The following is a 72,089-nucleotide window of genomic DNA, read 5'->3' as shown; positions in this document are numbered from 1 at the left end:
GGGCTCTGCTTGCTAAAGTCTCCCTGCCCATTTGCCACTCCCACCTTAGTCAAAGAGGAAGCTAAGGGGCGTGTGAGAAGAATACATTCTCTTGAGAATTATCCTACTCTCTGACCATGCATTCAGCCATCCTTCCTTCCTCTGTACTGCAACCCTCTCTGCTCCCCACTCCTGCATCACCTCACGTGGTCACAAGGGTGCTCATTGAGCCTAAGTTCCATTCTGCATGGTTAATATCATGTACAGCCCCTGTCTAAAGTGCTCTCGGGAAGCCTAGCATCTTGAGAGGTGATGCAAGCTACAATACTGGGAAGGTGCAATATTATATTAATATAAAATATAAAGTGCTCCTACAGTATTGTCTCTGGTATGTGGACTTCTACAGAAATAGAAACCAGGGTATTAAAAAGTGGTCATTTACATCTAATGCTGCTTTATTGGGTGTTTATAGTCAAGCTAATTACTTTCTAGTAACCAAGTTTTAGAAGAAGTGGTAAGACTGGCTTTTGTATGGCCTGTAGACTCATCCTCATTGGTTTATGGTTGGATCCTTTGTGGGAAAATGAGATTAAAAGACCTATTTACAGCTGCAGAGTTTAGGCCCTTGCATCCTTGAATAGTAGGTAACATATCTTGAGTTTGAGGAAAGGTGGGCAGTCTTCCAAGTGCTGTTCACACTTTATCTCTTTTAATCATCACGGCAATGCAATAACTTAGATACCAGCCCACTCATGGACCTTTTACAGATAAGAAAACTAATTAAACTACAGGCCCAGTTGCCTAGCTCCTAAATGGCAGAACTGGCATTCAAACCCAGGTTTCTTGCTCCTAGGGTCCCCTCAACCACTGTCCTACAGCCTCTCCTCAACTGTACCCACTGCGGTTTCTAATAGCCAGGCTCACTGTCTACAAGAACTCTTCATCTGAGGACAGACGTCCATTGTGGACCCCAGATGAACCCATAGTGGAGGCAGGCAATTTTAAACATTCTCATACTCTCATTTAATAAGACTTAGTATTAGCTTCCACACAACATTTGAGCTCTGGGTGTCCACTGAAGAACCCCTGCGCTGCCTGACCCCTCACTGAAGCCCGAGTCTCCTCTTCCACAAGTGAGGACCACAGAGCCTTGCAGTGTCCTCAGCATCCTTGTTGATGACCATACTCTCCCTTTATTCCACAGAGGACCCCAGTCCCCATTCCCCTTCAAGGGCTCTGACATTGAATTGGGCTTTCCTCTTGACCATTAGAATATACACTCCTTAGGAGAGGAACCTGTTCGACTCAGTTACCATTGCAGCATCAGTACTGAGCACACTGCTTGGCACAGAGTAGGCATGCACCACACATTCATTTGTTGAATGAATTAATATGAAGTTTCTCCATCTTCAGTCTCACCTTAAAGGGTGTACCTCAGGCCAGGCTCCATCTCCTCCACCTTCACTATTTATTCCTTACCACCGGGAATTAACCAGCCTTTCGTGGACCTAAGTTTTAATACATGACAACTGATAGAATGTGCCAACACTTAAACCTTCCCATTTACTCAGATGACACAGAGACTAAAGGTCTACTCCCCTGATCAGATGCCTTCATGTTTTAAATATGTGATCTACCTGATTTTATGCAATGCATAAACAGACATCAGAATGACACTAAATGATGGCATTTACATAAACAGGCTATCGATATTAAACTAACACAATGGAACCTTTAAATGTAATATTGATTGGAAACCTGAACGAATTCTGTTATTAGCCATTAATACCCTGAGGGCACCATCATACTTCCTGAAATGCTGAAATGAAAGTCTGTGGTATTTTTTTGTGTGCAGAGTAATATGAAAATTTCATAACATAAGGCAATAGTTGACTTTTGAATTTATGCTTTATTTAAAGCAATCACCCATTTCACTTGGTCATTTTGAATGGCATTTTAAGGTATTATTTACCTAACATAAAATTCACTTGTTTTATGTGTACACCTCAAGGGTTTTTAGTTGTGAAATTTCATCACATTCTAATTTCAGAACACAACAAGTCATCCTTAATGTACTTCACACACAAGGTAGTTGCTTATTTTAATTTCTCAATTCATTCTCAGATGTGGCGGTATGAACCACAAAAAGGACACTGAAGATAGTAAACTATTGATGAAGAAATTGAACAAAGAACCAGCAGTAGGTATTAGCTAATACAACCAATAGATTGACTTGCTGGGAGGAACCTCCCATCTATCATCTTTTTGTTTGCAATTGGGAAGCAAGTGCCTGTTTAGTTTCATTTGCCAGGACCTTGATAGACAATGTCCAAGCAGAGGCAAAGCTGGGGAGAGGAAGGGATGGGCAAATTCTCCAAAAATGGAGCCTTTCCAGGCTTTGAGACTCACAGAGAACTTTGTCAAAGGGTAGAACCTGTCTTAGGTGCTCATTCCCTGATAGTAAAACCTACACTAGGGGAATGCAATCTTTTGCCATAGGGAGCAAAGGGTTGTGCTAGACCTTTGCGATAAGAACTGTGTTAGACAGAAGAAGCTAGATTATGCTACACAAACAAACAAGCCACAGGTCTCAGATGTTTACAGCAACGAAGCAACATGTTTCTCCTCAGATTACAAATCAAATTACCAGGAAATAACTAATGTGACTTTCCCCCTTAACCCACTGGTAATAGGCAACATGACCACATGCAATTTCAAGAGGGCAGAGAAATCCTCCCCTTTGTCCAGAAAGAGAGGACAATTGAAAATCAATGAATGGCAGGAAAGATTGTCACGTATATAGTACCATTTCATGAAATGAGGAAAAAGAAGATCAAGAGACTGAAATTGCAGCATCAAAATTCCTTTTAATGAGAGAACTCTTCTCATTTGGGAAAATATCTTGATAAACGTTTTAATGTGAGGATAGAGAACTACATAATCTGGCAACAGAAGATTATCCTCAAATTACTCTGAAGGTGATAGGTTTAAGCATTTGCTCTGATTCCAAGAGGAAGAAGAGAAAAGAACAGAAAAAGAATGAAGTGACAGAACTCAGCAAGATGGGCAGACTGAGACCAGGTGAGTGAAAGATAGGTGAAAACCTTTAAACCCATTAGTACAGGGAATGAAGTATCTTTTTGGAATGCTGACGCCTATGGTCCCATTATGTAATTTCACACGGATGCAATTTAACTTCCTCCTTCACCTCTGGCCTCCATCTTCGGTAAATCTTCTATGTTCATTAATGCACTGTATGCATAGATTTTTTTCTGTGAAAAAATGGAGGACAGTCTTTTCTGGTTTAATATGTTACTAAGTGAAGATAGTTGACATGAAAGGAGAAGCTGGAGTCAGACATTTTCCTACTCCTTCCATCCTTTATGTTCCTCAAGAAAACTGCCAAAATAAAGGGAAGACTTTGGATTTCTATAGGCCAAGTACCTCAGGGGCCAGGAGATCCCTCAGTTGGTTATATCAGCATATATGTAGGATTTTTAGCAGATAAGAAATCTGGGTGTTTAAGAAAGGTCTTTGTTACATTTATTGAGATTATTTGAATCTAGTCCTCAAAACTGGAAATGTAACTTTGTGTTATGGGTTTCAGTTCTTTTTAATTTTTCCATTCTCTCATACTTTTTGCATTGTTCCTTCTTCACTTCACCTGAAGAGACACCAGCTCAGATATGTGTGTGTCCAGTGTGGTCAGTGGAGGAACCAGGAGTTTATACCACCAATTTTCATTCCTACTTCTGGAGCCTTTGGAAACATGAATATTTAGGAATTTCTTTTCAGCTCAAGGAAAAAATTCACCAAATGTTGTTATGAATGGAGATGTGCATGAGAAACCGGTCACGTCAATGGGTAGCATTGTGGAGAGTAGGGGACCTCTCCCAGCAATGGCTCTTAAGGCTTGGGAAACCAATGTGGCTAGGATGCTCAGAAATGCAAAAAACTTGCCAGGTGGTTGTGCCCTCTTCTAATTTCAGCTGCAATTATAAGGCTGATAAAATGGAAAAATAAATATTTGTGCAATGACTGGGAAAAGCCAATTAGTTTTGCACCAATGAGAAATAATGCAGAACTCCTCATGTCCTATAATGAATTGGCTCTCTCCACATATATTTTTAAATGCATATATACTGTCCAAATGTACTTAGAAGCTTAAATAGCACTAGAATAAAGTATATTCTGAAAGTTTAGTAAGAGAAATAAGCAATAAAGCTTCTGCATTTTATGAAGATAAAATTAAAATAGCATCTAGTTGTGTGATATTTTAACTAGTAAGTGTCAGAGTTGTCTTTTTCACTTCCATAATGTGTCAGCTTGCGTGATCTCCTCTCTCTTCCTGTCTTTTTTCCCCCTTCAAGGAAGCATAGATAAAGCTAAGACATGCCAGTTAGCAATGCAATTTCAAGCTTAATGCCCCTGCCAAATCCAGATTTTTTTAAAGGGCAAAAAGTCCAGTCTATTATAGTTTTCCTTCTCCTTATAAGGTGACTTGACAACTAGATCTAAAAGTACTTTGTGATTTTTTTTCATATTTGATCAGGCAGAATTGCCTATCTGATTACAGGCTAGCTTTATATATGGAGTATTAACATGATATCCTTTATTTATTAAGCAGTTACTATTAGGTTTATATGTGAAATGAATCTTACATAAATTACTGCAGTTAATCTTTATAGCTATGAGAAAAATCTAAATACTCCTATTTTACAGGCAAGAAAACAGAAGGTTCAGAAAGGTTCAGCACAGTTATGATGACCCCCTGGCAAATAGAGTGATACCCAATTCTCCATGACTTCAAATGGTTTACCCTGAATCCCTATGCAATATTTCTCACCAGTATTTTCCATCCGTCCATCCATTCAGCCATTCATTCCTTCATTCACTGATTAAGAAAATGTGTATTCTTCTTTTTTTATTTTTTAAAGATTTTATTTATTTTTTTGACAGAGAGAGACACAGCGAGAGAGGGAACACAAGCAGGGGGATTGGGAGAGGGAGAAGCAGGCTTCCCACCAAGCAGGGAGCCCGATGGGGGCCTCGATCCCAGGACCCCCAGGATCATGACCTGAGCTGAAGGCAGACGCTTAACGACTGATCCCTCCAGGCGCCCTGAAAATGTGTATTATTCACCCATGACATACCACACACTCTACACCCAGAACTGAGGATAGAACAGCGTGAAACAGCAGAACTCATTCCCATTAAGAGCTTACATCTCATAGGAGTGGATGAGACCAGAAACAAACACATAGTGCAGGTAACACAGATAGTAATAAGGTCTCTGAAGGAAATGAAGAGTGCAAGGTGGAGGGAAACTGGATGTGGCTGAGATCACACTGCTTTTCACAGGAAGATCTGAGAAGGGCTCCCTGAGGCGGTGATATCTGAGCTGAGACCTTAAGATGAGAAGGTTACACCCGTGTGCTCAGCCAGAGTGAGAGGGAGTGTTCCAGGAAGTCGAGGCAGTACTGGGGAGGTGTCTAGGAGGGGCATTTCCAGGTGGGAGAAGTTTACTTGTTTGAGTGCCAATTTTAAAAACAAGGCAACTAGTTCAGTGGAAACTCCACAATTGCTACTCTCCACAATCGCTACTCTCCACAAACTCTCCACAAATGCTACTCTCCAGAAGAGAGGCCGCTGAACCTGTCCTCTGGTTTTTTGTTGATTACATTAACGTCACTATTACATTCTCAGGTGTTCAGTTTAGATAAATCACTCTAAAGCCTGTTTATCATCTGTACCACATTTATTTTTGAAACCTAGGAGAAAGAAGTCTCATGTGGAAGTTCTTAGGGAAAATGATGGGCAAGTCACACTTCTAATTAGTCTTTTCACATTACTTAATGTCTTAAATTATTACTTTTTTTTGGTAGCTTTCCCATTTCTTCTCATCTACTGAATAATAAGTTGCTGAGTGTTTGTAAACATTATGCTGAAGAACAAGAACTGAAACTCTCTGTAAAAGAGATATGCAGTGTAGAGCGACAAGGATAATTTTGCCCTTAGGGTGTTGGAAGAGATATTATTTTTTGGGCACTGTCATTACTTTCACAATTAGACTAAGCCAGAAAAGATTCACCTTCTTGTGACATTTCCCTGAAAGGCAGGAAAATATTTGGATTCACATGACAAAGTAAATGTTTCATTTTAAGTTGTCTAACTGCTCAGAACAATGTTAAAATCTTCAGTGTCTGTAATTTCAGGCCCTGGAGAGTGAGATTTTCTTTTTAAGGCCTCAAGAAACTATAAGATAAGGTGTGAAGTGTAATGTTGTTTTTGACTGACAGAGCCAGATCTAATAACTCGAGGGCCTAAGATCAGAGTTTCTAATTTCTAGTGTTGGCATTTGAAGGTAACTGGGCTGGTGATAGTCCCTTTTATCCTCACTCTCTGCTCAGGTTTTGTGAATGAATGTTATATACTTTAAGTATAAATATGTGGGCATTCCTGTGACATGTTTGCTAGTTTGTGATTACTGTGATATGTCACCCAGTACCAAGTGGATTGCTTTTCAAAGGCAGTCTTCCTTTAGATTACAAATTCCCAGACAGCAGGAATTATGTCTGTCTAAATAACTAGAGCTTAGCATACACTTATAGCCTAGCTATTAGAAGTGGGAATTTTATCAAGGCTTGGGAGGAAGAGGAGGATGGGTTGATGTGCCAATTGTTGCGTTGAGCAATGGAGTTGAGTTCTCTCTTAGGCCTTCTTGCTTTCTTCTTCACTTCTTTCCCAGTGAGAGCAACTTCTGTGAATTGTAGCCTGTTTAATTTGCTAGTAAACAAGTCATGAGGTAGACATGGAAGTGTAGCGCTGCTGACTCATGGGGGAGTTATGGACCAGCAGCCACAACCATCAAATCTTCTTGCTCCAGTAGGTAGAGGACAGGCTTGGGAGTCTCCCAGCAAAAGCAAAAGTTAAGAAAATAGCTTCATTATCGATGCTTACCTTAACATTCACTAAACAGCAGCCTCATAAAAACTGGACAAATTTGGTTTAAGAAACTGTGTGTGAGTGAATTTTAGGGCAGTGAAACTACTAAGCAGTACGCCATAATGGTAGATACAGGTCATTATACACTTAACCAAACCATGGAATATATAGCATCAAGAGTGAACCCTAATGCAAACCATGGACTCTGGGTGATAATGATGTGTCCACATAGGTTCATCAGTTGTAACAAATGTACCACTCTGGTGCAGGATGTTAGCAACGGAGGTTATGCATGGGTGGGGACATGGGGTATGTGAGAAATCTCTCTACCTTCCACTTAATTTTTCGGTAAACCTAAAACTGTTGTAGAAAATATGGTCTATTAATAATTAAAAATGACATGTAAGTAATTAACTGTTGACAGGCTCATAAATTACTCCTAAATATACATATCTTCAATGAAGATATTCAGGATATTCTTAAAACTGATTTATTCCCTGGATCTTAGCCTAGGATCTTAGGTGGAGGACATATTGCCCATTGTCTATCGTTTTAAATTTTCAATGTTGTTTTGCTGTGTATATATCTTACTTTTTAAACTAAAAATATGTTTAAAATTTTCTTTATGTGGTATTTACCTCATGGTACATTCTACTTATTTTATCCATAAATGACTTCTCATATTTTAATGTGAGTATTTAACAATATTAAATACTTGGAAGTAGTTTTGTTCCTTTTGAAGGATGAAGGGGATTATTTTTACTCACAAGTCTTCTGAGGTGGCTCAGTACTGTCATTCAAAATTTTCTGGTTAGGAAATTGCGGCAGAAAGAAGCAAACTTATGTATTGACTGACACACTGAAAATCAGCAAAAGGAACAGAATTAGATTCTTACAGCCCCCAAATTTACTAACTGGGTGCATTCAGCATGATAGCATAGTCAACTCAGCAGTAGTATCAGTTAAAATGGGTGGTTGGACTGATTCAGGTATCAAATATGATAGTTCTGAGGAGAAATATCCCCAGAGGAGAATTTAATATGTGGAAGTATCCCATATTGTCTAAGCCATTGGGTAGAAATTAAATAATAATTACATCTACCCGGCAAAGACTTTGAGTTAGTAGTTAATGATCACAGGGGTTAGAGTGGAATGCTCAAAGGCCCATAATCTGGTCAGTCAACAGTGGAAAGGATATATACAAACAGACAATGAATCCAATGTGTTCATATCTTAAGAATAATCAGTATACTGCTCTTCAGTTGGGGGGCTGGTCTTTATTAATAAGTTAAGGTAGAAATGGCTATGTAGTATAAAGCAGATTAAAAAGAACAATTCTTCATTTGCTGACAGCAACATCCATAATAATGATGACTCTAAGAAGTAATGAAGAATTAGTATTCATTGGGACATTACATTAATCATAGAATCGATTTCTCTTTCTGTTTCATTCAGGAGAAAATGGCCAAGGGGCATCTGACATTACTTATTTACCAGCTTTCTTGGAAACTAACTTGTGACTAGGAAATGCAAGTTATGCCAAATCCCACTCTAACCAACTTCTATCAAACATTGTTCATACTGTTTTGTCATATTGATTTTTGTTGCATAAATAACATTTAAAATATGAGGACAATGTCACTGTGCCTTGGATATTATTTTTTGTGGCAGTTTAATCTGGGCATTGGTAATGTTTAAAATGAAATTTTTATTCTGTGAATGGTGAATTATCACAATTCTGTTGAAGACTGAGAGAAAAATCTTAGTTTTAAATTCTGAAGGGTAAGGGGGAATATTACCCCAGGTATTTAAAGCTTAAAGTAATCCATTATGAAATGTAATACTTTCAATAATGCATTACATATTCGTCCATGACAATTAAATACATATTTTTGTTCTCTTTTGGAGTTAGCTGCCTTTGAAAGAAATGCAAGCTCCCATTACCTGCTCCTTGACCAATATCCGAGTGACTGAGTAGGGAATTTAGGATTGCAAAAGGTAATATGATACCTCACTCATGTGCATTGGATGCAAATTCAATGGTGGATGGTGGCGGAGAGACTTGCTACCATTGGATTGGCTGCATTTTAAAATGTAGACTCACCAGATGCAAATCTGTTAATACCCAAAGAAGAGATGAATTAGTTAGCAGTGCCTTGTGGTTGTGCTTCCAAGCAGAAAACCCACCTGCCGTCCCTTGATGCATTTTGGGTTTGATGTGAAAAACAATGGCTCAGTCTTTCAGGGGAAAGCTTCCAGGTGGCTTTTGTTTTGTCTTCTGGACTATCTCCTGAGAGGCAGTCTTGTCAGCCTTGAGTCAAATAAATCCAGACTTTGAGATTCAGGGGAGAAGATGAGCTATGTCTTTGCTTTCTTGGCATCCATCTGGGGACTTGCTGTGAAAATCCGTCTCCTAAGACAAAAGGCCCCTCAAGGCCTTTCACTAAAGGAAAGTAGACTGTACTCATAAAAATTAAATGGTAGCATTCCAGATAATAATAAGGGGCTCTCTCTCTCTCTCTTTAATTCAGGAATTCAGTGCTTTAGTTTTTAGTGAGGCTCTGTGCATATATAGACTAAGCTGGAATATTAGAAAGTATGTTTTTGTCTACCTTTTTTTTAAAGATTCAAATAGGAAAGTAATTTTCCAGAAAGACCAATACAAGTGTTTGTCAGCCACAATAAAAATGCTCAGATAATAGTATTAAACATCCAAGAAATGTCCAAAAGCAGTAACAACAGAAATAAAGTTCTGGTGATTCGACAAAACAGACCAATGGGATTGTTGTCTTGAAGCCAAAAATAGAATAAAACCTAGCTTGATTGAAATTTTCTATGTAAACTGAGAGATAGACTGACATCCTGAAGTGGTGTCAGAGACAAATACTCATTAGCCACTCTGATGGCTAATGAGCCATCTTCCGTAAGCTCCTTACTTGACAATCAGATACTGTAGTTCCAAGATCTGTGCCTTCACTTCTAACAGAGTAGAGATAGGACCAGGGAAAACAAAATGCAGATGGGTGAGAGATAATCACAAAGTCTCTGAAACACCTTTTGTAAAACTTAATCTGCTAGACATGAGAGCCTCGGGCTGGATGGGCAGGAACAACCTCTAGGTGACACTTTGTATACAGTCTGCACTAGATGCAAGAAGCAATCTAGCAAGGGAAAGAAAAACTAACTGGATGAAAAGGACCAGCCGAAATGACAGAGAAGTGACCCTTCTGGAAATGAAGGTCCCTGGCCAGCCATGCACCAGGATCCTCCTCTCAATGCAGAGTTCTTAAGGACCAGCATCCTCAAGATCCTGCAAGCTCACCACCTTGGGGCAGCCTCCCCGGGTAGCCTTGAGTGTTCTCCTTCATGTACCTTCCACTGGGATTAGAGCTGTTAGTCTTGGTCTCCCCACTGGCAGGACGGTTTATTGCAGTGAATTTTTGATCTGTAATCATTCTAGGGAATAGACTGTTGTGTTCATCAATTCTATCAGTGCTTGGCACAGAGCCTCGCTAAATGAATTCACACACACACACACACACACACACACATTTAAACTTCCTGAGACTGTGCCTTTTATCTTCTGTTCTCCAGAGCTTAGTGAGATGCCTGGCACATAGCAGTCACTTGATAACTTCTAAATAAAATCAAAGTATGAATCACGCTAAAGCTCTAATTTTATTTATTTGTTTATTTAAAATTTATTTATATCTCTTGCAAAAGGCAGTCAAATGATGTATTTTTTCCCTCTGCTAGCCCCAAAAGAACATAAAAATCTTCTGCCTCACAGAAGTTTGAAATTATAATTTTTTTCTGAAGTATTTCAATTACATTTTTTTTTCTTTCTTTTTTTTTTTTCTGGTTAACTTTTTGTCATCCAAGGATGATAACTTCAAGCTGACTGAATAAGGATAGTTACCATTTTTGCCATTAACATCCTAAATTATCTTTAATTCATCTGCAATCTAATTAGACAGCTAATTCCTTGACCTTCTTAAATGGTATCCCTAAATGGTACACGTAAGCCAAAATGATTGCTAATGTCATTGCTTTTTCTTTGCCATTTTTCAAAAGAAATTACATATTTTGTAGTTGCCAAGAAACCAGGTGATAACAATATGGAGGAATATTTAAGGGTGATTTCTTTTGAAAAATTTTTAAAAATTTATTTAAACTAAAAAATAAAAATAGTTCATCCATTTTTCCCACCTCTGGCAACCACCAATCTGTCCTCTATATCTATGAACTTAGATTTTTGTATATATATAAACTTATATATATACATATTTTAGATTCCACATATGAAATAGATCATATTGTATTTGTCTTTCTCTGTCTGACTTATTTCACTCAGCATAATGCCCTTGAGCACCATCCATGCTATTACAAATGGCAAGATTTCCTTCCTTGTAATGGCTAAGTGATATTTCATTGTATACATATATCACAATTTCTTTATCCATTCTTCCATTGATGGACAGGTATTTTCATATCTTGGCTATCGTAAGCAAGGCTACAATGAACATGGAGCTGCATATATTTTTTTGAATTAATATTCCTGCTTTCTTTAGATAAATACCCAAAAGTAGAATTGCTCAATCACAGGATAGTTCTATTTTAAATTCTTGAGGAACCTCCATACCTTTTTCCATGGTTGCTGCACCAGTTTGCATTCCCACCAACAGTGCTCAAGATTTCCCTTTACTCTACATTCTTGCCAACACTTGATATTTCTAATCTTTTTAATAACAACCATCCTAATAGGTGTGAGGTGATACATCACTGTGGCTTTGATTTGCATTTTCTTGATGATTAATGATGTAGAACATCTTTTCATGTACCTGTTGGCTATCTCTATGTCTTCTATGGAAAAATGCCGTTCAAATCTTCTGCCATTTTTTAATGATTTTTTTTTTTTGCTACTGAGTTGCATGATTTCTTTATTCCCTTATCAAATACATATTTGCAAATATCTTCTCCCATTCAGTAGGTTGCTTTTTCATTTTGTTGATGGTTTTCTTTGCTGTGCAGTAGGTTTTAAGTTTGATGTAGTCTCACTTGTTTATTTTTACTTTTATTACTTTTGTTTTGGTGTCAGATTCAAAAAATCATCACCAATACCTATGGCAAGGAGCTTAAGGGCTCTGTGTTCTTCTAGGAGTTTTGTGGCTTTAGGTCTTTTGTGCAAGTTTGTAATCTATTTTGAGTTAATTTTGTGTATTATGTCAGATAGTGGTCCAGTTTCATTCTTTTGCATGTGGCTGTCCAGTTTTCTCTGCACCATTAATTGAAGAGACTGTCTTTTCTCCACTCTGTGTTCTTGGCTCCTTTGTTGTAAATTAACTGACATATATGTGTAGGTTTAATTCTGGACTCTCTATTCTGTTCTACTCATCTATGTGTCTGTTTGTATGCCAATACCACACTGTTTTAATTACTATAGATTTATAATGCAGCTTGAAATATATATTAGAGTCTAATCTCTATTAGATGAATGTGATGCCTCCAGCTTTGTTCTTCTTTCTCAAGATGGCTTTGGCTACCTGGAGTATTTAATGGTTCCATATAAATTTTAGGATTTTTTGTTCCATTCCTGTGAAAAATGCCATTAGAATTTTGATAGGGATCGTGTTGAATAGATTGCAGTGGGTGGTATGGACATTTTAGCAATATTACCTTTCAAATCCATGAGCATGGAATATTTTTTCATTTATTTGTGTCTTCTTCAATTTCTTTCATTAATGTCTTAGAGTTTTCAATATACTGGCCTTCCACCTCTTTGGTTAAATTTACTTCTAGGTATTTTATTCTTATTGATGCAATTGTAAATAGGATTGTTTTTTAAATTTATTTTTCTGATAGTTCATTATTGGTATATAGGAATCAACAGATTTTTGTGTAGTGATTCTGTATTCTACAACTTTATTGAATTTATTAGTTCTAACAGTTTTTTAAAAAGATTATTTATTTGAGAAAGAGAGAGAGAGCGAGGACAGAGGGAGAGTGAGAGGGAGAAGCAGACTCCCAGCTGAGCAGAGAGCCTGATGCAGGGCTCGATCCCAGGACCCTGAGATCATGACCTGAGCTGAAGGCAGACTCTTTTTTTTTTTTTGAGAGAGAGAGAGAGATAGAGACAGCGAGAGAGAGCATGAGCGGGAAGGTGAGGAAGAAGTAGACCTCCACTGAGCAGGGAGCCCAATGCGGCACTTGATCCCAGGACCCTGGGATCATGACCTGAGCCAAAGGCAGATGCTTAACCGACTGAGCCACCCAGGTGCCCCTGAAGGCAGACTCTTAACCGACTTAGCCACAGAGGTGCCCCAGTTCTAACAGTTTTTTGATGGAGTCTTTAGGATTTTCTATATATAATATCATGTCCTCTAAATAGTGACAGTTTTACTTCTTCAGTAAATAGTGACAGTTTTACTTCTTCCTTTATAATGTAAATGCCTTTTATTCCTTTTTCTTGCCTGATTGCTCTGGTGAGGACTTCCAATACTATGTTGAATAAAAGTGGCAACATGAGCATACTTGTCTTGTTCCTGATTTTAAAGGAATCGCTTTCAGGTTTTCACCACTAATGGGCTTATTATATATGGTCTTTATCATGTTGAGATACAGTCTCTCTATGTCCACATTTTTTAGAAGTTTTAATCATAAATAGATGTTGTGTTTTATCAAATGCTTTGAAATAATCATGATTTTTCTTTTCTTGTTCTTTCTTATACATTTCTTATTCTAATGCTTTAAAAATCATGGCTTTGGTCCTTAGAACCCTCTCTTGCTTGTCAAAGTAAAAAAAAAGTAAAGAAGAGAGACATATATAGTTGTAAGAATGTGAAGCCAGCAGATAACTACTTTGGAGTTTGTAAGACTAAGTCAACCATATCTTTCTTGGAGAGTGCATTTAAGGGTTAATTAATTTAAGTTTGCAGAGTGCTTGTGAAAGGAATTGTGGGACATAGAGACTAATCAATAAAATATACACTTCGTAAACATTTTAACCACCTAGTCCCAATATTCCCCCCTACCAAAACAGTGCTAGTTTATTTTTGTATTATTTATTTGCATCCATCAGGCTTAATAAAGTATTTTTATTGTTTTAGTATCAATATTTTATCAAGTTTTTTTCAACAAATATAAATTGCATTTGCACTGAAACATTTCTATAGCTCAATCTTTTTTAAAAAAAATGGCAAAAGAAAGAGTTATATAGTACCAGTTTATCAAGGAGAAAATAAAACTCAGATAGCTCAGTCCATTCTCACATAAAGTATGAAATATCAGGAAATGGTTTGTGTTTTATACATGTTTACTTTAGATTAAAATGAAATTTTCACAACATGCTTTAAAATACAATCCAATTAAATTTTCAATGTCTTTGTTTTCACATTCTTGGATGGAACTTTTGAAGAACTCACACTGTAGTAATAACCACAAAACCACCTTACTAAGGAAATGCCACTGAGCTTAGAAATAATATCTTTATAGTCTGTGTGGTAGTACAGAAGTCCAGAATTTTCAGCAGGTGATTATACTGATTGAGTTCTCATTTCCTTCCTGTTTTGTCCTCTTTATGGAGGACACATTCTGAATGGCACTCGACTACTAAGCGAGTAGAATGAGGCAGGCAAAAATCCATTTGAGAAATCACAAATCACAGATTATTTGAGAACATTGGGCCTAGGGAGCTTGAGGGATTTACCTGAAGTCATATAGCTGACTGACGGTGGGTTCAAGTCCCCAGGTCTTCTTTGCAATAACTTCTACTTCCTTGATGGATTCTTCCATCATGGGTAATTCTTAGCCTTCTGCTAAGACTGGGGTCAATTTCTCTGAGATAGCCAGGACATTTTACTTAGACATGGCCAAATCCATAGCAACTCACTTCTATGTAACACTGATTATATGCCAGATGCTAGGCTAAAACTTTTATACACATTATCTCTTTTACTCTTCACAAGCACTCTGTAGAGAGGGACTCCATTAATGCACCGTTTACAGATGAGAAATTGAAAACCACAGAGGCCAGGTTAACTTGTTGAAGGTCACACATGTGAGGAAATGGTCAAACCAGAAACTGAAATTAAGTCTCTCTGATTTGAAAGTCCATGCACTAAACCACTTTACTATACTGCCTCTCCACACAAACAAGAAATAGCCAAACAGAATGAAAATCCACATTATTATTTTAAAACAAGCACACTTTCATGTCTCTTTTTAAAAGACAGTTACATGCAAACAATGGCAATATGAAGTGTTTCTGAAGTATGAGTTTAAATTTGGGGAATGCAAATCTTGAGAACTCAGTACTTTAGTGTCTAGGGATGATCATGGTGGTTTTCCAAACACACTTTCTGCAAGTAAAATATCAAATGATGTGTAAGACACCTGTGTAAATTATTTTTGCATGAGTATTAGTTAATGTTTGTAAAATCCTATTAAGAAATAGTTGCCAACAACAGCTAGCACTGGGAAGCTGAATCAGTTCTTTGGTCATGTCAGTGATGTTCTTATGGCTGACATGATATTTATTCCCAGAGGTAACTGTTAATAAATTGCATTTTGCCCCTTCAGTTTCTACAAGCTTGTGATGGTGAGTGGGAGGAGAGGACAACCTGTAATTCAGGATGGTTTAGAAGCTGGTTGCCTTGGAAACTGGAAAAAGCAGCATAATGCCCACCAAAACCAACTGTCAAAAAGAGAAAGGATTTTCTTTTTTTGATCTGTGTTGCTTTCCAAATGCATATTTTGTGAATTTTGCCAGTCTGATTAGGGCCATTGGTCCTTGGTGGGCGGTGCAAGCCAGAGTGGGCCAAAGGTTAGTCAGAGAGGATGGGAAATTCTTCATAGACATTGTACTGACAGAATAATGGGGGGAAGGGGATGGTGGTGTAGTTAAAATGAGTTTATAAGTTGACAAAGTTATCAAAAGGTGAATATTTCACACAATGTGACATGCAGGCAATTCTTAATCATAATTTATCTACATTTAAATTTATAGCAGCAAAACTTACTTTTTTAACATAAAAGTTTTATTTGCTGTAATCTACTCTTTGCTACTCTTATGCTACTTACACCAGAAGTTTTGGGTTATACTAGAGTAGTTATTTTCAAGAGTAGCACTTGGAAATTCACAAAAATCTGATGAAAGTAATTTCTTAATACTTTTAAAAAATGCATATTTTTTATTTTTAAATGATCACACATGTACACATACACATTTTATAGGTTTGTATATATGCATGCACATATATTTAAGTAAATCATAGGAAATTGCTGATTTTAGACTATATTAGGTCTATAAAAATGGCAATTTTATATATTTTAACTTATAAATAAATAGCAGAGGTCACAGAATACATGTTTTTCTTCTTCTTTGCTGGGTTCCCCATTCCCTCTTTTCTCATCTCCACCTCACCCTCTTCTGTATCAGTCCTTCCCTACACTTCCCATATATCCTCACTCTCTTCTTGCCTCACAGGCAATTCACATTAACAACCTAGTATGTATCTCTGTGCTCACAGAATCATGAACAGATGTAAATATATCTGCGCATCTATATATGTGTTAGTGACAAAACTCATGATGCAGATCTCAAACTTCCAGATTGTTTTTTTTCCCTGTTGATAGCTACAGCTATATATTCTCTTTCCTGCATTTGAATATTGCTTATCTTCTCTTCTTTGCACTTATCCTTAATGGATTTCAGCCTAATTCCCTTTTTGACATTCATTCACTTGAATTCTATTTCTCTCCTATGTACTAGAAACAATTCACAAATGATTCAAGCTGCAAAGTGTTGCAACATGTCACAAAGATGGATTAGTAATTCTTTTCTGGTTTCCTACTTTACATCCACAGAATAACCTATTATTTTGCAAAGTTAAGAGTAAGGATATATGAGAAGGAAATGCTTTGGATTATTCTAGTAACTCTAGACCCAGAATTTCTCCTGCAAGGAAAAATGTCCTCCCAGAGCCATTTCTCTGATTTCCATCAGTCACAACCAAGTTAACGATTGGTTAGGCAATGGAGTCATATGGAAAGACCTTAGAACTTATGGATGAGGCTGTTTGAAATCTTAAACATGAGGTACAGCTTCACTGCAGATGTCATAGGACACCTGATGCTCTCACTGTTAGCCAAAGGTGACTTCTCCTCTCACTGCTACTGAAATTGCCATTGAATCCCATTTTCTTCTTCAGACGCAATATCTCTCCTGTTAGGCCATTGTGGCAGACTTCGGCTCAGTACTATGGGCAGATTCCCAAGATGCTGGGCAACTGGGCTATTCCAGGACTACACTACTCTGAGTTTTCCCATTAGGAAGTGAATGTTGACAGAGGGAGAAGGAAATGAGTACTCAGTAGTTGGAGATTTATGGCTTCTTCTCCAGTCTGTACTCCCCAATTCCCCATGTGCATCTGTACAGGTCTTGGATGCTCTTTGGCCTCCCCACAAATGCCCACCATAAAGGGCTATAGTCCCTTCTCTTATTTGGAAAGGAAAATGCTTTATAATGAAATAAAATGTGAATTCCTAGGAGTTTGGGGGTTGAATGTCCCTTGGGATCAACTCAGAAGATGCCATTCCTGAATTGTGATTTGTTTTCCTGATAGGGTTTCCTTGGGTGAGTCTTTTATCCTCAGCAGAGGATACCCTACCCAGGGAGAAGACAGATCATTCCAGTTCTTTTAGGTATGACTGAGGGCTGTAATTTATTTAGAAGCTGAGTCTGCCCTTTTCCTGCCTGTCAAAAGGGCTTCAAAGCTGCCACACCAGGAACTGTTTCAGATTACAGACTTCAGCAACTAATGACCCATGTCCTCCCTTCAGTAGTGAAATCCCAAAATGGCCCTGGGAGAGGAGAAAGTAAATCCTGACAGTGCTTAGAGGTCATCTTAGAACTAAATCTCAGGAGAAATGTTTTTAGGTTGAGAGAGAGATTCCCCCCCCCCCCACCAAAAAAAAATGAAAGGAAAAGAAAGGGAAATCATGAGACTAGTGCCCAGAAGGGTGTCTGCAGCTCACCCAGGTGTGTTCTGAAGACCAAACATCTACATCAGCAATTAGCAGGAAACCTTGAGCTCCCCTACCTCTCAGGAAACAGTGGAATCAGATAGCATCGGAAGCACACACTCTCTCTCTCTCTCTCTCTCTCTCTCTCTCTCTCTCGCTTCACCTGATCCCTCCTGCAGGTCTCTGTAGGAAAGGAGTTTCTGTGGGTAAGAGAATGAGACCAGGTGATCGTCCAAGGAGGCTGTAATTTTAGCAGACCTACCAAGAACCTTGATGTAGGAGGCTTGTTATTCTAAATCACAGAAGCCTTTTTATTTTTTTCTTTGGAAAGTATGTGAATGATTATAATGCTGCTTTGCTTCCCAAACTGAGCAGTGAGGTAAACAGCAGAAGCCACAACAACCACAAACAACAGCAGAAGCTCTCATCCTGACCACCATGGAGTTTCTCGAAAGAACTTACCTTGTGAATGACAGAGCCACCAAGATGTATGCCTTCACCCTAGACAGGTAACAGACACCTGTTTCTGCTTCACGACTTTCTGTGTCTTGACTATTCAATAAATCCTTAGATCCTACTTCTTCAAAATTGGAAACTTGCTGTGCAACTCAGGGGTATTTTGTAAAATCTGATAAGCTGTTGACTGACCTGTATAATTCATATCCTGGAAAATGCAGGATTTGATTCCTTAAATATCCTAAGTGCACAAAGGATACATTTTATTAATATATTTTTCATCTGTAGTTTATCTTCCAGGAAACAGGCATATATGATCTAATCTGTTTACCTTTCTTTTCCTCAATTATTCCCATTTTTAAAGTTCTAAATATATTTTACTAAATTATATTTAGAAAAAAATTAAGGCTTTTCAACATTGTGACAGAATTGGGGTTACATTGATATTTAAACCAACTGCTGTTTTCTTAATCATAAAATACCATAGTCAAATGTACACAACTATAATGAATATAGCTGAGTTTAATGTCCTACATAGTTCTAGTCCTTTTACTATCTCCACAATACCACATGCACAGTACCGCATTCATTTATCTTCCCCTTATTGAACTACTATTGATTGAACACGCTTGGATATATAACAGGAAGAAAACATGCTTACTTTCAGATCTCTGTCCTCTTGAAACTTTGAGTCTAATGTGGAATGCACACAGAAAATAGGCAATTACAAAATAGCATAGAAGTGTCATTCTGGAGGTGTTTAATGAGACGATCTCAAAGGAACCTAGGCCTTAGCCAGACTTTAGGGGTCAGAGAAAGCATTGCAGAAGTGATAGAATAAGAAGTGAAAAATGAAAAGGAGTTAGAGTAAGGTTAGGAAAATTCCATAGAAAATACAGGTGGGGGGCGCCTGGGTGGCTCAGTTGGTTAAGCGACTGCCTTCGGCTCAGGTCATGATCCTGGAGTCCCGGGATCGAGTCCCGCATCGGGCTCCCTGCTCGGCAGGGAGCCTGCTTCTCCCTCTGACCCTCCCCCCTCTCATGTGCTCTCTCTCTCTCATTCTCTCTCTCAAATAAATAAATAAAATCTTTAAAAAAAAAAAAAGAAAATACAGGTGGGGGACATTTTCCAGACTGAGATAATTGCCTGGTAAAAACAGAGACATATAAGAATAAGAGTTTTGTATATTTGGGGAATTCAGTCTGAATGAGGAGCAAAGAGAAACATGCTTAGTACGTACAGATGAATGAATGGAAATCTGAAATGATTTCATATAGGAGCAGAACTTAAGAGAACACATACCCATTAATAGTATGTGTAATGTTTGTTTGTTTCATGGAACCAAATTCATATTCTAAAAGAGTAGCAACATTGTGTTTGATAGCATCAAATGTTTGAACAACTGTAAAGGGACACTTTTAATAGGATCTTTATAATTTTGCTTTAAAAATATATGATAGAATCTAGCACATCTATTATCTCACATTATAACAATTATTTTCTTAGAAAATAATATTAGATGTGATTTATTAAGACCATAAATAACAAAACCTCATATTAGGTCAGGCAGAAATTTTAGACAAAGAATTGTTTTTACTATAGACACTCTTAATAGAGCATCTCTACATTATTAAAATAACACTATTTGCCTTCTCATTAAAATAGACCATTAACTCTGTTACACAAATAAAGCTAACCATATAGAGTTAGAGGTCTCTTTCACTTCCTAAATGGGTATGGTTTTCAGGATATGGTGATGATAGAAACTATCAAACTCATTTTTATTTTCTTTTCATATAAAAACAGTTAAATCTTGGAGAGATGATTTATGCTGATCCCTCATTTTACCAGTTAGGAACCTGAATGCCAAAGAGAAGTGCCTTTCTTAGGGTCAGCTGTCTAATTATGGCAGAGTTGGGATCTGAACCCATGCCTCCTGTTCGTGAATTTAGTGCCTGCTTCCTCCTCTTCCACCTCTCCTGCACACACACTTTCACCTTGTGGCCTCCTGAATCCTTACTCTATTTCTCCTTGAGGTCACATGGACCTTGATTTCCTCACTTATTTGCTTCCTTTTATCATCTTCTCTGATCTCCTTTCTCATGGATTTTCTTCTGTCTCTCTTTCCCAGACAACTTTGCCCTCTGATAGTCCTTCTCTTTTCTCCTTCCTTCTCTCTTTCTACTTATAATCAACTTTCAATTTAAATTGTTACTAGCTATTCAGAAACTTACCCTGAAGGAATCTTTATTCTCTAATTCCACGAAAGGAGTATTTCATTTATCTACTGCTGGGCTACAAACTAGTCTCAGAATGTAGTAGCTTAAACAGCAATCATTTTATTATTCACAATTCTTGGGTCAGTGAGGTTTGTTCATGGGGCTGCATTCTGCTGGTGTCTGGGCTGTGCCAAAAGTTCCAAGATGGCTTTACTCACATGTCTGGGGGCTTTGTACTAGCTTTTGGTTAGTCTTCATTCTCCTTCTCATGACCTCAAATATTTTCCCCCTTAAAGGAGCCTGCTATGGACTGAATATTTGTGTCCCCCCCCGCTCCCAAATTCATATTTGGAAGCCCAAACTCTTATGTGGCTGTGCTGGAGACGGGACTTTTAAAAGAGGTGATTAAGGTTAAATGAAGTCATCAGGATGGAGCCCTGATATGGTAGAACTGGTGTCCCCATAGAAGAGGAAGAGACACCAGAGATCTCTCTCCACTGTGTGAGGATATAGAAAAGTAGCCATCTATAGACCAGGAAGAGAGCTTTTGCCAGAAACTGAATTTTCCAGCACCTTAATCATGGACATTCAGCCTCCAGAACCATGAGAAAATAAATTTCTGTTGTTTAAGTTACCCAGTCTATGATATTTTGTTATAGCAGCTTGAGCAGACTAACATAAGGTCCAGCTTTAATTGGATCAGATTGTGGAGCAATTTATGCCTTAGGGCATTGTTAAGACAGTAGAGTAATCAATAAGTGATTAAACTGGTCAATAGTTGGATGTGATACCCATTTAGGCAGAACAGCCAGAAGCTTAACAGTGAGACCATGGAAAGAGACAATCAAAGCAAACATGATTAAAATGATCAGTATCCCTGGGCTGGGGTGGAGGAGGTAAAGATGACTCTGTGTATACTAAGGCTTCACCCTCTTGGGAATAATAACAGAAGTTGCACACGTAGGGGACATAGGAGGAAAGAGATTCCACTTAATTAGACAAGCCATTCCCAAACAAATAATAGAGCAAACAAGTAAACATCAGTAACAACAGGCCCACAGGGGATCAGTATCCAGAACTGCTACCATGTATTATCTAAAACATCCAATTTTAGGCTAAATATTATAAGACTTGCAAAGGAACAGCAAAAAATAACCCATACATAGTAAAAAGAGCAGGTAATAGAAACTGCCTTTAAAAGAGCCCAGGTGTTGGACTTAGCATTCAGAGATTTCAGAGTAGTCATTATAAATATGATTAAAGACTTAAATGAAATCATGTTTAAAAAAATTAAAGAGAGGTATGATGGCAGTGTCTCATCAAATAATGTCAGTAAAGAGATAGAAATTATATAAAAAAGAGATAAATGGAAATTCTGAAGTTGAAAGTACATTAAGTAGAAGAAAAAATTTGTTAAAGGAGCTTAGCAGTAGATACGAACTGACAGAAGAATCAGTGAACTTGAAGATGGATCAACAGATATGCAACATAAAGAACACAGAGAAAAAAATGAGGAAAAAGTAACAGAACCTCAAAGAAATGTGGCACATCATTAAATGCCCTAACACACGCATAATGGGAGTACCAGAAGGAGAGGAGGAAAAGGAGGAGAGAAATATTCAAAGAAATAATGGTTAGAATTTTCAAAAATTTGGTGACAATATTAATCTACACATCTATAATGGGTCAACAGACTCTAAGAAGAATCAAGGAAAACAGATCTACTCTCTGACATATCATAGTGAAAATACTGAAAGCAAAACAGAAAAAATTTTTGAAAGCATCAAGAGAGAAAAAGATTCATCATGTTCAAGAGCATCTCAGTAAGATTACCACCTGACTTCTAGCAGAATGAAAGGACCTGGAAGGCAGTGGAATGACATATTCAAAGAGCTAAAAGAAAAAAAAAAAGAACTGTCAACCAATCATCTTATATCCAGCAAAACTATCTTCTAAAATGAAGGTGAAATGAAGACATTCCCAGGTGAGCAAAAACTGAGAAAATTTTTTGCTAGCAGACTCACTTTTCAAGCACTAGCAAAGGAAAATTTTCAGGCTGAAAATAAATGACACCAGACATTAACTTGAATCAAGACACAAAAACCAAATAGCATCAGTAAAGATAAAGGTAATTAGACAGCATATTTACTCTCCTTTCTTCTCTTAACTGATGTAAAGATAAATTGCATACATAACATACATACATATATATATATAAATATATATAATATTAGATGAAATACTAAAGTTATAGAAAGATACAAACTACCAAACTAACTCAAGAGAAAACAGAAAATCTTAGTGGATCTATAATAAGTAAAAAGATTGACTTAGTACTAAGGAAACTTCATGCAAAGAAAATCCCAAACCCAGATGTCTTCACTGGTGGTTTTTACCAAACATATAAAGTAGAATTAATACCAGTTCTTCACAAATTTTTCCAAAAAATAAAAAGGATTGAACATTTTCCAACTCATATTATATTTTAACATTCCACTGATAGCAAAACAAGAAGATATCACAAGAAAATAAAACTATAAGTCAATATGCCTTATATATACAGATTCAAAAATCCCTCCACCCAATACTAACAAACTAAACACAGCAAGATAAAAAAAAATTATGAACTACGGTGAAGTCAAATTTATCCCAGTAATGCATACTTCATTTAACATTTGAAATACAATCAAAGGAATACACCACATTAATAAAATAAAGGACAAAACCCACCACATGATTATCTCATTAGATGCAGAAAAAGCATTCAACAAAACAACAGCCTTTCATTATAGTGACATTCACCAAGCAAGAAATAGAAGGGAACTTTTTCAACCTGATAAAAAGTTTTCTACAGAAAACATGAAGGTAACATCAAACTTAGTGGTAAAGGCCTGAAAGCTTTCCCTTAATAACAGGAACAAGACAAGGATGCCCATTGTCACCATTTCTACATAGCAAAGCCCTACTGGGGCTCGATCCCAGGACCATGAGATCATGACCTGAGTAGAAACCAAGAGACCAACACCAAGAGTCCCATGCTTAACTGACTGAGCCACCCAGGTGCCCCTAGCTTTAAGTTATTTCACAGTACAACTTTATTGTTTCTGAAGAACAATGATAATCATGTAATGTGAAAATGGTAGACTAACTTAAAAATTCACACTTTTTGTGTATTTATCTTGTTCCAAACACACTCGGAAGTGTTCATATGAACTAGCTAAAATCTCAAAGCTACCCTGTGAGAGAGGTGTTATCATCATCCCCATTTTGCAGGTGAGGAAATTGAGGCACAGAGTGGTTAAGTTGTTTTCTTACAGTCATACAATTACTGAGTGGTAAAGCTGGGATTTGACTTAGCAATGGGATGTCAGAGCCCAAATTCTCAGCTTCCTCCATGTACTATCATCTACTCAGTCCATTTCAGAAACTGGCATGACCTCCACCTAGCTGTTGTAACCAGAAATCCATGAGGAATCCTCGAGTCCCACCTTCCCTCATTCCCCTCTAAATAATGCTATTGGTTAGTAAGTCCCATTGATTCTACCTCCCAAACATCCCTCAAATATGGCTACTTCTTCCCCTTTTCCTTGTCACTGCACTGGTCCAAATTGCCAGCATCTCTGCTTCAGCCACCTCCTAAATGGTCTCCATGTTTTGCCTCTTTATGCTCAAGCCTTCCAAGCATCACCTGAAGTGAGCATTTTAGAAATGTGAACCACATTATGTTACTTCCCTGCTTAAAACTTTCCAACTTCCTTCTTGAAGAAAAGGAAACCCTTTTTAATGGTTCACAGAGTTCTGCATGATCTAACTTCTGCCTACTTCTCTGATGTCATCCAATATCACTTTCTTCATCCCACAGTGGCCACCTACGTAGTTCCCTTTCTGTCAAGGCTAGCTTTTGACAGGATAGGCTCTTTCTTGCCTTTTTGCCTTTGCACCAGCAATACCCTCCACTTGTGATGTTTCTCTTTCATGTAGGTCTACTCCCATTATCCTTTAACTCACTGTAGAGATATCTCTGCAGAGGTGCCTCCCATTACCACTCTCTTTGAAGTAGTCCCACCTTTACTCCCTGATCACTGACCCATCATACTACACAGCCTCTGTGACTATCGGCTGGCTTACTGTTTGTCTCCCTCTGCTAAGATATAAGCTTCTGAGGTCAGGAACTTAGTCTTAAAGACCATGGATCAATTAGCATCTCTGAAAGTGTAGGCACATTGCAGGGATGCAGTACAAATTTGCTGAATGAATGAATACATGAGGTATTGGGATATGCATAGTGGGACCTAAGCTTTCATCTCCTCTTCTCATAGGAATAGTGATTTGAGGTTCTTGGGAGAAGTGATGTGAAAGCGCAAAATAGAAGTGATTTTATGTAGTCAACATATGAAATAAGAGGGTGAAAGTTTTACCAGCTCTACTTTAGAGACACAGAAACAAAGTGGTTTAACTTCTACCATCAAACAAAAATAAAATACAAAAGAAAAAAAAAACTTCTCCAAGATCACAAAACAAAACTCCATTCTCTAATTAGTATTTTAAGAAATAAACTGAAAGTTGTAGGCTATTGCAAGAAAAATTTTGAATATTTCCCTATTTCTCCTGTTATTCCCCCTTTTTTTCTTTGATGCTACAGTAACTTCCTCTGCTCTGGCCTATTATTCCTATTCTTCAGAACTTCAACCATCTTTGAATTCATGGGAATCTATGGAGATTTATTCATAATTCATTTTTTGATGCATCATAGTATTTGCTTTTTATAACCTTCTTAAAATTCTCAGGATTCACATTCATTTTTTAGAGTAAGAGCCTATTCTGCATCTATAGGTACCTAGACCACTTTGCTCTAATGAGGTAATGAGAAATGTACTTTAATTTTGGTTTTTAAGTTTTGGGGGAATTACAGACACTTTTAGGAGCCCAGTGAAGACTGTGGGCTCTTGCATCCCCCCATAAAACACACACAAACACATATATGAACACATTGCATCCAATTTCAATGGAGCCTCTGAAGCCCACCTTTGGATCTCCTGCTTAGTATTTCAAGGAGCAATCTCAGCTCAAAGTATATCCATATTGGTTAATCTTAGAGTCTAGGACAATAAAGCAGTATTCAAAGGTAAAAATTGGCCAGGTTTCTTGCACATTTCTTCTTGTGGCATTGCCCTGGAGGCTGTGCCCTTAGTAGGATTCCTGCCTTTGACTTCTGCACTGCTTCAGAATAAGTTCTTTCTCCTGGTCACTTACCACCTGGTTTTCTCTGGCCACAAGATTCATGAAAAATATAAAATAAAGCAAATCTTCCTATGACTTCAGCAAATCAGTGGCCAAATGAACAGTGCCAGAATGATCGGTGACTCTGTCTTGCTCATGTTGCCTTCTTAGCACAAAGGAAGAGGAAACCTCTATCATGCTTTATTTTTAGTTCTCAGGCTCCTGATTTGATGGCCATTGGTGATCCACACTGCTACATGATATATTTTTTATTATCAGGGTATGTTCAAAATCCTGAGTGTTATTAATATCATCAGTACAAACATTCCAAAGTCAATTTGGCGATATATACCAAAATCCTTAAAAATGTAGATACCTCTTGACCAGACAATTCCCCTTTTAGGGTTACATTTTAAGAAGATAATAATATATTGAGTAAAGATTAACTATAAAGATCAACAGCCCCATTTATATGAGCAAATAATTGGAAAAGAATGAATTGTTTAATAATAGGAAATCAGTTCATTATGTATGACATATTTATATTAAATACAGTGCTCTCTCTATGTTAAACATAATAGTGTAGAATATTTAATAAATTGAGAAAACGTCAACAATACATATAGCTAAGAATCAGGTTCCAAAGCTGTATCTTTGGTAGGATCCTATGGTGACATTGTCATTTCATCCATAACCCATTCCAGCCCTTCCCCACAGAGTTGCAGCCATAAGATTTGGGTAGCATCTACCCCAATCTCAGCTCCAGGTGTCAGCATGGTAGGGTTTAGCCATTCTGATTATAACAAGGTCTAAGCCAATTAGCCCATCCATATTCCTCTGGCCATATTCCTCTCATTTGGCCAAATCAGCATGCGACTCAGGACTCTTGTTTAGGAGTTGAGAATGGACACTCTCTCTGCCTGTATAAGAAAAGGCAGGTGCACAGCTGTGATTACCTAGGGCAACCATTCCACTACCATGAGGGAAACCAGCCTGCGGTTAAAGTGTACTTGAGAATGCAGAGCAATGCCTCTGGTGTCTTCCTAAATCAGGTTAAAGCCTGATACATCTAGATGCTTTCAGTTGCAGAACCAATAATTCCCATTTCATAGCATGAGCTTTGTTTTCAGTACTTGTAACCAAAAACACCCTAATTATGGACTCTGATTATGTAAAAAAAAGTGTGTTTATATGTCACAAATCTAAACAACAAAATATCAGTAACAGTTGTCTTTTGGAGGTAAGATTACCAGTGATTTTTCCCTTTTCTTTGTGCTTTTCTGTAATTCTAGACTTTTTGTAATGAATATATACTTTAGTTTATTCGGGAAAAACCCAAATATAATGATAAGTAGGGTCATAATAATTACCATCATCTAAACCAAAACCTTCAGACCCTTAATTCCAGATGGGGATAAGACAAATGAACTAGCTCTTCAAGTGGAGGTGGATTTATTTTTCTTCTTATACCCTTCAAAGTCATGAATGCTAAGTTCCTAATTCTAAGAATCTTATTAATGTCTTCTAATAAGTTTATTTAAAAAATGGAAGTCTGATGGGCTCAAGATCCGTGGATATTGATATTGGCATCAGTAGAGATTGGTTTCAGGTGTATCGAAGTTTAGGGAGGGAGGTGGGGTGGAGCCCAGTGGAAAAAATACTAGGTTTAGAATCCCAGTTCTGCCGTTTCCTGGTTATTTGGCCTCAGACAATTACTTAACCTCTCTGAACCTTGATTACTTCAGCTAAGAAACTATGGGATTGGACTGAATGGTATCTACAATCTTTTCATCTATGAAATTCTAGAGCCCTATACATGGCTCTAAATAATGCTTTATATTTGAGAGGAACTAATAGGTACTGCCTGCTTCAGGAAGTATAAGCAAGTTTGACTCCCAATACAGCTTTGATAGATTGAGACAGATTGTCTGCAAAGCTGTGTTAAGAGGGTTTCTGAGAGTCCACGTGGACTCAGCAGGAGAAAGTGCTATGATCTATTAACAGTGTTGCTGTGGAGAAGAAAGGAAGAGTTTTGGCATTTAATAGTGAGTATTTGAATCATCAAGCTGACTCCTACGCACATATCCAACATTGCCCTGCCTCCCCCCCTTTAAATTTGTAACACAGGGTCCAAAATCTTTTCAAAGTGCAGTAATTTGGAAGGAAATGCATCAAAGTGTATCTGCTTCCCTTCTCCTGTTCCTTTGACATCTCTTAATCACTGCTGGTAGAGACTGAATAAGACCTTGACTGAATAAAAGCAAAACCTTTAGTAGTTGAGAATTCAGAAGGAAATTTCTTGCTTGTTCCTTACACTTGATATTTCTTGTGGAAGGAGCTGTGAACAGCAACTTGCCAGCTAGTTAGCAGATGTCCTACTATCAGTTCTGAGAATGGGCAGGGTTGTCAGTGAGGTATTTGCAACCATGTTCACTTCTTGCTTCTGTCAAACTCAACCATAGTGTGGAACTCCAGCAGAAATCCTTGAATAAAGATCAATGTCCTGGAGAGAAGCCAGAGGAGCTGGAGTCAGGAGCCATCTATCACTGTCACAACAACTCCAAGGCCACAGAGAACAGAGCAAACGAGCAAGTCTATGCCAAGTGGAAACTCTGTGCTGCTTTGGGAATATGCTTCGTTTTCATGATTGCAGAGGTCGTGGGTGAGTATTACTTAAAGAGATTTCTCTGATTAAACAAGCAAACAAACAAAACCCCACATCACTGCAGAAGGGTTATAGAAGTTCTCCTTTGAAAGAAAGATTTCATATTTTTTGTAAGTACTGAGTAACAATATGCTCATTATAGATAAGGTGGAAAATACTAGGAAACAAAATAAAATTCATCACCATCCCACATTTGAGTAATAACCTCTAATAACATTGTGGAGTATTTTTGTACAATATATTTTTCTATTCATAACTCAATAGTTATTATTAACATAACTTTTTTTAACATAACTGAGAGCATACTGAATGCTTTTGACCATGCCATCAAATACTCTTCAAAAACATTTTTATGCCTGAATAATATTCTATAATATGCTCCACTGTGATTTATATAACCATCTCCCTATTGTTAGAAATTTAGGGAGGTGGTTTTTTTTTTTTGTTTTTTGTTTTTTCCTGCTGTGGACAATACTGCAGTGAAAACTCATGAATAAGAGTCTCGCTGCCTCTCTGGTTAATCCCTTGAAAGAGATTCCTAACAGTGGAAAAACTGACTGAAGGACATAAATACTTTTATTACTTCTTGATGCATATTGCCAAACTGCTATCCAGAAAGTTTAAAACAATTCATATGTCTGCCTGCTGTATGTAAGAATAATTCTCCAAATCTTTACCAGAACTTATTTTAATCTTTTAAAAATCTTTGTTAATGTATAGGTTAATATGCTTTATTTTATTATTCATTTTTTTGTTACTGTTAGAATATTTTTGCATGCTTATTAGTAATCTATATTTCCCTTTGTTGATGCATTTCCTGCTTGCCTCTTAATGTCTCCTGCTCATTTGTTTTTTAGATAATTTATAATGTTCTATGTTGATCTCTGGGAGCTCTTTATATAGTTAGGATATTGAACTTTTTATATTTGTTATAAGTACTTATTCAGTTTATTGTTTACTTTTTAATTTTTGGTTTGATGTAGAAAAGTTTTAAATTTTATATATGTAATTGTACCAAACATTCCATTTTGAGCTAACTTCTTTTATTGCTCTTTCACTATTTTATTTTATTTATTTTTATTTTTTATTTTTTTAAAGATTTTATTTATTTATTTGACAGAGAGAGACAGCGAGAGCAGGAACACAAGCAGGAGGAGTGGGAGAGGGAGAAGCGGGCTTCCTGCCAAGCAGGGAGCCCGATGTGGGACTCGATCCCAGGAACCTAGGATCATGACCTGAGCCAAAGGCAGACGCTTAATGACTGAGCCACCCAGGTGCCCTGCTCTTTCACTATTTTAGTGCTTTGGTCCCTATCTACTGAGAAAATAAATATCATTTTGTTGTTCAATTTTTTGCATTTAATTTTAAATCATTGTGGGATTAGATATGCTCTAAGGACTACAAATTCTTTTTCTAAGTAACAGTTTTCAGCATTATTTCTGGAATAATTAATTATTCCTTCCATTGATTTTTGATGTTTCTTTAATCATTTATCAATATTTTATAAAAGAATAATGGCTTGGTTCTAAGGTGTTTCATTGATCTGTATTGTTCTTCTCTGTTACTAGTAACATATTTAATTAACATAGATTTATATGTTATAATATTTGTTGTTCTTTCCTCATTATTCCTTGTTTAACAGAAAAAAGGAAAAATCCATTTACTTCTGTTTATTATTCTAATACATGAGAACCATTGTGTTCAGTTCTCTCCAAAATCAGATTGTGATTTTACTGGTATGTAAGTTAATCTGGAAACACAAATCTCTTTAAAATACTCAGTTTTCTCCTCTAGGAATATGGTATGTCTCTCCATTTATCCAAATACTCTACATCTCTCATTTGTTTTGTGATTTTAGTTAGTTAGCTTATTTGTTTTAATACAGGGGCAGACTATTTCTTGCCAAGGTTATTTAGATGTGTTTGGTTTATTCTTTCCAGAGGTGAGTGGGGTCTTCCTTTTTGCACGTCCTCTTTTCTAGGTGGTTACTTTTGATATTCTCGAATGTTTTCCATTTTGCATATTCATTTTATACTAATCAGTGTATTTGCAGTCTTTTTGTTCTAAATGTATCTCAACCTATTTTCTTTGTTCCTCTCTCATCCATCCTTCCCCCTCCTAGGAGATAACACTCTCATGCAAAAAACATATTTCTCTTCTTTTTCAATAATTATATCTCTTCTGTATGTTTCATATTTTTATCATGTTAAATAATACTTTATGCTAAATCAAATCTTCTGTTCAACTATTTAAGTGAAATGTTTCCTGAGAGGTAAAGTATTTTCATTCTATGAATGAAGTGGGTTTTTTCCCAAGTTCTTAAATGATTAACAAATAATTAAGGATACTTGTTGATTTTTATCAAGTATATTTTCCTTTAAACATACTCTGTTAAAATTTTTTTGACACATTGTTGATGTGTTTCATATTCAGAGATTTCCAAATATAATACAGTCTTTGCATTTCTGGCATTCTGATAATAATAACTGATATCTAATTAATGCTTATTATGTGCCAGGAACTGTGAGGAGTGCTTGTCATTATGTTACCTTACTTAATCCTGTCAAAATCCCTGAGAGGTAGGTCCTCTTATAATTAGTTGCACTATATAGATGAGGAACCTGAAATGCAAAAAGTACTTTAAGTGGGCAGGCAGTCTGAATTCAGGGGTTCATGTTCCTAAGCTGTGCCTCTCAAATTCACTGTGGTGGAACATTCTTTCAATGCACTGCTCAATCTGGGTCACTCATATTTTCACTAGGAATTTTTATCTTTATTGATAATTGAAATTGATAGTTTCTGTTTGGAGCTATTTTCCTAAGTTTTTGAATTAGAGTTATGCATATTAAAATGAAAAGTTTAGTCTTAATGATACCTCTTTTTTAATTAAAAAAATGGAAATGATTTATATAACTCTGTAATTATATCTTCCTTTTTTAAAACAGATCCCTGGCAAATTGTCTAGCTTTGGAGACATTCTTGGAAACAATTTTAAAAATATATTTATTAGCTTCTTCCTCATTTTTTGATGTACTCAAAATTTCTACTTCTCTAGTAAATTTTGGTCATTTATGTTTTTCCAAAGTCAGCCATCTCATTGAAATTTTCCAATTTATTTTCATACATTGGAACATGACAATTTCATATTAATATTCTCTTCTTTAGTCTAGCTTCTTTCTCATTTTAATATTGCTTATATATTTTCTTTTCCTTCATTTAACTTGGTAGGTGTCTAGTTTATTTACATTATTTATATGTGTGTATATATATACATATTGAATATATTATTATCTAAATTTTTCCTCTGTTTTTAATTCACAGTTTTGGCTTTAAAAATATTTGTTGTTTCCTCCATCTTTCTTCAGGGTTGTAATCTTATTGCATATTTTAATATCTTGAGTTATATCCTTCTCTGATTTTTTTTTTTTTTTTTGACAGAGAGAGACATAGCAAGAGCAGGAACACAAGCAGGGGGAGTGGGAGAGGGAGAAGCAGGCTTCCTGCCGAGCAGGGAGCCCGATGTGGGACTCGATCCCAGGACCCCGGGATCATGACCTGAGCTGAAGGCAGACGCTTAATGACTGAGCCACCCAGGCGCCCTTCTCTGATTATTTTTATCCTTTCTTTTTATTAATGAGAAAATTATGTTTAACTATGAACTTAGTCTAAAAGTTTTGATATGCAATGTATCTTATTTATTATTTCTACCCCCAAAATAAAAAAAAGAACACTAGGAACTACCTGGCATACAGTCTCATAAGCTACTATTACTCCATTACCACAATTACCTGTTACACTCTTACCAATATTTTGGCTTCATTTTTTGTTACCCAAAAGGTGGGCTAAATTAATAATAATCCAAGACTGGAGGAAGGCAGTCTGAATCCAGGGGCTCATGTTCAGGAAAACAGAACCTGCTATGTTTTTGTCTTTGTTTTGTTTTGTTTTGTTTTGGCTTGGTTTGGTTTTGCACTATCAGAGCTAACAATCGGAATTAATTGGTTTCTTAAACCTCTGGAGTCTTATAGCCTATTTATCCACTCAGACTTTTATACCTTTTGAAAACTGGAAAAGAACTTAGACTCATCCAGTCCAAGAAAAATCCAGGGTTGACAAATAATTTTCCAGTCAAAGATTATAAAAATAACTGATACCATACCAGGGTAAGTCTTTTGAAGGAACCGAATTAATAGCTTGATGAAGTTGCAAGGAATTTACTTTGAGTAGTTCCAATTTGAAAATTCACTTGGAAAATCCACTGACATTTATGCCAGATGTATATGTCTTCTTATTAGTTAAATTCATAAGATCATGGACAGTATTCTATTGCTCATGTAAGAGATGGATAAAATGGAAAATTTTAAGAACAGAACCTATTCAAAATGTGGCTTAAAAAGGTGATGTTCTGGAAATTCATAGCTCTCCAGATAAAGCATTGGCACCACTGCATGCAAACACGGCTCAGCAAGATGTATAAACTGGCTTGTTTTCTCTACTCCTTTCTTCCTCTGCTTTCCCCAGAATCCATGTAGATGCTGAGAACAGAGGGCATCTTCTCCCCAGCTGATGTCTAATCATGAGATGGTCTCCCATTCATAAAACTCACTTTTCTCCTTGTACCTTTCCTATGCCCTGTCATGTTGCTTCAAGATAACTTTTATTTTTAGGGGAGGGGGGATGAAAAACTATTCACTTGGAGCGAGCCAATCAATCTCCCTCTTCCCTCTCATTCTTAATAATTAATTAGTCTATAAGTTCTAATCTGGCTTCAGTTTAGAGCCAGAAGAAAGTGATGTTGTCAGGACAGGAATTAAATGGATACTGACAGACTCATTGGGAAGTTGAGCTGCATTGATTTTGAACTGATTTCCCTAAAACATTGTTCTCATCATGTTAAATCTGTCTTCAGAATTCTTCAATGGTTCCTCTTTGCCTAGTTCAGTGCTTCACAACGTTTCCCCCATCACGGCAAGCACAAGACACCTTACTGAGTACTGGGGTAGACCCACAAGCGTGCTGTAGCAGGGAGAGGGTGGTTCAGGGGCTCCCTCTGTGCTTGGGCTCACTGGGCTACCCCAAGTGAAAAGAGATCAATGTATTCGAACTTTCTGGCATTCTGGAAAATTTGACTTTCAAGTCATTCCATCATCTGGCTGCCAAACCGACTATCAGTCTCTTTCTTTTACTATGTCACAACATGACTCTTCTGTTTCAGCTGTTAATCCATCCTGTGCAAAATAGCATTGTATCTTAAAGTCTCTGTAGCTTTTGCTTATGTCTTTTTATTTGAATGGAAAGTGCCTCTCCTCATTCCCTGCACTCATCAAAACCCTGATCATCATTCAAGACCCCAACCAGACCTCACCTAAAGCCATTCTTGACCAGGTCAGAGAAAGCGATTCTTATTCTCAGGTCACTTTTGGGAATCCGGGAGGTCCTCATACAGGGTATGGGATTTGAGACAGGCCTTAAAGTTTGTGTAGGAATCGAAAGATGGCTAAGAGGGAGATGAAAAAGGCCTTCCAGAGGGAGGGCCCTGATGAGCAGCACCTGATAACTACTGTGGTCCAGGAGGTACCAAATATCAGCCTTGCTTGGAAAGATTTTAAGTGGGTGGGTCGGCAATAGGACAGGAAATCTGTATTCTTAGAAAGAAATTCAAGTGATTCTTGATGTGTAGCTACATTTGGGGGCCACTGTTTGTAGTGGTCAAGGATTGCCTGTTCCAGAAGCTTCCTCCTACTCTGTGCTGGCTGCAGTTCTGGTCCTCCTGGACCAAGAAACTCACGCTCAGAGGCAAGGCTGGGCATGAGACGCCAAGCAAGATTATTCAGTTTCTGGGTCTTTTTCATAGAGAGGCTGGGCAGGGCAGGGAGGGGGGAAGCTTGCTATCCTCCACAAATACTCTGCTGAAATGATATAAACCTGGAGCTTCCCAAGTCCAACCCTTCTTGCTAAGGGTGAGGTAGTCTGTCTTCAGTAAGACAATAAATAGCAATAGTTAGAGACAGAGCAGAGCCCCCCAAATGTTTTTTGAACCTTAGGATTAGGCTGCACTTGATCCAATCTCACCCTGGTTTGTTCTCAGTTGTTTGGGCCAATAAATTATCATTTTGTTGTTGTTGTTGAAGCCAGTTTGAGTTAGGCATTTATGACTTACAACTGGACCTCTGAAAGATCTACCAAAGTCAGTGATGTAAGATAAAACAGAACAAGTGCAGAATAGAACTAGAATGGTAGCTGGGGTTCAAGAAAGACCATGAGGCTTGACTGGAGAATCTGGATTAAATCTGGAGGCCTTGCAGAATAACTGACATTTAGAACAGGGGAGAATCAGGTCAAAGGGCTGTGTTTTGAAAGAGAATTGGCCACAGAGCAGATTGGTGGAAGGAATTAAAGAAGGCTATGAGCATTAGTGTGTCTACTGTCAAGGGGCCTTTGAACCTGTTGAATTGGGAGTCTTTCTGATGGCTTGTGAAAATTCCTAATTATGGAAAGGCCTTATCATGCATATGTAAACATGTATCCCTATTTAAAAAGACAGACATATAGATACTGAAAGCTCAAAAAATCAGCTCAAGCATGGCCACTGCTGGAAGCAACTGAGAACGGTCAGAGAGAGACATCCTGAAGGAGGACTATTTAGAGTGTGAAGCACAGATGGAGGACGCAGGAGGTTGCCAGACAGGAAAACAGGGCTGGGAGCGGGCTGGGGAAGATAGTAAGTACCTCAGAGTACAGAACTTCTCCTAGAGAAGTGTCCAAACACACCTATGCAAACTGTGGTGTGTTTTAAATACTTGTTAAGTAATAACTCCATGCATTGAGTTTTTGATAGTATAATTTTGTTTTTATAGTATGCTATTATGATACATTATTATTATTAATATACTATTATATAGGATTATATAGCATAATAATGCTATTCATAAGATAGTTAAAGGATTTTAAAAAATATGAATTAATAGCAGAGAGTGGTGTCATCCAGTAATGGGACACAGGCCAATGTTGTCAGAGAGATATTTGCTTTTTTCATTCCAGTTGGTATGTCTCTGTTCTCCACAGAGCATGTCATGTGTACTTAACATCCACTCTCTGAACCTGAGGTGAGTATGACATACAGGCCCAATGGCTACGCTGATGTCCTCTTACCCCACAAGCCCTCAGAAGAGTGCATTTCAGGAATTTAGTCCTTAGTGCCTCTCCTATCTTGTTATCAGTACACTGCTTTCTCCATCTTGTCAGTAATCCATAAATGAGTGCTCCTGCCTTCCTTCATGCCTTCCTCATATTTCCTTGGCTCTTACTGTTGTGCCTTAACCTCCAGCTTCTCCTCGCTCCAGGTCAGCCTCCACATTGCCAGCAAGGATCTCTCTCTTCAGTACAGATTTGAGTATGTCACAACCTCGCCTCAAAATCATAGTAGATTCCCCCATCTCATAGGATAACATTCAAATTCTTTAGCCTGACATAGTTTCCCACAAGTGGGTCCCCAACCCATGTCTCCACTCTTATTTCTGATTATTCCTCCAACACTCCACTCCTCTCGCTTTTCCACAATGGCACCATCTTCTTTCATTTCTGTTTTTGTTCCTGCTCTTGCCTCTTCCTGAAAAACCCTTCCCCTCCCCTCTAGCTCAGTCTTACCCCTCCCTCTGTGAAAACTTCCTCAATGCTCCCAAGGAGAGTGGTTGTCTGATCCTCTAGCCCACCACACATGTCTCCAGTACAGTGCATGTTGGACAATGAGATCACTGAAGACAGAGACTGTGATGTGTTTAACTCTGTTTATCTTTGTATACCCCATCCCTGTACCGCACACAGCAAGGGCTCAATAAATACGGGCTGGATGGCTGCGTTCATTGTCAATAATACCCCATGCTTTCAGAAGCAAATGCAAGTTCAGTCAGAAACTACCTCTTGCACACAGTTTTCTCCATAGGATTCAGCATGATTGCTCACAGTTTTCTGGGCTATTCTTATAAGTAGCAATGATGGTTGCAAACTGGTTCTCACTTCCCGGGCCTCCATATAAATATGCTTCTTCCAAAGCAAGTTCTTTTTCCCACTCAGTTGCCTCCTGATTCAGCTGAGCCTGTTGAAGAACCCCTATAGGACTCCATTTCCTTGACTTAGGCTACAATTTGAGCCCAGCACATGGAATTGTCACCATCGTTCTTTGCTGAGATGGTGGACGGCTGCTAATCTGCATGTAGCCATTCTTCATGTAAGAAATAATGCATTATTAACACAGCTTTATTATCAGACCCGAGTTTGGCAGATAGAGCAACATTAGAGAATAACTGGAAGAAAAGCTGATTTGTTAGCAAAATGTTGCTTTTTGGCTAATGAATCATTCTGATTTTTTTGCACTGACAGCTCAGTAACAAGCTTGAGACTACTTTGTTTCAGACCATTAAACTTTGACAAACCAGATATTAACTACAGCTAGAGCCAGTGGTCTGTGGGGATTATTGCAATTATGAGCCATATATGTGATTTTTAAAAATCATTAGTTGAGACAAGGTGAGTCTGATGATGGAGGGGCTGGTGACTGATAGTCCCTGTTGCCTCATCGTACACAGGCAATAAACAGCTGCCGGGAGGACAATGGGTCAGCAATACCTCTTTTTTGGGGGGGAAGAAGTAGTAAGAGCAATCCAGATTGATCTCCAACAAGGAGCCCTGTTTGGGAAGGAAGAGACAGAAGTTTCTTCTAACTTCTATTTTGGAGGCTGGAGGTCTTTTCTCGAAGGGGAACTAGAAGGAGGTAGAGAAGGCAAACCAAATAGAAAGAAAGGCAAGGCAGGATTGCCATGGTTTGGGTTCTCTTCCTATGCTTTTTTTTTTTTTTAATTTTTAAATTTTTAATTTTTTTATTATGTTGTTAGTCACCATACAGTACTTCATTGGTTTTTGATGTAGTGTTCTATGATTCATTGTCTTCCTATGCTTTATTGGGTTGTAATTACAGTCAAGGACCCCAGCCCTTTCCTTTACTGCTCCCCACTATTCATAATAGGGGTCTTGAACTCAGGCGGATAATACAAATTAGTAGAGCAGAAGGAAGTGGTGAAGATGATAGTAAAATCACAAGTCAAATGCAGACACAGCTGTGTGCCAGACCGCAACCCCTAGGTTACAGACAGAAGCCCAGGTCCTCAGCCTTAAGAGCAAGATTCTTCAAACCCAGCCTACACCTCTCCAGCCTCATCTTTTCATATTCTTTTTGAACTCTTATGTCCCCATCTAACTGGGACGTTCTCTAGACGTGTCCCACACTTTCCAGTCTCTGCCCCTTTGCTCTTTGAGGAATGGCCGCTCCCCTGAAATCCATTTCTATGTGCTCACATCCTACACACTCTCTGGGTGTCAGTTTTTTGTCAAATTGGGAAGAAGAGGTAGACTGAATCCATGTTAAGACCTTTTCTTATAAAGTTTTATGAGTCTGTGGCATCTTTCACCAACTGTGGTTAGTACGCGTGTGAAACTAGTTGCATTCTGGGGCCCTAATCCCACGTAATGTTCTGCATCCCCTAGGTGGGCACGTTGCTGGGAGTCTTGCTGTCATCACAGACGCTGCCCATCTCTTAATTGACCTGACCAGTTTCCTGCTCAGTCTCTTCTCCTTGTGGTTGTCATCGAAGCCCCCTTCGAAGCAGCTGACATTTGGATGGCACCGGGCAGGTACAGTTCACCCACTGAGCATTAATGGCAAAGTAGCTGTGCAGTCAGACCAAGGATAAAAACAGAAGAAACAAAGCAAAGCCTTGTTCGAAAATCCCTTAGAGGCACATCGGTGCAAGGAATATAAAGGATGTATGCATGGGAACACGTGCTCTCAATGTTGATTTGGCAAAAAGCCAGATTAATTGCACTACCTCTACTGCAATAGGACAACAAGAACACCTGTATCGCTTTAGCAACCGCCCCAGCCCAAGGGTCTCAGTGTACAGGAATAGCCACGAGACCATTCATTAAGCTACTCTGCATCTGGGAGGGAGGATGGGATAAAGCTTCTACCATTTTGCAAACTAAGGTACAGAGAGCCCAGGACAGCTGGAGAGATTGAAGAACTTCTCACAGGTAAGTCAAGAATGGAATGGGAAGGAGAATTTAGGGCAGAGCAAGGGTGGACAACACGCTGACATGGTCAGCCTTCATTGAAAGCTGCCTCTAGATACAGACCACAACTTATACACTGACAATGTGGGCTGTGGTTTTTCAAGCTTAACTGGTAGGAAGTTCTAATTTCACACCAAACAATTTATCATCACAAGTGTTTTGAATTGCCTATCCTTTAACATGCAGAGAGAAGGAGAGGGAGAGTGAGAGATGAGGCAATAAACATCAATAAAAAGAATTTGTGACAATGTGATCTGAAGATGCTTTTCAGTCCCTGAACAGTGCTATGCTTGGAAAACACGTATCTTTGGCTGCGCACCTGTCATTTTTCTGTATATATTTTTACATGTACTTTCCCCATTCTGATACTATATATCAAAGCTGTTTTGTAAACACAGAGAGAACTTAGAATACTGCTTGTATTTTCTCATCCCGGTGATGGAAGCCCATGAGCACTGATGCTCTAGAAGACCAGTGCTGTTCACTAGAACTCTCTGCTTCAAGAGAAATGTTCCATAATATAGAGTATAATGTGGCCATAGAGCACTTTATTTTCTTTTAAATTTTATTAGTTTTTTAAAGTAGGCTCCACGCCTAGCATGGAGCCCAACGTGGGGCTTGAACTCACGACCCTGAGATCAGGACCTGAGCTGAGATTAAGAGTCGGACGCTCAACCGACTGAACCATGCAGGCGCCCTAATAGAGCACTTTAAATGTGGCTACTGCTACTGAAGAACCGGATTTTTAATTTTACTTAATTTAAATGGAAACAGTCACATGTGATGATGGTTACCATATGAGGCAGCCCTGTTAGAGACGTATAGGTGAAAATGAACTAGCTTGTCACACATGTAATTTCATGGATGGCTTTGTTTAGGAAGAAGCTAAGTTATAAAAAATAAATTTATTAAAAAAATATAAGTGGCTAATGAGAAAGGTGGCATGCAGATGTGGTTACAATCATGAAGGCTGTGTGTAAATGACCAAAGTCTGGGAAACAATAGCCCCACACTAGGAAAACAGTATGTTACACTGTTCTGCTTTAAAAGAGGGAAGGCCAGGGCGCCTGGGTGGCTCAGTTGGTTAAGCGACTGCCTTCGGCTCAGGTCATGATCCTGGAGTCCCGGGATCGAGTCCCACATCGGACTCCCTGCACGGCAGGGGGTCTGCTTCTCCCTTTGCCCTCTTCCCTCTCGTGCTCTCTGTCTCTCATTTTCTCCCTCTCAAATAAATAAATAAAATCTTTAAAAATAATAATAATAATAATAATAAATAAAATAAAATAAAAGAGGGAAGGCCAAAAGTACCAAATGTGCCTGGCCACTGAGTCCCAGATTTCTAGACCCTCCTAGGCTTTTAGTACCTACCTACAAGGTTAAGTTAAAGATCAGGGTGAGATGTTAAGGAACTCTTAAGTGAGCAAAGGTGCTTTACTCGGCCTGCAGACTGAACACTATCTTATTTTTAAATATTAATGTAAATGTCTCCACTCATACTTATTTTCCATATAGTTGCTCTTAAAATGCCGTCAGAGTGTTGATATACCTCTGAGCTTGCCTCTGTGTTTATAATACACTGGGCTGGCAAGTGAAACTCATTTTCATCAAGTACCCTCTGAAGCCTTCCCTTGTGACTATTTTATTCCACACAAGGTACCAGTACTGACAAATTGTAAATGTTTTGTGACGAAATTAAGAATTTCTAAACACATTTTACTCTCTGTGTCTCATTATTTCATCTCCTAATAAATTTCAATCATTTTAGCACCTGTTTAAATTAAAATCCCCAAGGAAAACAGCAATGGCAGAGAGCGATTAATATGCTTTAAAAATTTGCTAGAAATTACTTAGTAATATGGAGCATAATGAACTCAGACGCTGGTGTTTTATGAACGCAACATTGAAGTGTCTCATCTTAGTGCTAAAACCCATCCACACTTCTGCTTTGTGAATCACTGAGTGAACTAGTTTAAAGCCTCTTTGAGGGGAGGGGGGTACGTCAAGGAACAGGAATGTCTTATGACTCTTGGGAGGTTAAGGCGATTGACAAAGTCTTTGTGTATGGGTGTCTGTGTGCTTGAATCCCTAGAGATCCTTGGTGCCCTGCTGTCCATCTTGTGCGTCTGGGTGCTGACTGGGGTGTTGGTGTACCTGGCATGTGAACGCCTGCTCTACCCTGATTACCAGATCCAGGCGACTGTGATGATCATTGTTTCAGGCTGTGCTGTGGCAGCTAACATTATGTAAGTCACCCCACACACTGCCCATAAAGCTTGTCTTGAACCCTGTGTGGACGCAGGTGGTGGGGTTTCTGTTGATGCTGTTTGTTTTTGTTTAATTTCTCTACTAGTGAAGATGGTAAAGTGAATAAATTGCCAATGAGATAGTGAAGAGCCAGGATCCGAATCTAGATCCACTAGGCCCAGAATCGAGCTCCTAGCCAGTCTGCTCTCTCATGCATATTGATGGTTCCATATGGGATATGACTTATTCCTACTTAGTTTTTGTTACATGAACACATTATGGGTTCCCAGAGGGCTGGGCTGGAAAGGACCTTAAATTTTATTTACTTCAGTTCCCTTCCTACTTTTGAATTCTCTTTTGCAACATCCCTATAAAATAGTCATTAGTGTCATATATTTTAACAGAACTAATAACAGGGAATTTATTTTTCTCCAAAGCAGCCTATTTTATCTTTGCATCATTGTGACTGCACGAAAATTCCTTCTTAAGCTGCATTAGCTAAACTCTCTCCTAAACTCTCTCTTTAGTTTCCACCTGTTGGTCCATTCTCTTATCCAGGCAGTCTTAATTCATTCTTATGAGACATGTGATGTCTTACTGGACACGTGATCATTGCCACATTGCTCTTCTCTTACCCAAATGAGCTGATTGTTTATGACAGGGGGTTCTGAGACCAGGCCTTTGATCTTTTTTGGTTGTTTGGCTCCTTCCCATTTGATAGCTTGATTCTGGGCAACCCTACTTAAAACTGTATTATCTATCTACCTACCTACCTACCTATTAGTCATCTATGGTAGACAGAATAATGGTCCCTCAAAGATTTCCACATTCTAATCCTTGGAACTTCTAAGTATGTTAACTTACATAGCAAAAGGAACTTTGCAAATGTGATTAAGTTAAGGATGGGATTTTGAGATGGGGAGATTATCCTGGGTTATCCAGACAGGCCCAATGTGACCAGAAAGGTTCTTGTAAATAAGAGGGACACTTGAGGTCAGAGTGAAGGGAAGATGTTGTATTGCTGGCTTTGAAGATAGAGAAAGGATCCTGGAGCCAAGGAATGTATGTGACCTCCCGAAGCTGGAAAAGGTAAGACAATGAATTCTCTCCTAGAGTCTCCATAAGGAATGCAGTCCTGCACACCCATTTTAGACTTCTGACCTCCAGAACTATAAGATAATAAATTTATGTTGTTCTAACCACAAAAGCTTTGTGGTAACTTGTTATAGCAGAAAAAAAAAAAAGACTCATACATACTATGTATTATCTATCTTGCAATGCAACATGACACATGCTATGAGGTGAGCTTATACATGAAAGTGAAGAAGACAGTGATAGAAGAATCGAATTTTAAAGAGTGTCTTTTAAGAGAGGGCACAGTGGAATCCCTGGTATTAGAGGAAATTCTGAATGTGTACATTTTGAAAAAGCTCCTCAGGTCACTCTAATCTCCTTACCTTATGCCTGCCTCAGTTCCTTACCTCTTAGTGTGTAAATCATTGCTTGAAATCTCTGAGCTAAACAATTAGAAGAGTGGTATTTTGACTGCTATTATTGAGTAGATTCCTATTTCCATCCAGCTAACTTGAAAATGTGTTTCATATTGGAACCAGGAGAAAAAGTGTGTGGAGATCAATGCAAATCTATCACCACAAGGAGACAAATAAGGCAGAGCACATGTGCTGCTGACTGGGGGTCAATAACATTGTCTTTGCATAAGGAGAACAATATGTCCAGCAGGGAAAATGAAAATATTAATAATTTCATGAGAGTCATATGTCACATAGGTTGTGTCGATGCTACATGAGTATGAAGGATACACCTAGCTAACTACCGCATACATCTAGAAACTTGATGATCAAGTTTGACTTTCTAAATAGATACCATCCAAATTTTCCTTTTACTGCAACTGCTTTTGAACTTTGACCTTAACGCTGCAGGTGTTTCTCATACTTACAAAGGCAAGGGAATTGAAAAGTGGTGACTTCCCTGTGCAAATAGGTAGTCATTTATGGATAAAGATACTGAGTGACTATAATGTTTTCTCCCAGAACCAGGATTATAGGTTTCAAGTGTTGCTAAATGCTGTGTTGTCTGAATACAGAAATATCAGAACTATAGTTTGGGAATAAATCTATTCCGTGGAGACCCAAAATCAGGACAGAAGGTTCTAATAGAAGTTGCAAAGGGATCCTAGGACAAAGATTATTAATAGAGCCTTAAGGCTGTCGCATGCTGTTTTCTCTGCCTGAAACATTCTCTCCCCTCCAGCCTGTAATTTAACTCTACCATAACCTTTTGAATCCAACTCAATTTCTTTGTCTAACGAAATCAGACTTCCCTGTTGTGTTACCCAGAGTACCCAGTTCTTAGTACACCTACTAAGATTAGAATTTTTATTTATCTGGGTCTTTTTAAAATCTCTGCCATCTCCATCATTCTTAAAGCTACTTGGGGGAGGGACCGTGTCTCTTTCACTCACCTTTAATACCCCAAGCATTTAACAGTGCCTGGCACACAAGAGCCTCTACATAAGTTGTTTTTTTTTTTTAATAAAATGAGTAAAAGAATGAATGACAATATGATAAGCACACATGAATAGACCTAGAAAGAGAGTATGTTTAACTGTGAGCTATATCAGGCTGTCTGAAGATTCTTAAGTGGTAACTATCAATCAAGGGTGAATTTCTGCCCAAGCAGCAACCATCTAAAAGCTGTACATTATGTAATGATCAAATCTTGCTGGATGGCAGTCATTCCACTTTGTGGTGATGACCTTAGATTTAACAGATACTTTACCAACAAATAGACTGGGATATGTGGTACTAAACAATCATTTTTTTAAAACCTTTGTTCCAAAATAAAATCAGTTACATAATTTATAGTGCCTAATACTTATCTCTTTGACTTGGATAGGAGATGTTAAATTTTGCTGTATGTTATATATAGAGAATGAGGCCGCAGCTCATACTCTTAGGACCATATAAAATATACATATGTTTATATATGTACATTTCTATATACATTTGCATGTTAAATTACATACATATTTACACACATATATTTAAAATATATTAATATATTTTAGTTTCTTGTTAATAGCTACATATATACAAACACATGACTATCATCATTGGCCACTAAAAAATTATTCAGATTTTTAAGTTCTCACAGAAATGCACAAAATTGAGTAAAATAAAATATTTTTAAAAATCTGACCTTGGTGATATTTTCTTATTTTGTTTTACCCCTTATGCCGCTTTTTGCATTTGAAACCAGTATGTTTAATTTAGCTCCCACCAAAGCTCAGCTTTAAGCCTAGCTTAGCGCCCAACATTCAGTAGACCCTCAATAAATGGTATTTCCTCTCCTCATTGTCAAATTGTTTCATCTAGGGAGGGATGATTGCCAGTTTTCATGTGAACCAGAGTAGCACTGGGTAGATGGAAGAGAAAACCGAGGTGAACTTTTGTTGTCTGTCCTTGTGTACAAATTTAAAATTCTATGGTACATGTGTTTTCAAAATTAGTCCAAAATAGGACATTTTACAGCCTTAATATTTCAACTCTCTGCGACCCTGCATAATACATGTTCTTGCCAACTCTCCATTATGCTGCATAGGTTTTCAAGGGCTAATCTCATGTGCCAAGAACACCCTTCTCTCTTTCAGGCTAAGTGTGATTCTGCACCAAGGACACTCCAACCACAATCACAAAGACATGCAAGCTAATGCCAGTGTCAGAGCGGCTTTTGTGCATGCCCTTGGAGATCTATTGCAGAGCATCAGTGTGTTAACCAGCGCACTTATTATCTACTTTAAGGTGAGAATGTTTGAGTTTACTCATTGTCATAGTACGTTTATAGATTAGGTAGTACAGAAGCTGACCTGTCAATATTAACTTAAATGAGGGTGGACAGCCTATTTGTCTATACCAACTGCTTTGCAGGGTTTACACAAGCAAACAAATGTTCAAAGCCTGAAATCTTAGACTTTCCAAATTCCTAAGTGCTCTGTCTTCAACTGTAGGGCTATCAGTCTTTCCAGAAAGTAGTTCCTTTTGTCATGGAGTTAAGGTGAACACCATGGATACCTTAAGTTTCTTGGGTTGTATGCAACAGAAAAGATGTCTAGCTTACTTAAGCAAAAATATATTTATTGGCTGAAATTTACTAGATGTACTCTTGGACAGAAATCAAGGTAGAAATAAGGGCAACATTGGGTATCTTAGATTTTAGAAACTTATCCACATTCTGTCCCAGGTACCAATGCAGAAATGAATGTGATTCAACAATTTTTTTTTCCCCATTTCTTGTCATTCTGCTGGGGAGTCATATTTCTGGGAAAGAGAGTCCAACAGACTAAGGTTGGGTCTTTTACCTGCTGCTTGGCTGGGGAGGGAGAGCACCTGATTGACTGCCCCACCAATAGCACCCACAATGGGGGAAAGATAATTCTCCTCTCAAAATCAGGGTATTAATAAGAAGTTGGATGGATCCTAGATGAACCTCTGACCCTAAACAAACATTTACTACAGATCTGTTAGACCAAGAACTAACAGAAGTGGGTTGGGATATAGGTGGGGGGTAATGGAGAAGAGCATTTAGCTCTCTCATTTGCATCTTGATCATCCAGTTAGCAGGAATTCCTTATCATTTTTACTAAAAAATGAAAACACATAAATAAAAATTATAAAGATGTATCTGAATTCAATTGAACAAATATTCATTGAAAGCTTTAAGTTTAAGGCAAAATTGTTCAAACTTGTACTGGTTAGTGGAGTTTGAGAGTTTCTCAGAGGTAATGAGGCATGGACTCTTCTGTGGAACAGAACTTCATCAAGGGCAGAAGACCAGGTACCTCAGCCTGAGGCTAAGGGCGCCGGTGGTGAGACAGTGCAAGAATGAGGCCTCAGCTCATACTCTTAGGACTTAATCAAAGATGCCTGCCTCGAATATGTGTCATCCTGAAAAGGGAAAGAAAGGAACTAACCCCAGTCTGCCAAGACCAAGCTCCAGCTGGACCTTGGTCATATGCAACCTCTGGGCAGGTAATACCCTTTCTTCTCATCATGAGGAAGGCTGAAAAGCCATTGAATATTGTATAAACTTGTGCATATTTTCATCACATACTCTGCGCTTCTATTAATTTGAGAAAAGTCAAATCAGGCCTTTGGAGAGAACACTCAAGGATATTTTTCCCTGTACATAGTTTGAAGCTTAAAAGAAGGATTGAGTCTTCAGGAAGTCTTGGCTCTGAGTTGGATGTCAAGTGTCAGGGAGGTGAAAGGGTGACTGTGAAAAAGAAGCGGGGACGTTTATTTATTTTATTAATCAGACTTTTTGCATGGAGGGCCTGAATTCAGTTAACTGAAGTCCCTTTATTTTCTAGCCAGACTATAAAATGGCTGACCCAATCTGCACATTTGTCTTTTCCATCCTGGTTCTGGCCAGCACCATCACTGTCTTAAAGGACTTTTCCATCTTACTCATGGAAGGTAGGAGTGACTTTATTATTATTTCCAGGATCAATGTTTTCTCTTCCCTATAATCACAGAAGGGAATGGCATCAAGGCATGTTCACCGTTAATTTGCATTCTAAGGAAAATATAAATTTGTAAGGAATTTTTGTGAAAACAAAATGATTTTTATTTGTATGGGAACAAATAAAAAAAAAAAAAACTGGCTTCTCTTTTCCTCCAGCAACCATTAAATAATAATATGGCACAGTATAAAAACAATATGTACAAATACTAAGGATAGATATTGAGGGAGATATTGCAAAAACATAAATTCCTCCCTAAATATATGGAAAATACCTAAGAAAAATTGAATGATCTCTCTCTCAGACAGCATTATAACTCCTATGAAGGGCTTGCCTAAAACCCCTGTTAGACCAGGCCAGCAGTCCTCCAACTTCAGTGCATCAGAATCACTTGGGATCTGCTGGGTCCACCCCCATATTCCTGAACCAGTCTAGAGTGAGGCCCAAGAATTTGAATTTCTAACAAGATGCTGATGCTGCTGGTTCAGGGACCACACTTTGAGAACAACTGGAATAGTCTTTTCATAGCATTTAAAGGGTTACTACATGAGGGCACTGAGAGTGGCACCTAGAAAATTCAATCAGAATTAGAGGGTTGCATCACATCAAGCATTCAGATGATCAAAACTATCCAGACCTTGGCTTAACCTTTTCTTTTTTGTCCAGCACATTTTGACATAAGGCCAATACAGTCTCAGAGCGCAGGTGCCTAGACAAAAGCCCACACTTCCTTAGGATTCACCGCTGAGTACACGTTTAAGGGTTTTGTCCCGTTGGGCACTATAACTGTTAGAGTACTTGTACTTAATGAAGTTTTCTAAAAATATGGAAAGGTATAAAATTATAAAAAGTCTCCCCACTTTTCCACCTTTGAAATCTCAATCCCATTCTTCAAGGGTAACACCTACTAATAAGTTGAAATGTATCTGTCCAAAAATATTTATGCATTTACATATATATGTACCTGAAATATATATGTATCTATAGAGTATATATATCTTTTTTTTGTACAAACAGAATTATGCATTGATACATATTTTGTTCTGCACTTTATTTTCTTCACTTGGAGGTTTGTCCGTATTAGCACATACAGAGATACACCCTATTCCTTTCCATGGTACAAAGTATTCCACTGCATGCATGTACTTGCTTATTGATAGATATTAGAAATAACAGTGTAATTACCATTCTGCACATATATATTTTTAATGCTTGTATATCTGTAGTGTAACTCCTAGAAGTGGTATTGCTGTTTCAAAAGTTATATGCATTTTAAAATTTGGTAGATATTGCCATTTCTACCAAAGATACCATATCAATTTCTTTCCCACAAACAGCATGCGAGAATGCCCATTTCCTCACATCCTCGCCATCATTGAGTATTATCAAGATGTTGATTCTTTTCTAATCTGATAGGTGAAATATTATAGGTTTTTGATTCCATATGCAATTCCTTCATTATGAGAGATATTGAGTGATTTTTCATATATTTATTAACCTGAGTAATTATTTTTTAAACACTAATTTGGGTATTTTCCTGGATGCATTGATATGTCTGCAGGCTCTCTCTCAGGAAAAAAATTTCTAATATATGATGGAGCACTGAAGACCACTGGGAACATTTCCTCTTGCTTGTCAACATTATTCTAGAGAGTAAAATAAGTAACAGTGGATTTGTGTTCTCCATAAAAGTAAAGAGATAAGTGAGGCAAGAGGGAAGGGGGTAGTGGGCTTGTGATTTCATCTCAAGGGTCCTAGATGAGGACAATAGGTCTTCAGAGGGTCACATGAAACTCCTCAGAGATGACACATTAGGCATAATAATCAATTTTGGGTTGCAAGACTTAGACTCTATTGGTATAACATTTCACACTCAGAGCATGGACTTGAGAATCTGATGTCCCCCTTCTCTATTTGGCCTTAGCAATGGTTCTTAACCTCTCTGACTCCCAATTTCCTCTCTCCCAATTAAATAGGAATTGTGACATTGATAATTAGCTCTTAAAGTTCTTATCTCTATTAAGTAAGCTAATCACTATGAATACAGTACTTAGCATAAACCTTGACATATGGTAGTTTCTCAGTAAAGGTGCGTTATTATCATTACAATATAACAGTGTCGACCATGACTCCATACACTTCTATGGCTAATCTAAGAACTCTTTTGTTTCTAGTGCCCTGAGCTCTGTGCAGCTCACAGAGTAAAAGAACATGCTCTTTGTTACCTCCATGAAACAATATGAACCAGCTCCTTGTTACCTCCATGAAACAATATGAAGTGGGATTAAACTAAACTAAAACTGTAGAGAATTTTAATATTAGCTCCAAGAAGGAAATCCCCATGAGCAAAGTTCTTAAATCCTGGAAAAGGAGGGTTAAGGATTCCCTATTCCTTTAACTAAGTTGTTCTTGACTAACTGCTCATTCTAATCTTTTGGGAAGCTTTTTAAAATACTTATGCCCAGGCCCCATACCCAGAGATTCTGATTAATTGACTCAGGTGGGGGCTGGCTTTGATGTTTTTTTAACATGCAGCCAAGCTTGAGAACTAGAGCTGCCCAGTGGTTTGTAAACGTTAGTGCAATGGTTCTCAAACTTGGCTGTTAGTCACCAAATGAGCTATAAAAATAGTGATGCTTCATCTTATCCCCAGAGGGTCTGATTTAATTGGTCTTAGATGTAACCTGGCAATCAGGATTCCTAAAATCTCCTCTGATGATACTAACGTGCATTCAAGGTGGAGAGCCACTTCGAAAGCATGTCAATTTCAGAGCCTCATCCATAGAAATTTTCTTTGGAAGAACTGGAATGGAGCTAAGGCATATTTATTTTTAACAAACACAGCAGGTGTTCATGTTGTGTATATATGATTGAAGTAGAAGTTAAAATGTGGTCATCCTTAGAAATCTCTTCTACAGCATCCTCTTTGGGTCATCGTTAGTTGGCAGGGATTTACTTATTGCATCAAGTGGCTTTATCAGTGTTATGCTGGTTGAGTTGATAAAAAAAAAAACTGATATTAAATTGATGTGTTTTACAATTCTAACCTACCATTGGCTTGCCTTCTCTCTAGCCAAAGCAAGGACCCTTACACTTTCATAGCCTCTCATCTTCCAAATGACAATCCTTGCAATGTTTGAGAAAAGTGATCCTTCTGCCCTGAGCTTTCACTTCTTCAAGCTAGAGAAACCCCAGTTCCTTCAGCCCAAAAGAATTGTTGATTGGCTGACAGGGCCCCTACCTTCTTCTGTGGCCCTACACCATTCCTTTAGAAGCAAGGATGATGTCAAACTCTGACATTATGAGACCTGAACCAATAAACCCTGACTAATGCACATAAATCAATAAAAATTCTATAAACTGAGTAATAAGATGGCATTATAATGTTAGTAGCAACTATTAACACAGTTCAGTAAGTGACTTGTTGGATAACTACTATTTACATAGCATTGCAAGTGTATAAAGAGCAGATATTTTTCCATTTGCTCCTCAAAGAACTTAGTATACCTATTGCTCTTTCTGTCCCTATTTTAACCACAGATGTGCTGAGGATCAGAGAAGTTCCAAGATTTGGGTAAATTCATGGTAGCTGTGGTCAGAGTGCTAACCCAGAATTACTTGATACCAAGTCCCATGTTTCTTCATTTTGCTTTCTAGAGTGTATGCAAAGATCATTAGAAAAAGCTCAGTTGGTTTAATAACACACACCAAAAACAGAGAATGATTACTATTGTTGGTTATTGCATAACATCTGCAAACAGTCTTTGATGTTAAACCCTTTGAAAGAGTCAGGTGAATTTGAATTGTAAACACCTGAAGTCAGAAACCAGAAAGGGGGAGGGCACATTGATATTCCGGAGGAGATTTTGCGGCCCCTTTTAGCCATGTGGATGAGCTGTATTTAGTTAAATAAAAACAACCTCCGTCCCTCCCTTTCCTCTTGTCAGGTGTGCCAAAGAACCTGAATTATAATGATGTGAAAGAGCGCATCTTAGCGGTGGATGGAGTGGTGTCTGTGCACAGCTTGCACATCTGGTCTCTAGCAATGAACCAAGTGATTCTCTCAGCTCATGTTGCTGCAGGTCAGTGTGTTCTGTAAATACTCTGCCAAAATTCAGTCCTTGTCCTGTAAACTCAATAATTTCCCTCCTTTCTGTAGAGCTGCCTGTAGTGTCCATTGCCTATCAAAACAACTGTGGAGTGTTTCCTTTTACCAAGTCCTTTGAAAGCACCTCTGGTCAAATTTATCGTAGCAACAATAATACTGAAGGCACCCCTTGAGGCAGACTGCAGAGCGTATCAGGTAGAATAGATGGTTTAAATGCCACCCAGACTTCAAGGTCTTAGACTCTGAAAACCAGACCTCACCTGTTTGAGTTGGTACCCAATCAGTTAAATAATGGGATGAAGTCAACAATAAATCTTCGTTGAATATTTCCTGTGTCTAAGATGCTCTGTGTATCACTGAAGATAAAAAGATGAAGGAGACATAGGTCCCATCTTTAAGGTTCTAATAAGCTAAAAGACGTGCTAGCAGGGTTTAATGGTGGTTCCCTCACTGGATGGTTAGAAATTCTGTAATCATGTGAGATAATTCTTAGGATGTTGGGTTTATTCTAAAAACTACTTTCTCAAGTAGAAGGTAATTTGTCCATTATGTGTCCTTGGCCTGGGGAAATAGGCAGTGGAGACGGGGAAGGGAGAGGATCCCTCACTGCCTCAGGAAGACAGCTCAGGCGAAATGATACGTCAGGCAGCTAAAAAATAACTCAAGAAGTCACGTAGAGGCAGGCTACAGCAACGACAGTGACAGGCATTTGAGGACTATGCTTTCTTTGACATCATCATCTTTGCTGAGAGGCTCAGATCTGGCTACAGGTAATTTATAGCATCTGCTACACCAATATTTCACTGCAGATGGAAGAATCTAGTAAGCAGTCAGGTTACTATGGAGGGAAACTTACAGTCTCCAGATGCCTTTTGGGACAAGAGAAAAGACGGCGGTGAGATTGCTGCTCTAAGAACAGTTTGTTGGGAGCTCTAAATGTTTCCCTGTTCCTATCACTAGTCTTGATATAAATGCTGATGAGATACAAGGGCTGCAACCCAGAGAGCTCTGGGGACTGGTGGAAAGGGCCATATAAGAAATAAATAGCTGTGTCTTAGCTTCCTTCAGGCCTTATCTCCCCTCCCATGCTCAGCTTCTAAGTGTGCCAGACCCCAGAGAGAACTGTGGGCAGGAAGAGTTCCCACAGTGATGGGTACTTTGCCGCACTCGAATTTCCCCGTTTTGTCTGTGCCAACGGAGCTGTCAGAGGCAACATGGCTTCTTCTGAGTGCCCCACCTACGCCCCTCCCATCAGGTCAAAGACAAAGTACTTGAAGCTGGAAATGTAGCAGTCACCCACGTGTGTGCAATCAGTGCCAATCTTACCATGGTTCTTTCTCAACAGTAGCCAGCCGTGACAGCCAGGTTGTTCGGAGAGAGATTGTTAAAGTCCTCAGCAATAGCTTTGCTCTGCACTCACTCACCATTCAGATGGAATCTCCAGCTGACCAGGACCCCGACTGCTTTTTCTGTGAAGACCCCCAGGACTAGTTCAGTCACAACATCGACTTCTCGCATTTGACGGGCCACTATATGCTGCTCTGTGGTTTCCAGCACACAAGAAATAAAGAACCAAAGGAATAAGTTTGAGAAATTCATGACACTGTACAGTGCACCTTTTATCCTTCTTTATTTAGCTCCATCCACCATAGATGAAAATCCATTTAGATTCATCAGCCAATTGGATTATCGACTCATCAGTAGCTGTGTTCAATTACAGGAATGTGTGTATAGACTGTTCCTGACTGGGGCTGAAGTAACAGCTGTTTGTAGCCAGAGGCAATAAAAAGTTCATCTCCCTTCAATAATGTATCCTGAGGATGAGTGGGTAAAATTGAACTCGGCAAAGTCTTATTAGAGTCGGCACCTAGGAATTCTCCCAAAACATGAGAAGCAAAAGAAGAACAGCCAAGCCAGGTTAAAAGAGATTCTGGAGACCTAACACCCACTATAACTTGACTCTCTCCCCATGTTATAATATGATTTTGAGCATTATCTTTTTGCTCCATATCCACATCACTATTCACCAAATGGGGTACAAATATCCTCTTTCCCTCTTGCTTACAAATTATGTTTTAATATGCTGAAACCATTGAATGATATTTTATTTGTCTGTATAAAAGCTCTGGACAAATTATGAAATTGCTGCTTTTTGAGTGTTTTCATGTAGTGTGAACTAATAATAAAATAAGGAGGCACAGAGCATCAGGGTTCTTGTCCCAGGTCACATGGGAAATAATTCAGTCGAAGAATTAAGAACTCCCAGATCCTGAATAATACTGATGGAGTCCCAACTATTGTCTAGGTATTGTACCAGGCTATTTAGATGTGTCACTTCATTTTATTTGAATGTCAACTTTGGAAAGTTGGAATTAATACCATCATTGTAGATAAGGACATAGGCTCACAGAGGTTAAGTAACTTAACCAATGTCATTTATTTATCCATTCATTCAAAAATAATTTGTCAATGCAGGCTATGAACTGAGCATTGGTGAATTATGTCAATGTGGTCTTTATGTTCATGGAGCTCCTTCCCTTTTGTTGGGGAGACAGGCATTCCACCAATAAACACCAGGAATGTACTACAAATAGTGGCAAGTGATGAAAGAAGAGAGCCTGGTTTAGATTGGGGGAAGTCAGTGGAGATCCTCTCTGAAGAAACAGCATCCAAGTTGAGACCTGAACAGATAAGTAGGCGATAGCCAAATGAATTATAGGAGGAAGTACATTCTAGAAGAAGCAAGAGCATGAGTGGCACCAAGAAGAAAGAATTTGGTGCATGGGAGGAAATGAGGAAGGCCCTTGTGGCTGGAGGGTACTAAGTGAGCGGTGAATTAAAAAACATGGAGGACATCAGGGAGGAGAGATGAGCAAGTGCAGTTGGCAAGGCAAGATTTTCTCATTCAGAGTCACTGATTATATAATTCCATGCTTCTAGCACTGATTGTAGCTTAAAGTAAAATAAAGATGTACAGGCCTACATCCTGGAAATTTTGAGTCAATGGGTCTGGTTTGGAATCTAAACGTCTGTATTTTTTTTTTTTTTAACATACCCAGAGATATTCTAAAGAATAGCTGGAATCTAAAAGAACTTCAACCAGGAGCACCTGGGTGGCTCAGTTGTTAAGTGTCTGCCTTTGGCTCAGGTCATGATGCCAGGGTCCTAGGATCGAGCCCCCCATTGGATTCTCTGCTCAGCGGGAAGCCTGCTTCTCCTTCTCCCACTGCCCCTGCTTGTGTTCCCTCTCTTGCTGTCTCTCTCTCTCTCTCAAATAAATAAAATCTTTAAAAAATTTTTAAAAATAAAAGAACTTCAACCAAAGGAGGTCACTGAGTGGGGGATTCAGACACATACCCAGATACCTACAGTAATATCTTGAATTGCAAACATGCAGATGGGGTATAAAGGGGCATTGCTGCGTGGGCATGGCCACTGAGGCTTCATGTCATTGAAGTGACAGTCATGTTGGACTCTGACTTGTGTCTGGAATTTCCCTAGACAGATAAAGAAAAGGGCATTCTAGACAAAGAAAAGACTATATGGAAGGTATACTCATGTTTACCTGTTAAGATTAATATTTTAAGATTTATTTATTTGAGAGACAGCACGAGTGGGAGGGGCAGAGGGAGAGGGAGAGGGAGAGAGAAACTCAAGCAGACTCCATACTGAGTGTGGAGCCTGACGCGGGGCTCAATCTCATGGTCCTGAGATCATGACCTGAGGGGAAACCAAGAGTTGGACACTTAACCGGCTATACCACCCAGGCTACCTGTTAATTTTTATTGATATGTGGCAAAGGAAACTTTCAACTCTGATTTTTAAAACTATATAATTTTTACCACTTTACCATTGTAGAGAACAAAAGTTATGTCTTTGATGATTTTTATGTCATTGTCAGCATCTAGCAGCGTGTTGGAAACCTAGCAGGCATTAAATAATTATTGGGGCAATGACTCTGGGCTATGTGTGGGCCTTGCCATTATTTTTCATTTACATTTGTATTTTTCTGAAATTCTGAGGCCAAGAAAACATTGACTTTGACTGAGGAGGTCACATCTGTGCCATCTCTGTGAATCAATCGGCACTGCTGAAACAGCTACTTAGCATTCTGCTGACGATTCACCCTGCTCAGTGGAGACAAATAGACTTGTCCCCCACCTCGGTAAGCACGTTTAGGCAACCAGAATTACAGCCACTCGGGTTTCTAATGTGCCCTGCCTCAGCTGGCTCTCAAAATGGAAGGGATAGTTCACACCAAATCATTTCTCCTGTCTCAAAGGCCATTGAATGGTTTTGCTTTTCCTATTTTGTGTAGGACAGAGCCCTTAAGACTTGGCAAATACAAAAGTTCTTGTGTAATTTCTCTGCTTTCTTTTCAAAATCATATTTATCTTTTATTTTATGTCAGGAATACACTGACTGTCAGTAATCATAAGGTAATCATAAGGGGATTTGTATATCAACCAACGAATTGCCCCATGGCCCCTAACCATTTCTGCTATTTCCCTGAAATTTGACCTCTTTTGTCAGCTAGACTGAAAACTCTGGATGGTAGATGTTTTGGGGTAAAGTGCAAGACAATCTGCAATGGGGATTTTAAGGATTTGAAGATGAAAGAGCAGATGACACCAAGAGACTTTAGGTACCATGTATCAATTTTGAAAGTCAGCTTCTCTTTTTGCCTCTTCCCTGGAGTCCAGGATTGTGAACTCCAGGCCACTGACATTCCTGGAATAGCATAGTAGAATTCTTTACTTTGTGGCATTGTATTCTCTCTGGCTATCAAAACATCTTTCACGTCATTCAAAGAAACACACTTTATTCTTCAGAGTATTGAAATCAGGCCAACTTCATTGCCACCCTCCATCCTTAATATGCTTCTCTGTCATCCAGCACCCAGTCAAGATTCATCTAGCACTCTATGGTGATGTTAGAGCCCATAAAAGAAATTGATGCATTTCATATATTTGGTTACAGATGGGAAGTGGGAACGTTGAAGGACATGAAGGAGAGAATGTTTGCACTTTGAACATCACATTTGTAGTTAGATTGCCTGAGTTTGAATCTTAGCTCTTGCCTTTATTAGCTCTGTGACCTCGAGCAAGTTACTTAAATGTTCTGTCCCTCTGTTTCCTGATCAGTAAAACCTCCCTATTCAGATATGTGAGAATTTAATACATTAGGACAGTTAAAGATGTCAGACTTGTGCATAGCATGTGGTTAGTTAGCACCCAGTAAATCTTAACTTTCATTGCTTATTATATATGAAATGAGTGCATATGTATGTGTACACCATCCCCACTTTTAAAAGGTTTTGAGTCTTCAACACAACTCCTGCAACAGAGTGGCAGAATTATTGGTGAGCATTGAACAGCTCTTTCTCTCATGGAGCGATTGAGGCTTGCTGAGATAAAGACGTCAACTGAGAACATTGCCTAGTGTGCGAGGCATGGACTCATTAAAATAGTGAAGTCCCATTCTGACGCACTCTGAACACTCCTACTTTTATCTTTAAAGTAAATGCTGAGTTAGTCACTTCAAGTACATTTAATAACAAAGTACAGCTGCCCAGTTCAAGAGGGCAGAGTCACAGATCTCCCAACCCTCTTCCCCTGCTCCTGTGAAGGATCCCTTCCTTGGTCTCTCTCCTAGCCACAGTTTGTTCTAACCAGGTGCATTTCCTCCTTCTGGTTTCTAAATTGTCATTGGCATGGAGGAACCATTTCCTTATCTGTTAAATTTTGCAGAGCCACCAAAGGCCTTTAGCACTGTCCAAAAAAACACCTGGCATATACATTTTATAGATTCTTGGAGAATGCGGCTCTCCAGCTCCAGCTCCACCACTGAACTATGGGCCAGAGACTCTTTCAGAGACAAGCCTCATTTTCTGCAATTAGTTTAAAGTACCTTTAGGAAATGATTTTCTCAGCTTGTCTCCCTGCATTCCCTGCATTGGATCACAGGGCAATCTGTTTAAATGACTAATTACAGAAATCATTAAAGGCACCAAGCAAATGTCTTTGAATACCCACATCCCAAGTTTTACAAGTCCTGCTTGATGTGACAATGATGAAACCACTTAATAGTCCAGCACAGGCAGATATTTAAAAAAAAAAAAAAGGTGACCATATGTGGCTCAGTTTCCTAACTTTCAGATTTCACACTTAACATTTGTCATTCTGTTACTGGACACCTGTTTAAATTCTATTTTAAAATGTTAATGTATGTTGTTTAGAACAAAATCAGGAAAAAGAGAGAGTTTGGGTTAAGTCATCATCTTTTTATCACTAGAATCATGGCGGAAAATATTTCTCATAACACCAGTCAGGACTGTAATGAGAATATACTACTCCACTCTCAATCTTTTATTGGAGGAAAGAACCCATTGAGGGAGCAGATTGGGCTAAAGGAGATGGAAGATGATCTAAGAATCAGGAGCACTTCTGAAATCATCTTGGTCATCAGTATGAAACCCCAGTGAGGAAAAGGATGGGGGTCAGAGACAGTGGGAGCCCTTGACAGTTGTAAAAAACAAACACACTTGTGCTTTGTCACCCATGAAGGCCAGGAAGTGAAGAGAGATGTCAAGCTGAATTGCACCCTTTTCAGGTGTGTCAATCAAGCCCTAGGAGACAACGTTTCAGCATAATTGCCCTATATTTCCTTCCTTCAAAGGGATACCCATTTGCTAAAAACATAATTATCCTATTTGAAGCCATTGAAGCCATGTGGTTGTTGTACACAGTCCAATGGTCCCTTCAAGTGTTATTTCCCTAGATTGTAGAATTTAGGAGGTTTTGGGGGTATTACAGAAGAAGAAAGGGCACCGGTTGTACTGAAGATATTATAAACCACGGTGAGTTAACCTGTCCAAAAGAATCAGGATCAGATGTGACTTTGGGGTCTTGTTTGAAGTTGAACTGCATTCTTCACATGAGACTGTAGGCACTTAACAAGCTAATACCCTGTTTCTTTTCCATCCCCTCTCTTACTTTTTTTTCAGAGATGAAGAATGGATTTTATCTGGCATATACATGCAAATGATGAACAAGAATTTCTGTTACTGTCCCATTCTCTACTCCACATTTGTCTTTGACGTGGCAGAAGTCTACAGTCAAAAAAATATGAGTACCCTGTGTTGACATTTCTTCAGAGCAATGCTTTCTATGAATAATTAATGGCCTAGAAAGATGAAGTATCCTTTTCTAGTTTCCACTTTCTCACAGAGTTCAGCACCTTGTGTGAATTTGAAATGGGAAGGGACAGTTCAGATTTCCTTGGCTCAGTAAGCTCTGAATTCATAAACAAGAAGCAGATTCTCTTTCCATTCAATCTTTAATCCTTTACAAACACAAAGCTATACAGAAGATTCTTTAGGGTCTTAGATTAGATCATCTTTAATGTTGACTAAAGAGAAAATTCTGAGGGAGGCACTATGATCAAGCACAGTTGATGAGGACATATTATTGTTTTCCTCCTCCTCCTCTACCTTTCTCCTTCTTTCCTTGCCCTTACCTTCTCATCTCCTCTTCCTTTCCTCCTCCTTCCTCTTATCATAATTATTATTTTGATAGCTTTTAAATACTCTGGAATTTACCCCTTATACTACAACGATGGAGAATGTTTTACCTGGATATAAACATTTGCACAATAGTAGAGACATTTCCATATATAGATTTTGAAGAATACTACTAATCCTCTACCCTGAGACTTTTCATTAATTTGTTAACTCACGTAATTCATTTTTCAACTCATTTTACTAATATTTATTGATCAACTAGATGTCAGACACAAGTTCAGGAAGTACAATATTGCTTTAGGTATGTTTATATTAGTCTAGAAGATTCTATCATGGATTAAGAAATGGCTGCATAACTAAACCCTGGAGGTCCTGAAAAAAATTAACACTCAAATGCTAGGCATCAACTCTGAGAAGTAAATACACCTGCATTGCTTCTCCCTTGAAAAATATATTTCATAAAGGTATTGTTCAGTGCAGTCAAATAATGAAATTAGTCATATTTCCTGATGCAATCTTACTGATTATTCCAGAACTTGAAGTATTTCACTTCACTTCTTTCTCCAGTTACTGAGGTATCAGTGTCTCTAATGCAATAGCAAATGTTGGGCAATGACTTGAGGATTAGATGAGCTTGGAATGTTAGTGCTGGAACAGGTAAGATTATATACTTAGGAAAAGAATTAACCAAGAAGGGAAAAAATTTGCACACTGAAAATGATAATAACATTGATGAAAGAATCTGAAGAAGACACACATAAGTGAAAAGATACCAGCTGTTCAGAGATTGCAAACATTAATATTGTTAAAATGGGTATACTACCTAACATTATCTACAGAGTAAATGCAATTCCTACCAAATTTCCAATGGCATTTTCCACAGAAATAGAAAAAACAATCCTCAAATTCATATGGAACCACAAAAGAGCCTGAAAAGCCAAAGCAGTCTTGAGCAAGAACAGAGCTGGAGGCATCACACTCCCTGATTTCAAAATATATCACAAAGCTACAATAATTGAAATGGTATTGGCATAAGACCAGACATACAGACCAATGGAGATCTCAAAAATAAATCCATGAATTTATAACCAACTGATCTTTGACAAGGATGCCAAGAACACACAACTGGAAAAGGACAGTCTCTAAATGGTGTTGGGAAAACTGGAGATCCACATGCAGAAGAATGAAACTGGACCCCTATCCCACACTATGTACAAAAATCAACTCATAATGGATTAAAGACATAAAGGTAAGACCTAAAACACCAAAACTACTCAATGAAAACATAGGGGAAGAGCTTCTTGACATTAGCCTGGGCAATAATTTTTTAGATATTACCCCCAAAGTACAGGCAGTAATAGCAAAATAGACAAGTGGGATTACATCAAACTAAAAACTCCTACACATCAAAGAAAACAGTCAGTAGAATGAAGAGATAACCTATGGAATGAAATAAAATATTTGCGGGGCACCTGGGTGGCTCAGTTGGTTAAGCGACTGCCTTCATTCAGCTCAGGCCATGATCCTGGAGTCCCGGGATCGAGTCCCACATCGGGCTCCCTGCTCAGCAGGGAGTCTGCTTCTCCCTCTGACCCTCCTCCCTCTCATGCTCTCTGTCTCTCATTCTCTCTCTCTCAAATAAATAAAATCTTTAAAAAAAAATAAAAATAAATAAAATAAAATAAAATATTTGCAAATCATACATCTGATAAAGGGTTAATATCTAAAATATATAAGGTACTAAAATAGCTCAATAGCAAAAATCAAATAATGCGATTTAAAAATGACCAAAGGGCCCGAATATTCCTTAAAAGAAGACATGTAACTATAGGAAACAAACTGAGGGTTGCTAGAGGGGAGGTGGGGGGGATGGGGTAACTGGGTGATGGGCATTAAGGAGGGCACGTGATGTAATGATATACACTATATGTTAATTAATTGAATTTAAATAAAATAAAATTTAAAAAAAGAAAAAAAAAAGAAGACACACAAATAGCCAACAGGTATTCAAAAAGGTGCTCAACACCACTAATCATCAGGGAAATGAAATCAAAACCACAATGAAATATCACTTCATACCTGTTTGAATGATTATTATAAAAAAGACAAGAGATAACAAGTGTTGGTGAGGATGTGGAGGAAAGGGAGCCCTTGCACACTGTTGGTAGAATTGCAAACTGGTGCAGCCATTGTGGAAAACAGTATGGAAGATTCTCAAAAAGTTAAAAATAGAATAACTATATTATCCAGGAACCCTGATCCCACTTCTGGATATATATCCAAAGGAAACGAAATCAGTATCTTGAAGGGATATCCGCACTCCCATGTTCACTGCAGCACTATCAATAGCCAAGGTATGGAAACAACCTAAGTGGTCTGTTTACAGATAAATGGATAAAGAAAATATGGTGCATGTACATGCACACACAGACACAGGAATATTATTCAACCTTAATAAAAGGAAATCTTGCCTTTTGCAACAAGGATGAACCTTGAGAGCATTATGCTAAGTGAAATAAGCTGGACACAGAAGGACAACTATTGCATGAGGCCACTTACATGTGGGATCTAAAAAAGTTGAACTCATAAAAGCAGAGAGTAGAATGGTGATTACCAGGAGCTGAGGAGTGGGTCAATGGGGAGATGTTAGTCAAAGGTACAAAGTCCCCGTTTCTGCAGGATAAATAAGTTCTGGAGATCTAATGTACAGCATGGTGACTATGGTTAAAAATATTGTATTATATGGGGCTCCTGGGTAGCTCAGTCATTAAACATCTGCCTTCGGCTCAGGTCAGGATCCCAGGGTCCTGAGATCGAGCCCTGCATTGGGCTCCCTGCTCTGCAGGAAGCTGGCTTCTCCCTCTCCCACTCCCCCTGCTTGTGTTCCCTCTCTCGCTGTCTCTTTCTATCTCTCTCTGTCAAATAAATAAATAAATAAATAAATAAATAAATAAATAAATAAATAAATCTTTAAAAAAATACTGTATTACATACTTTAAAATTTGCTAAGAGAGCAGGCCTGAAGAGTGTTCTCATCACACACCCACACCCCCACACACACACACACAGTACCTACGGAAGTGATGGAGACGTTAATTAGCTTGATCATGGTAATTGTTTCACACAGTCAAAAAAAGTCAAATTATACATCTTATAGACAATTATTGTTTGTCAATTATACCTCAATAAAGCTGGGAAAAAAAGAAAAAGAGAGTGGGGAAATGTGAGAGGATGGGATGGGGCAGGATTGGGAATCTGGAATTAGACAAGTTATTAAACAACAAAAAAAGTAAAGATGTCAAACAGACAGTGTTTATGAGACTACAGTTCAGGAGGGAAATCCGGGCTACAGTTACAAAAGTAGTGGTTTTGTAGACCCCACACAGTTATACAGGTGTCCATGGTAATGAAGGTCATATAATGGCACCGTGTGGAACATTTAGCCTCTGATGTAAAGGGGGAGAGAGAGAGAGAAGGAGAGACATGCTGGTTTTTAACCACTTCTTAAACTTGTCACTTGTAATGCCTTTAAACTGACACATCTCATTTCTGCTCAGAGTCCACTGGCCAGAATTAACCCCAACCTAACTGAAAGGAATCTGGGAAATACAGGTAAGCACATGGATTACTAACTCAGAAAGAGGAGAGAATTTCTAGAGTGGTATACATGGATAAGCAGGAGGGGAATGATTCTATTGTGCAAGTGTTGGGACTGGCTCTAGGGGAGCATGGGTAATTTATCTACAAACCCGAGATTCTACCAGAACAGAACTCTGTGGGTTGGTGGGCAGATGCAATGGAGATGGCCTGTCATGCTCTTCTGGTTGCTTCATTTTTCTAAGTGAAGGAGGAAGCAGGATTATCAACAGAGTATGACAATGGAGGAAGAGGTATTGGGGATTTAAAGCAAGAGGAGAGAGAGTGAAATAGTCATCTAGGAGAGTGAACAATGGAAAGGCAATGATGAGAGGATGACCAGGTGGCTGTGCTAAGCCCTTGTCTCTCAGCTCCCAGCTCTCTATACGGGCATTGGCTGGAATGACTTCATGATGCTGGGGTAGGGATCGTGTTCACCACACTTCTCCTTTGCTGGCTGCTCCCTGGTCAGAGGCCCTGGAGGGAGATCAGAAGCCCACAGGGAGGAAAAGAAGACTTTCTGCTTGTCAGATTCTTGCTTGATCTTCTCCTGATCTGTGTCAACCAGCAATGTTTCTTCAGCCTGGCATTGGAAGTTCATTCCAGTTTCAGCAGTATTTCCAATTTTCAGCTTATCCAGCACTCACAGAACCAGTGTCATCACAAAACTCAGAGCAAAGCACTAGCTTGCTATATTCCCTTCTCACAGGTCTAGATCCCAGCTCCATGGTGGCCACCCTGGGCTAAAAAACCAGCATCAATTGCTCAGTGCCACCTCCTCATGGGACAGAGTTTTAGTTCCATGGGGGTTTACTTCTCCAAGCTTCTGATTTCTATTACCTTCCCAAGTTCTAGGAGTGTCAGCTGCTTTCTGCAGGTCTGTGTTTTATATTTTAATGTTCTCTTTTTGCCTTCCAGTTCTTCAATACCTAGTTAAAATATTTATGTGAAATATAAAATAATAGAGAATAATGAATGTGGTCTCATTGGACCCTGATTGACAAAGTGGCTGTCTGACCATGGGAAGGCTATTCAACTGACCGAAGTCTTTGTTCCATCACTGATAAATGGATTAATAATACCCACTTTATTTTGGCCGTCATGAGGATTAAATGAGTTGCGAGGATTAAAGCACTTAGCACAAGCCGCTACTCAGAGTAAGTTCTCAGTAAATTTTAGTTATTATTTTTCTCTTTTGAGGCGAACCTGCTCAGATGGCCCTCATCTGGAAAGCTTTCCTGACATTCCACCCAATGCCAATTATTCCATCTTCAGTGCTACCCTTTCAACCAGATATGTGCTTGTGCTTTTGCTTTTGTCTCTTTGTATTATGTCTGTTTCCCTCCCTATTTATCATATTTATGATGAATAATAACACCTAGCACATGGCCTAGCACAGAACAGTATTCAGTGAATTATCTTATCCAGAGTAACATACTCTTGTCCAACAGACTTTAATCATCATTAATAAGATGATGAAGCATTTAATTCTTTCATATGTTTTGTTTTAAACACTAGATATGCACATTTAAATTCTAGCCTTGGATTCATTCACCCCTGGTTCTAATCCAGTACATTTTTCTAGTTGCATGGTTTTGGCTACATCATGAAATAAAGTTTCTCATAATAAATGAGGATACTGAATACTGCCACCTATATCACAAGGTTGTTGCGATTGTTAGGTAACTAATGTGACATCCTCATTGCGACCTGCACATAGCATAGACTGAGAACATAAAAAGTTTCCTCTTTCTGTGAACTAGGTCTCTGCTTTTGATGCAGTGTCATAGAAGGTATGGGTTCTGTATTTTGAATGAAAGGTTAATGGACTCACTTGGAGTATTCAATGATCAAAATATGCCAGGAAAAGATCTCTGGCCCATATCAGGGGACCTTTAAAAATTAGATTCATTCTGTTGAGTACACAAGTATTTTAAGGAGTTGGTGGAAATAAATAGGAAATGGAAAAATAGAAGGGAAAAAGGAGCTTCCAAAAAAAGAGGAGGTTATAATGCAATTTTGTAGGGTCTGACAATATTTGGACGGTATTTAAGCAAATTGCACTGAGATAATGCATATAAAATGCCCAACATAAATAAGGGTACACAAGATAAGTATAAATCCCTCTCCTTTCATGTACCAAACAGACTAGACTGAGAGACTGGAGAGAAATGGGGTGGAGGATGGGGTATGGGGTAAGAAATAAGGGTAAGAGGTTGGGGATAATAAAGGAAAACTGATTTACAAGTTACACACATTCAGGGTGGGGGACATTGAAATAATGTGATGCAAGCATAAGAAGAGATGGCATTTCCCTCTATGCTTAGTGATGTCAAATAGAAATTGGGTATTTGAAATACTAATGCTAATGTAGGGCAGAATTTAAGTCACCCCCAAACTGTCTTTGCTTTTTCATCCACTTGTTTATTTAATGAGCGTTTAGTGGCTGCCGAGTATGTGCTAGGCTCTGTGGTAGGCATGGGCATCCAAGAGTGACCATGACAGTCACTCTCTAATGGGGAATATAGGCAACAGACCAATAAATAAAGACTTAAATGAGAAATTTTCAGATATCTATAAATGGTACAAAAATAAATTAAGAATTAAAATGGAGTCAAAAAGCCCTGAAGTGGGAGACCTCATGCACGTGGCCTGCAAAACCAACAGGAAGGAGGAAGATGAGAAATATTTCAACAAGGGAGGTCCCTTTTCACATAGGACTTCCTCTCCTGCCTTTATAAAAAGGCAGAAAGATCCTTCCCTGCCCCAGCAACAATGCAGGACCTGCCACCAGCAGCCAACCAGAAGCCACACAACCTCAAACTCTTGCTCTCTAATAAACTTTTGTTCAGAATAACCCTCCCCAATTTTCTCCTAAAACCTAGTAAAAGCTGACCTTCCCGTTGTCTCTTCGGACTTTCCTATGCTTCACCATAGCTTGCTTTTCCCAAATTACAATTCCTCTGTTATGCCCAAATAAACTCATTTTTTAACTAAAATAAGATTGCTCTTCATTCTGTTTAAAGTTAGCAGTGGTAAGAATAAAATCAAACCAGAGGATATGGTAGTGAGTGGGGCTGCATTAGAGGGAGGTCACAGCGTGGCATACAGCATGGTCACATAGGTCCTTTATGCGTAGATGACTTACGGGCTGAGGCTGAATGTCAAGAAGGAGCCAGCCATGCAAAAGGGCAGAGGTGAAGGGAGGCCAGCATGAGCAAAGGCCCGAGGTAGGAAGAACTTGACATGCTTGAGGAAGAGAAAGGAAGTCGCTGTGCTTGAGCATTGTGAGCAAGCCTGGGGGAAGGGGGACAAGATGGGCTGGAATGGGTCAGTCTTGTAGGCCGTGGTGAGGAACTGGAATGTTAGTAAGTGCAAAGCTCTCCACAGGGTAGGAGAAACTGCCGCAGAAGCTTGGCATGCTGCCTTTTGGCAGGTTTGTATTTTGGCAAAACACATTTTCAAACAAATTGATCAAAGATTGACCAAGTGCCCCAAAACCCCTTGTAAAGAAATTCTTTGCTTTTAACACACACACACACACACACACACGCACACACACACACAGTGAAGCACCACTCTCAGGGCAATACAACCCATGATCGGTGTCAGAAGAATCACCAGGTGGAGGTGGGGGACAAGATAACTAGTTAATCTCATCTTCATGCTCCTGAGATGCATCTCTTCTTCGGAGCCCTTCTCCTATCTGCTATCACCACCATTTAAACAAGATAATAATAAATAAACCCATACTTGGCTATCTTTCCTTTTTGGCTGTGATGGTATGGTTTCCTCCAATGGGTCTGCAGAAGCTGTCCTTTTCCTTCAGGCAGCCACCTGGGAAAAGCCATGGTACCCAGACAATCCCCACTATGAACTTCAAGGCCCATTTCCTATCCACACCTGATCTGGGACAATCTTGGCCTCTGTCCAGAGGAGGAATTTTAAAGTTTATTAAGCACGTACACAGGTATAATACTTGTGCATAAACCTTGTGCCTTTCCAAAAATTTAGTTCTGAGAAAATACATTACACACAGGATTAAAAACCAGACTTCTCAGTATGGGGTCACCTGACTTGATTTCATTTTCCAGTTTCATCCACTATCACTCTTCCCAAGCATTCTATACTCATAGCACACTGAGCTCCTCATCTGTTCACAGATGGCCATTACTGGTTCATGGCTCTGCACTAGGGCTCACTTCTCCTATCTGAAATACCTTCCTTCTCTTCTCCTCCTCCTTAAAAACTCATATTCTACAAACTCCAAGTTATAAGATAAATACATTCCAGGGATGTGATATACAGCATGGTGACCATAGTTAACAATCCTGTATTGTAAATTTGAAAACTGCTAAGACAGTAGATCTTAAAAGTTCTCATCGTAAGAAAAAAAAAAAAAATTGCGTCTATGTTAACTCACTGTGATGATCATTTCACTATATATATACCAATCATTATGTTATATACCTTAAATTTATACAATATTATATGTCAGTTGTATCTCAACAAAACTAAAAGAAAATACAAACTCCTATTCATCCTCTAAGGCCTTGCCAAAGATCACCTCTCTCCAAAGCTTCTCTGACTTCCACCCTCAGAAGAGTTAGATCCTCTACCTTCTTTGCTTATTCAACACTTTGTAGGCATTTATCACATTCCACAAAAAAACATATTTATTTACAAATTTGACTTTCCCAGTTAGGTTTCAAGTATCTCAAAAGCAGTGATCTTTCTCCTATTTAGCTTTTTATCCTCCCCTAGAACCCATCCTTATGCCTAGCATCCAAGTACTCACAGGACTGTTTATTGAACAAATAATTATGGAATATATTAATTTGTTAAAAAAAGATTTATTTATTTGAGAGAGAGAGAGAACTGGGGAGGGAGGCAGAAGGAGAGATTCTTCAAGCAGACTCCCCACTGAGTTCAGAGACCAACTCAAGGCTCGACTGCATCCCCTGACCCATGAGATCATAACCTGAGCCAGAACCAAGAGCCAGATGCTCAACCAATTGAGCCACCCAGGCGCCCTGCAATATATTAACATTTAAAATGTAGGAGTGGCTCATGGATCCCTGCCTGAGCCTTTGGGAAGTGGAGTGCGTGGAGCAGATGGGAATAGAGGGTAGCAAGTGTAACAAGACTGGTGTCCACAGAGCCAATTCTGTCATTGTAAATCATGCACAGCCAACTCTGGAGCTGTCTCCCTACAAGTAAAATGGGGATGAGTTCTTCTTGACCTTTTTACCCCCCCTGTACTTGTTATGGAGATCAAATGGGAAATCACAGGCAAAGCACTTTGTAGACTGTAAACTATCATATAATCCGTGGCTGTTATTATTATTATTATTATTACTACTACTATTACTACTAACTGTAATGATTACTGTATGGCGCCATCTTATAGAAATTGTATTATATAGATTTGCCTCTTTTCATGGGAGTATAGCTCCCCAACCTTCAACATATCTAAAACACACGCAGTCATATACACAATGACTATTTGCTTCTCTGAAGTGTGGAGAATTGCTTATTGAGGTCTTCCTGTAAGACCACTTGACCATGAGGTTGCAAATACAAATCCATTTAAACCGAGAAATAATTCTTTAGGTAGCAATTATTGCGCTCTGTTCAGCAGACGTTGACTGAGCAGCTTTTACATGCCTGACACTATACTTGAGGAACTCAAAGTAGTTCAGTGGAAAATGAGGCAGAGGGTCTGATCTGAAGTTTCCCCCGGGCACTGTAAGTCAAACTTATAACACAGGATTTTAATAGGAAGTCTTGCTTAACTTGCTGTGGGAAACTGGACACAGTCAGACTTCCTGGAATGCCATTTACCTGGCTGAAGCAGGTAATAAAGAAAGCAATTACGGGATGCATTTTGTGACTTAGAATAGAATCCTGTTACTAATTAACATGTTGGAGGACACAGCTTCTGCACTGATGTTATGTTGGAATTCAGGACACCCTCGGCCTTCAAACGATTTTTGGAGGCATTGGACGTCGAGGACTGGGTGGTTCTAGAAGGAACGGTTGGCCAGAGAAAGCCAGCCCACTTTCCTAACAAGAAAGGGAATCTGGCATCTCTTCTAGAAGTATTACCTGAGTGGCAAAGCCATAAATCCCAAATGTGTTTAGGCCTCTTAAAGTGAGGGGTTGGCAGTGGTGTTTATTCAAATTAGGATTTTGATTTATTATAAGGCAGAAGTCTCTGTTTTCCAGTGGATCCATACAGCGGACAGGAGTGAGACAGGGCAGAAGAAAAAGCAGCAGCTGATGATGCAGGCTCCTATACAGCACAGGCCTCTTTATGAGAAATTAGCATCTTAGACAGGAGGGCTTGGAGAATTTAAATGCTAAATTGATTAGAAGCCAAATTATCTGGTTTAGTCAGAGGCCCCACGGGCTTCCTGGGAGCCCTGACTGCACTGGGCCAGATGGTCTTTTTTGGCTGTGCTGTTCCCAGCCACACACCCAGCCAGCTCTCGGCTGCCAGCTCTGAGAGCTGGAGAGGTTGCCTCCATGAATGCTGTACCTTCTCAGTGCTCAGTGAATATTAAATAACCAAAATAGCATTAATAGCTCAAGCTTAGCATATCTCTTCCAAAGTCTTGGCCAGGGGTCAGGTACTGTCTTGAACTGGCTGCTAGAGGGAGAGAACAGGGTCCAACCTTTTCCTCATTATAAATGATAATCATGACAGCAATATACTATTGATATAATATCAATAATAATGATAACAGTAGCTAGCCAGGTGTCAGGTACTGGGATAAGAAATTAAATACATTTTCCTATTTAACCCTCAACAAACTTCATGATGTACATATGATATCCTCCATGCTGCAGATGGGAAACAGCTCAGGGGGGTGAAATGACTGGTCCAAAGCTTGTAAGAGATCATAGATTCAAACGCAGATTTGTGTCATTACCAAACACATGCTCTAAAACTTTATTCTATATTCCTTATTTCTCATCATGGCTACATGCATACCATGAAAATATAACTTGAGGGGCAAGAGGAAGGCTTCGATTCCCTCATCTGGCACCAAAGGGGAAAGACTGCTTGGTAGTCATAGAAGGTGAGGTGGTAAGGTAGGGGCTGGAGTAAGAAGACTCAAAGTAAAGTCCTCCCTTTTTTGTGGGGGGGGGGGAAGAAAGAGAGAGAGAATGAGCACAAGTGAGCAGTGAGGAAGGGCAGAGGGAGAGGGAGAGAGAGAATCTCAAGCAGGCCCCAAAGAAGAAATTCGTTTGTCTTAAATAGGCGTCAATTTATTCTGTTTAAAGAATGGGGACCTAGAATTTTATATGTATGTAAATATGTATATAATTTTTTTAGTGGATTGGGTGGAAAATTGTGTTTGTGTTGTGAATATATTACTTATTTTATTCTAAAGATTGTATTTATTTATTTCAGAGTGAGCGAGCTTGAGGGTATGCAAGGGGGGAGGGCAGAGGGGAAGGGGAAAAGTGGGAGGGAGAGGGACAAGCCAACTCCCCACTGAGTGCAGAGCCCAATGCGAGGCTCCATCTCTCCACACTGAGATCATGACCTGAGCTGAAGTCAAGAGTTGGGAGCTCAACCAACTGAGCCACCCAGGAGCCCCTCTATTACTTATTTTAAAAAATAAACTTTGAAAAACAATCACCTTCAATGGCTTAAAATGCTTAATTAATATATACTTAATGTAGAGTTCTACATCTATAGTCTCTGAATTTGCCATATGCAAAAAATACACAAAACAAAATTTATGATTAGCTTTTTCCATTGTATTCCTCTTGTTTCTCATACTGTGGATTTGGGTGAGGCAGACTTTTCTTTAGAACTTCAAAAAAGACACCTTTGCATATGAAGGTCATCACTGCTCTCTTGTACGTGTCATTTGAGGGAAAGAAAAAGTCCAAACTTTTAATACTTTCTAGCCATCGTTAAAGGTTGGTTGTAGCTGCTAAATGATTCACAACCACCCAAGAGCCCAAGATCTGGGTTTGACCTTGTGCATCTCACATTAAGGTAATTAGACTGTACCATCAGGAGCAGACTACAGGATGGCTGGGTGGGTGTGGGGGGTGGGGGAAACTTCCACTAAGTAAAGAAGATATTAATCCAAGGCTTGCTATAAGGCCAGAAACGCAGGGAAGGTATATGACAGCTTAATGGAAGTTGCTGAAATACGGACTGCTTCCCATTTTTGCAGAGCCTTGTAAGTGCAAAACGTCTTATAGGTGCAGAAAGTACTTCTGCCAGTGATGTTCACATTTGTCAAAAGGCCTCCTCCAGCAGTACATACACAAGGCAGATAGATGACTAGTGATTTCTTCTTGGAATCGTAGTCTACTTTCATTCACTCGTGTAGCCAACTGATATAACTGATGTATGGAACACGCTTATCAATCCACTCTCCTCCAAAACACAAAGCTAATCATTAGAGGCAGCGTCAGGTAACAGTTCTGGGAATCTGGAGCCAGACTGCCCCGGGCGTTAATCCCAGTTCAGCTTTTTGCTGGTTGTCTAACATCAGTTACTGAAATTTTCTAAGGCTGAACTTCCCCATCTATAAAAGAGGGGGAAGACAGAAAACTATCCACCTGGTAGGGTTGTAGAGTTGACACATATAAAGTACTTAGAAGGATTCCTGGCTTGTTGCTACTATGTCACATCCCACCTTAAAATCCGTCACGTAACTTCTAAGTGCTCTTAGAATAAAATCTGAAATGCAAACTATAGTTGACAAGGTCTTCCCTGACCCATCTCTACAGTCTCATGCGGCATCTCTCTTCCTTCTTCCTGTTCTTACTCCAGCCACATTCCCACTCATCAGATGTCCCAACTTTCTCCTTCAGGGACTTGGCATATTCTAATCCTCTGCTTGGAAAATTCCCACCTTCTTCCTTACAGAATAAGGGCTAAATTCTCATTCAATCTTGACTTAAATGACATACAATTAGGCCTGGCTTAGATCCCCTATATTGCACTCCCCTATAAGCATCCTGAACTCCTCCTTTGTAGCACCAATCACATTTATAATTAAACGTAGATTTTCTGCACTTTTAAAATGTCTCTTCCTCCACCCTATATTGACTGTAAGTATTTGCCAGTGATGAACGCAATCAGTGACATCTAATAGAGGCTAAAGAAATATTGGATAAATGAATGAATAAAGGCAAGCCTACCATGGGTAATGATTGGTACCTCGTGTTACACAATAATAAACTTGGTTTGCAGTTTATCAATATGGGCCTGATTTCATGAGTCTTTGTAGAAACTTTTTGAGGTAATGGATAAATTTATGGCGTAGATTGCTGTCATGGTTTCCTGGGTGTTTACTTATCTCCACACTCATTGAGTCATACCCATTAAATATATACAGCTATTTGCATGAAAATCATAACTCAGCAATGTGGTTTTTAAAAAATACTCGATTATGTTACTTCTCCACTATTTTTTAAATAGAGTCCAGTAGCTGTTCATGTGCCTATCTCTCCACGAAATTCTACAATCTTCAAAGACAGAAGCCAGTGGCTGAAACATATTGAATCTAACAGAAAGCAGGCAGAAATCATTTAACTGAAAATAATAAAAAAGATCGGTTATTCTGTAAAAGAACAAGGATTCGCTCTTACAAATGTATGTGTAATATGTATGAACTCGACTAGAAGTTGACACTTCAGGGGTGTTGTGACTTATAATTATCAGTGCTGGTAATGCCCAAGGCTAGGAGTGCAGTACCTGACCTCTCTGTGCCACATTCCTGATAAGCAGCTGTGCCAACTGCTGTGTGTCCTCTGTCACTCTGTTCTGCTCCTTTGCCCCGGGAGCTGTTAAAATGCTTTCTGCTCAGGGTCAGCCTATCTCGAGTTACCAGATACACCCGTGTGTCTTTCTGCCGAGAAAGGGACTAGGCTGCATTGTGCTGCTGTAAGTTGGCTGTTTGGATCTCCTTTGTCAGCGTTTGGCCTGTCCTGTAAACTGTGGGTTCCTTATGAGCTAGGCTTGAGCATCTGTAGGTAAAGCCACTTATCATCTTGGCCCAGTGGCTTCAGCCCAGCACTTGTACAATATGCAAGTCAGCATGATTTCAGTTTCTCTAGGAACAATATAGAGAAGTAGTTAAGAGCAGGAACCTTGGAGTCAGATGAGCTCATTCCTACTTCTGCCATGTGTTAGGTGTGGTTTTGAAAATTGGACTCAGTTTCTTTAGCTTTTAAAAGGACTAACTTACAGATTGTCACAGGATTTAGTGAGACAATGTATATAAAGTGATCAACATGGTGGCTACTATGTACTAGTATTATTACTACTATTGGTACTACTATTCTTATTTCAAGTTAACCCTGAGCTGATCGAATTTCCCCAATCCACACGACATAGGGCAGGTACTAGAGGCTGCTGTCCTACAATT

The 72,089-nt window shown here is 38.8% G+C and overlaps 1 protein-coding gene across 1 annotated transcript; it reads left to right on the top strand.

The window, feature by feature from the left end:
• Positions 1–18,005: 18,005 nt before the first annotated feature.
• Positions 18,006–53,308, top strand: SLC30A8 (solute carrier family 30 member 8). Its single transcript, XM_045899191.2, has 8 exons — positions 18,006–18,455; positions 28,304–28,503; positions 38,047–38,193; positions 40,721–40,874; positions 44,546–44,696; positions 46,265–46,370; positions 50,365–50,499; positions 51,871–53,308. The coding sequence occupies exons 1-8, from the start codon at positions 18,385–18,387 to the stop codon at positions 52,014–52,016; spliced, it is 1,110 nt and encodes a 369-aa protein (XP_045755147.1). The 5' UTR covers positions 18,006–18,384; the 3' UTR covers positions 52,017–53,308.
• The last annotated feature ends 18,781 nt before the right edge of the window (positions 53,309–72,089 follow it).

The sequence above is a fragment of the Mirounga angustirostris genome, unplaced genomic scaffold (assembly GCF_029215605.1).
Source record: "Mirounga angustirostris isolate CCGP_5_RB_7025 unplaced genomic scaffold, mMirAng1.0.hap1 SCAF_4, whole genome shotgun sequence".
Lineage (NCBI taxonomy): Eukaryota > Metazoa > Chordata > Mammalia > Carnivora > Phocidae > Mirounga > Mirounga angustirostris.
The sequence above is the reverse complement of the archived record's forward strand: the minus strand, read 5'-3'. Positions and strand labels throughout refer to the sequence as shown.

Excerpts from the sequence above, each read along its gene's own strand:
- SLC30A8 (XM_045899191.2), top strand. The coding sequence starts at position 18,385 with ATGGAGTTTCTCGAAAGAACTTACCTTGTGAATGACAGAGCCACCAAG. Across the intron at positions 18,456-28,303 it reads TATGCCTTCACCCTAGACAG|TGTGGAACTCCAGCAGAAAT; the intron begins GTAACAGACACC and ends ACTCAACCATAG. Across the intron at positions 28,504-38,046 it reads CATGATTGCAGAGGTCGTGG|GTGGGCACGTTGCTGGGAGT; the intron begins GTGAGTATTACT and ends TGCATCCCCTAG.